Raw genomic sequence first — 72,089 nt, forward strand, 5'->3', positions numbered from 1 at the left:
AATTTGTATGTATGTTTAATATTAGTTGTGACGAAACTAATGTGTGATAGTTATTTATTTTTTAGACGATGTGTGGATATTTGACTTTCATAATTAAGATCCAACAGATTGTGAGACGGACTGAATGAGTGAAAGAAGTTACCGAAAGTAAAATTCTTTTTGTTGTGTTGGCAATATGGGAGTGCGAACTAGATAACCCGTAAGACACACATAATTATTAACACTCTTTCTCAATCAGGTCTGAAACTCACAGTGTTGTTTAACCTTTCCCTTTTGTCTTTACAACTCGATCGGAGGGCTTATGTGGTTAATGTTATTGATACAGATTTTGTTGTATTGCTCGACAGTTGCAACACAAGGTCAGCATCATTAGTTTGATTTTAACAAATTTAACATCTCATTTCTGTAATTTGTATCTCCTGAATATGAGAGTTTTTTGAGTGATCAACATTCCACACCTTACAACAAAGTCGTCTTTTAGTGATCTTTTTATCATACAAGACTCCGAAGGCAAGCCTAGCTCCATTTCATCCACGTTGCGTCAATACGATGTGTGACAATATATATAAATTCAAATATATTAATCTTAATACACATCTTAATATTCAAATTCACTAGTAATTCAATATAGAAATTCCTTAACCATAGTTTGAGCAAACTCATCACTGTGTTCAAGTTTTCTTAGAAATTAGAATCAAAACAATGTTTCATCATTTTGTTTCGCAAAGCTTAACAGGACAACCAAAAAAGACTTTTGAAACTTGTGATAGTAAACATATCATAGTATTTGCGGAGAAATAAAAGCTTTAAGTTAAGAAATTATGTTTTTAAAAAATGTTAATATTATATCTGGATTGAATAATAATAAGAAAATGGTGTGTAATAAAAATGAAAAGTAAAAAGTAATATAAAGTGAGCAGAGTATTATTCTTATGAGAAATTTGGATTAGCTTTCTAATTAAATTAATCTATCTAAACCTAATTATGAATTTGGACTTTGTAGTAGACAATTAAGTGATTCATGCTTTTGCTTTTTAGTAGCACTAACTTATGTTTATAATTTTTTAATACTATACAATTATGCATGATTTCCTGTATTAATTTTTTAATATACTGAGATTCTTTTCTCCACTAACCCCAATCAACAAAAGAGTCTTTTTTAAGCATTAAACCCAATTTGTGTCATTAGTTATACATAGTTTGTGTTTAGTTCCATAATTTTGAGCTTTCATATATGAAACCAATTAGGAGAGGATATTTTTTTTCTCTATCAAGTAAAAAGGTTAGTTAATTCATCTACTCTATCGAAGAATATGACAAAAATATTTGATAGTAAGTTCAATCTAGATCTTAAGTTAGATTTTGTTTATGAGAAAGTAGAAAAATGAAGGTTTTTAGAATCCGTTGAATAAATAATGTGATCTTGTGAAATTCGGATATATATGCTGCCCAATCAGTAAGCTGAAACTTGTTCCTTCCTACTGCTTGATAGATGTAAAAATGAAATTGTAAAGTTAAAAATATTTTAAAAAAACTAAACTGGTATGGGTGGGTGGGTAGAGGGCTGGCAGGGGGTGGGTTGGGGACTGGTAGAATGAGGTGGGTAGGGGGAGGTTAGAAAAGAGTTTTGGAAAATGTTTTCCTTAAGTTTGGAAGGGAAGTTTTTTTCTTTAAGTTTGAGAAAAATGATTTGATTTGGAAAATATTTGACCCAACCAAATATGAGAAAATTGGAAAACATTTTTCGAAAAATGTTTTCCTTCATACTAAACACACACTCATTTTAAAACAAAAAACAATTATGATCTTTTTCTTTTATTTCTGCAAAATTAAATATTTATGTACTTTGCTACTGTTGAATGACTTACTGACAGTAGAGGCGAATTTAGGAATTATAGTCACTGGGTGCCAACCAGAGCCGAATCCACATGATTTGATAGGGGTGCACGTGCATCCGTTAACTTCAAAAAAATTACGTGTATATATGTATATCTATCGTGAGATACTGACATAAAGTAGGATATAATCAATAGTGCACCCATAAGAAGCGTAGGGGTGCCCTTGTTTAGTTGGTTTACAAGCCAGAGGAACCACTCGCGAGAATATAATTCAATCGTATTTCATTATTTTTATTTTAAGTTTAGCTTATAAATCATATTCGAGCCATTAGTAACCAATTAAATACTAATTATTCGTTAATTATAGTAAAAATTTCGTTAACGATCTCAATTAAAATAGTATTGGTGCATCAAAATCTTCAAATTTTAAATTGTCTCTAATGCTCAGTAGACACATCGATAAAATCAATATTAGATTCAAATAGAATTATTCGTCTTGTGGTTGGACGGGAGAGCATGATTGGGTGACGGATGAAAACCTGAAACTTTAATTAACGACAACTTTTTGTTGTTCCAAAGTTAAAAGGAGAATTCAACAGTGAATAGAATTTTCTTATTATATTTAATCATATAAAAGAAAAACCAAAAAGTTAAATTAAATTAGTTAAAAATAATTATTGATTAACAGTTAATAATAAGTTAATAAAAAAAATCAAAATCAAAAGAGAATGTGCCTTGTAGTTTAAAAAAGAAACGTTGCATGTGGTTAAAAAGAAAAATATAAAACAAAAAAACGCTGGAAATGGGGTTGATCCCTTGGACTATGGCTTGTAAACTTGATAGTCTACCACTATACCAAAGAACACTTTTATTCTCTAAGTGGCACTGTTATTATTTATACATATGTTTTGTATAAATATAAATAGAATTTTTGTCGAAGTTCGTGGGTGGCGTGACACCCACACGGGCCTTGATAGACCCGCCGCAACACTGTTTTTCTCAATTTTTTCATTCTATTTTTTCATATCGTGGTATGTTTTTTTTTCTTCATTAATTTATACTTATGATATTAATTATTCTTTTTGAGTACATATTTTAAACTCTGTTATTTATTTTTCTGCAAAATTTTCTCCAGTTATATTGAACATGTACACATATAATACGTATATTCATTGTGAAGAAAATAATTATTATACTCCATTTCAAGAATTCATGTTTTGATATTTTATATTAAATTCTATAATGTGGAAATTGCCAATGTCTACAATGTGTTTGATGAAATGACAACCACTTGTTTTTATCTTCGTCAGTATAAAAATTGAAAGACAAGAGACATTGATTAAAAAAAGACTTATGGGTTTGTAATTTAATATTTCATTCTTCTTCATTACTAAAAGACTTGTATTGTATATTTCAACTACTACACTTGTTTTTTTCTCCAATAGCTTCAGCATTATTTCTCAAACAAAGGGTTCTGTAGCTAAATTTCAGCCTGTGTAAAGGTACCATCTTCTTCTTTGCTAAACTTTATTGGCAGCAGAATAACATGAAAATGATTAAGATCTAGCTTTTTGTTGTTCTCCTTTCAACAAAAACTACTCATTTGTATTTTAGTAATCTTGCACTTTTGGTATTTAAAGGACTTGTGAAGTCAATGAATTGTATTTTAGTAATCTTTGTTTGAATTCTAGATCTAGCTATTTGATTAGTCTCCTTTCAACCAAACTACTTCTTTGATCTCTTACTTCAACCTGTCTAACAAAAATATATTAAAAAGGTATGAACATGCTTAATCAGAGATCTCTATTGATTCTACTTCAGCTACTCTCAAAAAAAAAATATTACTATTATTTTTATCAAAATAAAAGAGTAATCTTTTTTCATTAGCCCAAGTCGAGATAGGAGAAAAATATTACTAGAGAGATTATTAATTTAATGACATTTTACTTAACAGTTGTGGGATTTTATGTTTGTGATTTCATGTCATAAACATTTTGATGTGCGATTAAGATTGACATTTCCAATTGTCATAGTCTAAAATTACTATATGTGAAAATAGTGATATTATTGATTATTCTTATCTTTTCATCTTCTTTCTCCTGTTAAAGTTTTATCTACTTCTTATTCATCAGGTTTTGAGAAAAAGTAGAATCATGGAAAAACGAAAAGATAATGAAGAAGCAAACAACTCATTGGTATGTTATTTTATAGAGTAAACTGTAAAAAGTTGAATTATAGATATGTGGCTTTAAAATGTATTATTTTGGCAGGTGTTATTTTCTGCTCTTAGCAAGGACATTGCCGATGTTCTGGTTTTCCTAGAGAATGAGGAAAATCAAAAAGCTCTTGACAAAGATCAAGTTGAAAAGCTAAAATTGAAAATGGCATTTATTTATACATATGTTCAGCTTTCTTATTCCGATTTTGAGCAGTTTGAAGATATAATGACGAGAAAAAGACAAGAGGTTGAGAATCTGCTTCAACCACTTTTGGATGATGATGTCCTTACTAGCCTCACCAGTAATATGGATGATTGTATCAGCTTGTATAAATCAGATGCCATCATGATGGATGAGCAATTGGACTTCCTCCTCTTGAATCTCTATCATCTATCCAAGCATCGTGCTAAAAAGATGTTTCCTAGATTGACACAATATGAAGTTCTTCAGAATGTATGTGGCAACATAAGAGATTTCCATGGGTTGATAGTGAATGGTTGCATTAAGCATGAGATGGTTGAGAATGTCTTACCTCTGTTTCAACTGATGGCTGAAAGAGTAGGACACTTCCTTTGGGAGGATCAGACTGATGAAGACTCAGATGAGGATCATCAGAATGATAGAGACTCTCGACTCTTCCAGCTAACACATCTACTCTTGAAGATTGTTCCAACTGAACTGGAGGTTATGCACATATGTTATACAAATTTGAAAGCTTCAACTTCAGCAGAAGTTGGACGCTTCATTAAGAAGCTCCTGGAAACCTCACCGGATATTCTCAGAGAATATATCATTCAACTACAAGGGCATATGATAACTGTTATTCACCCTAGCACTTCAGGGGCTCGAAACATTCATGTCATGATGGAATTCCTATTACTTATTCTTTCTGATATGCCCAAGGACTTTATTCATCATGACAAACTTTTTGATCTCTTGGCTCATGTCGGAGTACTTACCAGGGAGGTATCAACTCTTGTACGTGACTTGGAAGAGAAATTAAGGAATAAAGAGGGTAATAACCAAACAAATTGTGCAACCCTAGACTTGCTGGAAAATATTGAACTCCTCAAGAAAGATCTCAAACATGTTTATCTTAAAGCCCTGGATTCATCTCAATGTTGCTTCCCCATGAGTGATGGACCACTCTTCATGCATCTTCTACACATGCACTTAAATGATTTGCTAGATTCTAATGCTTATTCAATTTCTTTGATAAAGGAAGAAATCGAGTTGGTGAGACAAGACCTGGAATTCATAAGATCATTCTTTGTGGATGCTGAGCAAGGATTGTATAAAGATATCTGGGCACGTGTCCTAGATGTGGCTTATGAGGCAAAAGATGTCATAGATTCAATTATTGTTCGAGATGATGGTCTCTTACATCTTATTTTCTCACTTCCCATTACCATAAAGAAGATCAAACTTATCAAAGAAGAGATCTTTGCTTTAGATGAGAACATTCCCAAGGATAGAGGTCTAATCGTTGTGAACTCTCCCAAGAAACCAGTTGAGAGAAAGTCATTGACAACTGATAAAATAATTGTAGGTTTTGAGGAGGAGACAAACTTGATACTTAGAAAGCTGACCAGTGGACCGGCAGATCTAGATGTCATTTCGATCACTGGTATGCCGGGTTCAGGTAAAACTACTTTGGCATACAAAGTATACAATGATAAGTCAGTTTCTAGCCATTTCGACCTTCGTGCATGGTGCACGGTCGATCAAGGATATGACGACAAGAAGTTGTTGGATACAATTTTCAGTCAAGTTAGTGACTCAGATTCAAAATTGAGTGAGAATATTGATGTTGCTGATAAATTATGGAAACAACTGTTTGGAAAGAGGTATCTTATTGTCTTAGATGATGTGTGGGATACTACTACATGGGATGAGTTGACAAGACCTTTTCCTGAAGCTAAGAAAGGAAGTAGGATTATTTTGACAACTCGAGAAAAGGAAGTGGCTTTGCATGGAAAGCTGAACACTGATCCTCTTGACCTTCGATTGCTAAGACCAGATGAAAGTTGGGAACTATTAGAGAAAAGGGCATTTGGGAATGAGATTTGCCCTGATGAACTATTAGATGTCGGTAAAGAAATAGCCGAAAATTGTAAAGGGCTTCCTTTGGTGGCTGATCTGATTGCTGGAGTCATTGCTGGGAGGGAAAAGAAAAGGAGTGTGTGGCTTAAAGTTCAAAGTAGTTTGAGTTCTTTTATTTTGAACAGTGAAGTGGAAGTGATGAAAGTTGTAGAATTAAGTTATGACCATTTACCACATCACCTCAAGCCATGTTTGCTGTATTTTGCAAGTATGCCGAAGGACACTATAATGAGTATCTATGAGTTGAATATTTTTTTGGGTGGTGAAGGATTTGTGGGGAAGACGGAGATGAAGAGTATGGAAGAAGTGGTGAAGATTTATATGGATGATTTGATTTCCAGTAGCTTGGTAATTTGTTTCAATGAGATAGGTGATGCACTGAATTTCAAAATTCATGATCTTGTGCATGACTTTTGTTTGATAAAAGCAAGAAAGGAAAATCTGTTTGATCGGATAAGATCAAGTGCTCCATCAGATTTGTTGCCTCGTCAAATTACCATTGATGATAAGGAGCACTTTGGGCTTAATTTTGTCATGTTCGATTCAAATAAGAAAAGGCATTCTGGTAAACACCTCTATTCTTTGGGGATAAATGGAGACCAACTGGATGACAGTGTTTCTGATGCATTTCACCTAAGACACTTGAGGCTTCTTAGAGTGTTGGACCTGGATAACTCTTTTATCATGGTGAATGATTCTTTGCTGAATGAAATATGCATGTTGAATCATTTGAGGTACTTAAGAATTGGGACAGAAGTTAAATATCTGCCTTTGTCTTTCTCAAACCTCTGGAATCTAGAAATCTTGTCGGTGGAACATAATGAATCAACCTTGATACTATTACCGAGAATTTGGGATCTCGTAAAGCTGCGAGTGCTGTTCGTGGATGATTGTTCTTTCTTTGATATGGATGCAGATGAATCAATATTGATAGCAGAGGACATAAAGTTAGAGAACTTGAGAATATTAGTGAAACTGTTGATTTTCTATTCGAAAGATACAAAGAATATTTTCAAAAGGTTTCCCAATCTTCAGATGCTTCAGTTTGTACTCGAGGAGTCGTGGGATTATTCAACAGAGCAATATTGGTTCCCGAAATTGGATTGCCTAACTGAACTAGAAACACTCTCTGTAAGTTTTAAAAGTTCAAACACAAACCACAGTGGGTCCTCTGTAGCGACAAATCGGCCGTGGGATTTTCACTTCCCTTCAAATTTGAAACAACTGTTGTTGTCTGACTTTCCTCTGACATCCGATTCACTATCAACAATAGCTAGACTGCCCAACCTTGAAGAGTTGTCCCTTTATGATGCAATCATCCAGGGAGAAGAATGGAACATGGGGGAGGAAGACACCTTTGAGAATCTCAAATTTTTGAACTTGCGTCTACCGACTCTTTCCAACTGGGAGGTTGGAGAGGAATCCTTCCCCAATCTTGAGAAATTAAAACTGCGGGGATGTGGTGAGCTTGAGGAGATTCCACCTAGTTTTGGAGATATTTATTCATTGAAAATTATCAAAATTGTAAATAGTCCTCAACTTGAAGATTCTGCTCTCAAGATTAAGGAATACGCTGAAGAGATGAGAGGAGGGGGCGAGCTTCAGATCCTTGGCCAGAAGAATATCCCCTTATTTAAGTAGCATTATGGTTGAAAAGTTGATTGTACTTTGCAGGGTACATTGTATATGATTAAGAAAACTTTGTTGCAGTTATGAAATATTTTTGTGGATTTCTCAAAGTTTCTTCAACAAAAATTATAATTTTTATAAATGCACGTATCATTTGTTGATTTGTCTATTTCTTTTATCGCAAGCACACATGTGAGTATAGATTTGGCATAATACATAAACATGACCTTTTAACTTTGGATTTACACGAGTAGGTATTAAATTGAGAAAATGAACAGTCATCATACCTATGTAAGTGTTTGTTTATCAGGTTGACTCGTACTAGAACAATAAAATACCTTCTTCTAAACGTTCAACAAATTAAATGGGATTTCAGCACTCAAATGAATGAAAGGTTCCCATTTATCTTCAAGGAGAATTACAACAATACAGGACCACAAGTACATTGACAGCATCATTTCAACAGAAAAAACAATAAGAGTTGAAAATACAATAGTTATCCTTAGTGATATAGCACAACAACAAGAGTTTAAACTCATTATTTGTAATTAATTGCTGCAAAGTCACTCAACAAAAGGTCAAATCAATGGCACATGCGCTTCACTGCCACCATAACCAGCACTGCAACTACACAAGGCTCAAGCAAGTAAATGCAGGTGAAAGATCAGCATAGAACTAATACCTGAAGTCTTCCTAAGAAGAAGCCAAAGAGAAATCCCATTGCTATATGGAGTCGATGTTGCATCTTCATCAATAATCCAAACAAAACCAGGAGTGTCGAACCTCCTTCCTGACACTGTCCTCTATATATAAAGTTTCTCAACAGGGCAACTTTCTGATCTCGTATCCGGATGACCCCTCTCGTCTATAACATCAACATTAAGCCATGGCAACTTCTAGGCTAGCAGCATACATGCTTAACTTACTGAACAATTAGACATCCAAAGGGATCGCATTGTCTCCAGCTTTGCAGCAATAGCCAACAGAGCCTCATCGCCAAAAGGGCAGTCTCTAGTCTCCAACTTACGGAGGCTCTCACAACCAGAGAGAACATAGAGGAGGCCTAGATCACTATCTCCCGCAAAAGCTAAGGAAAGCATCTCTAACTTCTTAGCATGGACCCCGATGTACTCAAACACACGATCTGTAAGGAGGCCAGAAAAAGAAAGTCGCTGCACTTCCTTGCACTGTTGCACAATGGCCCCAAAACCAGTATCAAGTGGTTCAAGGATTAAGTAGTCAGGAGTTTGAGGCTCGATATTACACAAACAATATCGGATCATGTTAGGACGGTTCCTTGCAATACTAACTAAGGCGTCATTTGTCATTTGGCGGCAGAAGTATAAAACTGACTGAAGCTTAGGGCAGCCCATTGAGACAGCTACAAGGCCTTGCTCTGTCAAGGATACATTAGGTCCTGGAGCAAATAGATCAAAAGGAAACACCCTAAGCTCTTGAAGTTCCTTACAAGTGTTGGCAATCTCCTCAAGACCGCTATCTTCAATGTAATCTAGCACCTGCAATCACATCCATTCCAAGTGCCTTAAAGCGTAAGCTGGATAACTAATTATGCAGCAGATCCACTGGACAAGAAAAGCCTAAAAACTAATGGAAGCGTCTAACCCGGAAAAATAAACATGAATTGTCAAAGTATAGGATTCGTGCAACACTAAGATTCAACATTAACTTATTCTTTGTATCGCAGACCAGCAAATTATTCAAAGAGTTCACTCGACATTAATTGTTTAGCTATGTTATCTCAGTAAACACTGAAGTTCATTACGTTGTTTATTTATCCCTGGCATTATCAAAATTAGCAAGACAATTAATAAGTTAGGATAATTGTTCTTCTCTTGGAAACTTGTGTGTTTACAACCAACAATCAATTTATCTATTTTATCACAAACACAGTTAATGTAGTGAGCCATGACTATTGAAATGACGCAATAAGTATACAAAAGTAAAACACAAGCTAGAACCTACCTCAACCGCTGCAAATTGAAACAATTGCCAATGAGCTTGCTAAGATCAGGTATTTGAATGGTAGCATAGCTTAAATTCAAAGAGGTGAGTTTGGAGTGGACTGGATAAATAGTTGGAAAGTAGGCTGGCACATCATCCCAAAACCCACTCAAGCCTTTGAGTTGATTACAGCCTGAAAACGCTTGAGATACATTTATGAAAACTTCAGAAACATCAGCCTGCATGTCAGCAGAGTAGGATCTTCTACCAAAATCAACCAACTTCGAAGCATGACGAAGTAGCTTTGGAAGTTTCTCAATGGGAACAGCACGATTGAGCCGAAGAGTCCTCAAATAAGGAGAGCGAGCAACTAGTCGCTCCAAAGCTGAGAAGCTGACCACAGAAGCCAAACAAGCAATGTTAAGTGAAACAAGCGATGTACAACTATCAGGAAAATGACTAAGCCAATGGCCACTCAGGTCTTTTGCTTCACTTTCTCCCAGGTCCAGTTCTCTCAAGTTCCTGCAGCAAATAACCAGTTACATTGCTTCTATAGTTTTTATTCCCAGCCCTAAACAAGAATAGCAGCAAAAGATGGTCCAAATGTAAGAGGAGTTGTCATAAATCAAATGGAAAGAGAAAAAAATGCAACATTAATTTGATAACCATGTTACAAGATGTTCAACCCTTTCAATAATTGAACTACTTATAATACTGATCCAGTAGGTCACACTTTCTGTGCATCATTGCTAGTAAAGTGCAGATATCAAAACAAAAGTTCAATTAGATTCAGTTTCTGCTTAGTTTTTAAAGGTGGACGAAATCGTGCCCTCTTACATCCCTTTCGTTTGTTGTAGCCAAGTCATACAACTATATGCTCTTGCTTCTTTACCCAGTAAGCGAATCAAAGTGCTAAGGCATTTCTTCGCTACGGCGTTCTTGCTACTCTTTCCACCAACTACTATGAAATACCATCAATCAAGCAAAACAGAGGAATGAACTGAAAGACTTAACACTAAGTGTTTGTTTACGAAAAGTTCGAAGTTGTAAATCAAATTTGGAAAACAACTTATAACTCGCTTTCGAATGTTGAATTATATTTTATTTTCAAATGTACCCTGATTTTTTGGTTATAACAACCCCAACTTTAATATCAGCGACCAACCAGAGATAAAGATTAACAGTGTTGCTTCAGCTGATGGGGAAACGCATGCTCGATGAGAAGAGATTGTTCACACAATGTGGGAGGGCTAAAGTACTCAGACGAGAATGCTTCACAGAACCTACTACTTCCTCAAACCCTCAATTACTAACAAGAAACATTCAAACCCCAGATGCAAAGATTAGAACTTTTCTCACCAGAAAGACTAAAGTACTCACACAATAATGCTCCACAAAACCCACTGCTTCAATTACAAGCAAGAAAAGTTCCTCAGATGCATAGATTAAAACTCATCCCAACCAGTAAGGGCTGAAGTACTCAGACACCAATGTTCCACAAAACCTTCTGTTCTATCAAATCAGTTTAATGAAGTCACCGGCAACGGCTAAAGTACTTAGACAACAGTGCAAAGATTTGAACTCTTTTTCACCAGTAAATACTAAAGAACTCAAGCAATAATGCTCTACAAAACCTACCATTTCCTCAATTACAAGCAAATACAGGTATTAAACCCCAGATGAAAAGATTAAAACTTTCTTATGAATGGCTCTTTTTTTTTTCAACCAACTATTAAATACGATATTACTTATGTAAAATTTGATACTTATATTACTCACTTTCAAATCAGTTACGAAACGATTTTTTATATGAAAAAGAAAGAGGTGGAAATGTGTTGGGTTAACATGAGTCAAGTGTTTGGGTTACTTTTTTATGTCATTGTACATGAATGGACACGTGTCCGATGAACATAACGAGACGAAAAGTAATACATTTTGGCCGTAGAAATTTAAGGAATTTAATGATTTAAAAAGTAATCAATTACAAATTATAATTTGAAATGATTTAAGATAGACATAATTAAAATAATAATTTGTATAATTATTGTTATTATTATTACTATTAGAGGGTTAATTCAATCAATTTTATTTTTAAAAAAATTAAATTATACAAAAATAATGTAAATTGTGAATCTTTCATACAATAATGACAATACTATTTAAAATTCACACATTTTTTAATTTCGTCATATAACATATTAACATACGTTAATACTATTAAATTGTGAAGAAAATTATTCGTATATTACGGCTAAAAGCTAGTTAGATAATTGATTACGATATACAATCTTAAAAGTTTTCAATAATTCTAGTAAGTTTTAATATATATATATATAGAATAATTTTTCATAACTTAATTTTGTAAAATGATTTTAAATTCATCTATGACTATAACTAAAAATACAAAAATCTTATTGTATTAATTAACCTGATTGAGATTTTATATTCCTTTTTTAACGAGACGTTTTGGAATATAGTAAAAAGTAGTTGGAAATTTGTTTAAATGTTAAAAAAATAATTTTCTGAATACTTTTCAACAAATTGGTGTTGTTTTCAAACCAAATCATTTGATTTAAAAATTATTCTTGTAAAGAAAAAAAAAACTAAAAAAGTGAAGTTGAAAGCAATAGTTCAAATCAATTCACACATTGTGGGGTTGTAGCATTAGTGAATGGTCGTTTTCTATTTATTTTATTTATTTTTCTGTTTGCCAAATGTATTTAAAGTGTAATTATTGTATGTGATGAAAATGGTGTAAGGAGAATCTCATGATTCCTAAGTAATGCTCCTGTACTTTTCTTTTTTGTTTTTTATTCGTCCCTCGATATTCGATAAATATATTAACATTCAATTAATTTTTTTATTTGAGATTTTATGATTTGAAGTAAGTCTATTTTAATAAAGATGATTTAATATAGAAATAATTGTATATAATAGCAAATTAATAACCTAAAATAAATAGAGTAGCTACGATTTGATTCAATTGTGCTCCATAGCAAACGTTAGCCAAAGTTTGTCAGTCGCCTCTCTCCCAAAAATCTCGCTCGCACTCTCCCATTCTCGTTCATCACTCTCCCTCTGCTCGCCTCTCTCGCTTTATACACAGAAGTGTATAAATTGTTTTTCTGTTTTGTATAAAGCGAGAGAAAATTGTATCTACACATGCAAAAATATATATCTTCATGCTATACACTTTATTATGCAATTTACAAACATTTTACGTTAATTCAATTGTAGACAAATGTAAATTTTATACAAATATTACAACGAAAAAGGCCAACGAATTATACAATTGCATTGAAATACAATTTTCTCTCTCTTTGTACAATAGAAGTGTATAAATTGTGTTTTTATAAAGCGAGAGAAAAACATATATCTTCTTCCTTTACACTTATAATTATACAATATATATACATTTTACTTCAATTCAATTGTATGCAAAGTAAATATTATACAAATATTGCAGCGAAATAGGCAGCGAATTATACAATTGCGCATTATACAATTGCAGTGAAATAGGATAACGAATTATACAATTACAGCGAAATAGGCCAGCGAATCATACAATTTAAGCCAGCGAATCATACAAGTTATTCTTCATATGGCAGACCAGTAAATTATTCAAATAGTTCACTCGACATGAATTGTTTAGCTATGTTATCTCAGTAAACACTGAAGTTCATTACGCTGTTTATTTATCCCTGGCATTTATCAGAATCAGCACAATTAATAAGTTAGGATTATTGTTCTTTCTCTTGGAAACTTCTGCTTTTACAACTAACAATCAATTTATCTATTTTATCACAAACACAGTTCATGTATCCCTTCTCAGAAGAAAAAAAAACATATAATGTATCGAGCCATGACTATTGAAAACACGCACCAGCAACCGGTATCGGATAACTCCCCTGAAATTTGAACCTGAGTTCTCTCAATCACTTCATTGACTTCAAACTGAGACTATTGAAAGTTTGATCAACTTTCTTATCTCTTTCCTTTGTGGCAGATAAGCATACTTGTGCACCGACAAAGTTAAAGGTCACAATTATCCACTGAAGTCAAGTTAAATGTCATTTTTCTAGTAAGATTTTAATCAAGCACATTATCTACTAAATATATAGCGAGTTAGTATCATTATACTTTGTCTACAAATTAAATTTCGACTACTCTGGGTAAACAAGCCATATAGTATGCTATTAATTTATTTAATTGAGAATGAATGCTTGTACAGTCCCAATGTCAGTTGACTGACTGACTTGTTCAAACGTTATTTATATCATTAAAGTGACTGGACTATGTGTTAATTTTTTTTTATATTTCATTATAACAATTAGAATTCTACGTGTACATGCATTTAATGAATAACAAAATTTAACAATTACAAATAAAATTATAAAATTGTGACAAAAACATCAGATGAGGAATCTTATTTTAATGTATAAAATTGATCAACAAATTGTAAATTTAGAATTTTAGATAGTAACAAAAGATTAACTTTAGCCTAAATAAAAATACAATTAAAACAATCAAAAATTTATGGAAAATCAAATTAAAAAAGTTTAATCACAATAACATCAAACGAAGATTCTTATTTTAATGTATAAAATTTATCAACAACTGTAAATTTAGAACTTTAGATAGTAATTAGCCAATTTGCATTATATATAGTCACAAAAGATTAACTTTAGCCTAAATAAAAATACAATTAAAACAATCAGAAATTTATGGAAAATCAAATTAAAGAAGTTTATAGAGAGAAAACACATACAAAATAAACAAAGAAAAAAACATGCGACAACATACACATTCTTTTGAAAACTTTAATCATATAACAATATGTATATGGGAAAAAAAGAAATACAAAATCACTATATACTTTTTCGAGTTTTTGGCGACAAAACTCCCATAAACAATTATAATTCAAGAGACTTCTTCATTTAGTTAAAGTATGAATCAAATAAAACAATAATGATATAAGTGGCACTATTTAAACTATAGAATGAAAAAAATAACTTTAGTTAGAATACTCGTGAAAGAAATAAAGATGTATATGGATAAAAATAGAGTATTTAGATGGTGTAGGTTATGAAGATGAATATGTTATTCCTTATTACAATGAAAAGAAAGAATACAATAACTGCAATTATTATTCAAAATAATAGTAGCAATTAAAGTTGCACCAAGTAATTTGTCTAAAGTATTATTGTGAAAAAATGCAAATCTTTAGTGGGCAACTGGGCATTGATTATGGTCTTCATATATTGATTTAACTCAATGATCTCGTAATAACTAAAATTTTTAATATTTAGTGTGGCATGTAGAATGATTATTATTTATAAATAAATATTTTATAATATTTTAATTTAACACAGGATAAAATGATAATCTAATTTTATACTTTATTATTTAAATATTTTTTTACCCTTCAACCAAAAACAACCTCCATAGGGAAAAAAAATAGACAAATACAATGAAAACTTATCAAACAGTGTAATATAACACCAAAAGATTGAAGAGAAGACACCATATCAGAAAGAAAATTCATGCATTAGGATTGTATCATATATAGCCAAAAAGAACATATACAATGAAATTAATTTTTATACAATGACTATTAATCAAAGAAATATAATTTTTTTAATGAACAACATATCTCAAAATTGTAGTCCACCTTACTTTTTCTTCTATTAATATATCGACATATTATCTGAATATAACAAAAAATCATTTAATATAGAAGGAAGAATCATAATTAACAAAACTAAAACGGGAAGAACAAGAAAAAAAATTGTAATCTAAATCGTGACTTACTCTTTCAATAGATTTATTGTACGTTCATCTAAATGTTAACATAGCATTTTCAAATGTATTAGAACCATACTGTGCCATCATATAGTTTTATGCAATAAAGAAGACCAAGAAATTTTTTGAAAAAAGGGTTAGAATATGAATTCTTGTGCTTTTGAGTGTTCTTGATTTGTGTTGTTATTTTCTTTCTCTATGTCTTAAATATCTATATATTTCAATAATACGTGGAAGATGAAAATAATTCAAGTTAATTAAAAAGAGTGAAGTAACATATGAAAGTTCAAAAGAGTGATCTTTTCATTTACAACATTCATTGTAATTAATGTAAATTAAGTAGTGCCTTCAAAATTTAAAACTGAAAAAACCTTTCAACTTCAGTAATTAAGTGATGCATGAATAAATAGGAGTAATAGAAAGACTTTAGGAATCTTATCATTGTTTTCTAATTGAAAGTCATTGACTGAATAAATTAAAATTTTCTCCCTAACTTTAAATACTTACGAAAATTAAATAGATATATATATATATATATATATATATATATATATATATATCATTGTGTAATTAAAATATTTATAATTAATTAAATAATAAATTAAATCTTAATTTAGTAAAAGGGCAAAATAGTAATTCAACTTTTCACTATAGAGCTTTCCACTTATAATAATATATGATTATTTTAATTATTCTATCACATATGCATCTTCTTTTTAACCTTAGAGAAATATTGTACATATGATTTATGAAGAGAAAATAATAGTACTCTCTTTTTCATAAAATTTCTCTTTGAATAATCAATATAAATGGAGCAACACAAACTTTTCAAAATGACTTATTCTAGATATATGATCAATTTGAAGAATGAATGTTTTCACAAATAAATAATAAACTAATAAGATCAATAGATTATACAATATAAACGAAAAGTCAAATAAAAATACATTTAAAAAATTACATGTGATTTTTCTCATTTAGTTATTCCTCTCACTACTAATAAATAATAATCTCGAAAATATATTAAACCTAAAGTAAAACACTCTATCGATAGTCGCAAATAAAATTAACTGATTAATCTTTCATTATGAATTTCATCAATGATTAAGAAATATAGGAGAACATGAATTGTATATCACTAATTTTCATATAGGACACAAGATATTCCACTAGAAAAGAAAATCATAAGAAAGTATATCCATCAAAATATTAAAAAAGAATGTACAAAATATTTAAGCTTGACAAGAATGAGCGGATAAAAATAAAAGGAAATTATTGCAATACAATATAATGAGCAAGATTAATTATTTTGCTTGATAATCTCTCATCCTCCTCTTATCACTTACATAAAGACCATGCTAGGTATTTTATAGCAGTAGGTAAGATGACTTTTGAGTAGATAAAATTAATTTGCTTTAAATTAGTTCGATGATTTTAGTCCATATCAAATTTATGTAAAGGAAAAACTCTCCAAATACTCTTGATTTTTACAACAAAAGAGAAATTAATTATTAATGTGAATTTGATTCATCCACTGATTTAAATGAGTCATGATTAAATATTTAATTATATTTTATATCATTTATTTTAATTATTTTAATATAAAGGTAAAATGGTAATCCAACTTTGCGCTTTGAATCTTCCCACTTATAATAATATATGATATATGATGTTCATTTAGAAATCACCTTAGTACTTAACACTCAATCAATAGAATATAAAAATTCGGTGTGTCATCCCAATTAGGGAGGATAAATTGGCAAAGACAATATGTTGATTATTCACGTTTTAAAATTAATGATGTGGTCGAAAAATAATTGATCAGGTCTAAAAAATAATTTTTTCTAATTGGAAAGTTCATAAATATATCATTTAACTTAGTCTCATTTTATATTTATGTTCTCCAATTTTGAGTGTGCACAAATAGACAGTTAAATTAGTATAAAGTTGAACAAATAGACACACGAGTCCTACTTGTCATAATACATGTAAGACACCACATAGGACACATATTTTCATGTAAGATGTCAGTAGGACGTTTGTGTCTATTTGTCCAATTTTATACAAGTTTAAGTGTCTACTTGTGCACATTCAAAGTTGGAGGGCATAAATGTGAAAGGAGATCAAGTTAAAGGGCATATTCATGTAATATGCCTAAAAAATAATAGCATGAATATGTCTTTTCTCAAACGACAATGACATAAATGAGTCAAGCTACATAAATAAACTTTTCTCAAAATTAAATAACATATTTTTTAAGAATTCATCACCAACTTAATTATCTACTCAAGACAAGTCAAGAAAAATCTAAAATATTCCGGAGTTATGGAGAATTGAAGGAAGATCTCTAAATGTGTATTCTAGAGAGACTAGTCTTCTAGATAGGGTAATTCTAGAATTAAGTAATTAAAGGAATATTCTAGGATATAGTAGAAAAATATGTTTAGCTAGATTGTTCTATCACCTCCTATGAATAGAGGTGGTCCATTTGAGTTGTAGGCAAGCTAGCAAGAAACGAAGTAATAAAAGTAAGAGAGCAACCAAGAGTGAGTGCTCAAGTAAAGAGTGTTGCTGAAGCAAACAACAAGTGTGGTAAAGTTGTAAGATAGAATCGAAATCTTAATTTGATATAATAAAATTCAAGTTATGAGGAATCGATATTACCATGTCGTCTCCACACCCAAAAATATTCAACATTTTTCCCTTTTATTTTATCAAAATAGTCCAAATTTGATCATACATAGCATGAAAAATAAGAAATTAATACTCTTTCATGAGCAGCGATCTCTCCAGTTCAGCAAGAAAAGGGTGATTTTTTTTGCATAAAATATAAATGTACCCTTTAACTTGACCTCATTTTACGTTTATGTCCTCCAACTTTAATTTGGATATGCACAAGTATACACTTCAACTTATATAAAATAGAACAAGTAAACACACGAGTCCTACATGACACAATACATGTAGGACACCACGTAAGATAAAAAATGACATGTAGGATATCATGTAGGACATGTGTGTTTATTTGTTAAACTTTATACAAGTTTAAGTGTGTATTTGTGCACGCCCAAAGCTGAAGGTGATAAATGTTATTTGAAGCCAAGTTAAAAAGACATATTTATGTATTTTGTCTTTTTTGTAATATCTATCCATATCTTTGACGGATAGAGTTATGCATGGAATTAATCGAAGTGCGTGCAAATCGAAAGTGGACGGTATCATGTGAAATTGATTGAAATGTGTGCAAGTTAATACGGTCAGCATGATTAAAAAAATCAAAAAGAAAAATTGTCACGACCCAAATCGAGCCGCGAGTGGCACCCACACTTATCCTACTATGTGAGCGAACCAACCAATCTAAACCCCAACATTTCAACCATAATAAACAGAAAATAATGCGGAAGACTTAAAACTCATTAACGAAATCAATTAATAACTTCTAAACTCAAAACTTATCATTCCCCAAAATCTGGAAGTCATCATCACAAGAACATTTATCCTCAAATTACTAAATCTAAGAATGTCTAGGAAACTAAAACAAATACAAGAGATAGTCCATGTCCGAACTTCAAGGACATCAAGACATGAATAAGAGAGAATCCAGTCCGAGCTAGGAACAATAGCTCACCCTGAAATCTGACGTGGTGAAGACTGGCTAGAGTTGCTATTGAGTTGAAGACGACGGCACGTTTGCTGCACTCCACAAATAACAAGAGAAAAACATACAAGTAGGGGTCAGTACAAAACACGAGTACTGAGTAGATATCATCGGCCAACTCAAAATAGAAAACAGTATATATCAGATAATATCATAAATCAACTACAATACTCAACAGGTAGCAACAACAAGTACTATAATCATTGATAAATAACGCCAAGTACACCCATGAGGACTCAAGCCTCCATACCATACTCATTTGGGAAATAGGTTCATTAAATTGAGTACATTAACATATTTCAAGATTCATTCTCTTTACTATCCTAGTGTCGGAACGTGACACTCCGGTCCCCTCAATATTCATTCATCTTACTATCCTAGTGTCGGAACGTGACACTCCGATCCATATATTATCCTGGTGTCGGAACGTGACACTCCGATTCATATACTATCCTGGTGTCGGAACGTGTCACCCGATTCATATACTATCCCTATTTCATTTTTAGTCTGTTTAAAAAAGAATTATCCTTTACTTTTTTGACAATATTTTAATTTTAACTTTTCATGTAACATGTTTAAGACCATAAGATTAAATGACATTTTGATACATATGACATAATTTTAGTTTAGAACTACAAGACTAAAAAATCTTCTTTCTTTTCCTAAACTCCGTTCCAAGTCAAACTAGATTATTCTTTCCGAAATGGAGAATGATCTATTTTTTTTAAAATAAAAATTGGAAATGGAACTTATTTATTTTTTTAAAAAAAATTAACTTTTGGAGTTTTCCACTTCAGTAATATAGAAAAGTAACATATGATAATGTCGTTGTCACTCAAAATTAGAAGCACCAAAAAGATGATAGATGTATAATTCAAAAGTCAATGAATTGTATTTTAGTATTATGAATGAACAAACTGTCAAGATGTATATATATATATATTTTATTCTTGTTAAGTTGGCCTTTCAAGTAATTAATTCATTGTTAGCCAGTTGAATTAATAATCTCATTTAGGAATCTTCCTATGTGAATAACAAGACTTATAATAATAATAATAATAATAAAGTCCAGATCTTGTTTCAACTACATTAATTGGATCATTTGGCAAACAATTACTCTGTTTCTGAAACAAGGAGCAGGGCTTCTAATATTGCAGAGGTAATTAGTTCATGCTTCAAAACTCTCTTCTTCTTTTCTTATTTTCATTATTGTTCTTCCTTATTCTTTAATTTCACGTTTCCGCTAACAAGAACGCAGCCTACACCCAACATTAGTATAGAAACATTAGTGGCTCAAATCCATGATCTACACACACATCATCTTCATTCACAAGCTAATTAACAATCTCCACAAGTCTATCAACTTGTAATATGAATATACATATTTACAAAATTGATGAAAAAGACTTGAAAAGTCAATGAATTTTATTTTAGTCTCTATTATTATTTTGATTCTTAATTATGAACCTATCAAAGCGAAATACTGAATTTGGGTGCTTAAATATCAAGATTGATTAGACACTTCATATTGTGCTAAAATTTTGCATTTCTTCCTGTATATTTATACTCGTACATAATACACAAGAAAATTCTTCCAAAAAAAAGAAGATAAACTATTTGTACATGTAGATCTAGATCTATATATCCCGTGAAATTAATCGAAGATCAAGATAGTTTACAAAACTGAAACTTGTTCAAACTTGTTCATTCCTATCAAATTTGTATATATGTGTATATATATATTTCCATGTTTTTATAGACTTGCTAAACCTTTAGCTTCAGATCCTTTGATAATTCTAAGCCTTTCGCAAGAATTGGTAAACCTCACCCCAACCAAAAAAATCAAAACTTCAAATTATTTTTTTTAAAGAAAATAGTTTAAATTTTAATTTCAGTTTGAGAAAAAATGTCTTGCTGGGCCAACAAGATAGTGCTATGTAGGTCAAAAATGGGTAGAAAATTATTTATAAAATAAGTTTAGCGGGTAATAGGATCTTAGTATTGTATAAATAGGTCTCTGCGATTTTGATCATAGTTTGAGAAGGTACTTGTGCATTATCCCTATTAAGTATTTACTTTTGAGAACATATCAAGTGTATGCCATGAATTCAAATCTGTTGGAATTTTTTGATATAAACAGGCAGAGTATAAGTGGGCGTTTGAACATTAAAAATGTGAAATTAGAATAAACTAATAATAAATACAAGATTGAATAATGGTATATGGAAATTGGCCAAGTGATGTTTGGACATGAATATAACTGGGCACCTAACAGTGTGACCCATGAAGTGACTGAGAAATGATAACCATTTGGTTTTAGGTTCAAATCTCAGTAGATTAAAGTGTGAAAGTTGGTCCGAACACTACAGTAATAAAAAAATCATATATTTATATACAAGAGAATCCTAAGACCACCTATATGGCGCCACCACAAGCAATATTTTTTTTTTAAATTTATTTATTTCTAAAACTAGCCTTCCTCTTTGATGAAAAGATTTGTATTTTATGAAAAGTTGTGACTTTTATCAAAAGTTGTAACTTTTATGAAAAGTTTTGACTTTTATAAAAAATTGCGACTTTATGAAAAGTTGCGACTTTAATGTAGAGTTGCGACTTTTATGAAACGTTGTAAACTTTACGAAGGGTTGCAATTTTTTTAAATAGTTGTATCCTTTCTAATAAGGCACAATAAATATTTGTTCACACTATCCTTTGTTGTATATAAATAGAGGAATATACTCTTTGGTGTGTTTGGTATGATGGAAATTCCTTGAAAAATGTTTTCCCCGAAAACAAGTAGATATTTTACTTATTATCTTATGTTTGGTTGGTGAATAGATAATATTTTCTGAAAAAATATTTTGGTGTTTGTTTTTTGAATGAAAAATACTTTTGAGAAATGTCTTTTAATTTTTACTAGAGTTGAAAATAATTTTTGAAGTTGAATTTATTTTTTAAAAAAATAAACTTAAAATTTTTTCGTGGTAGGGGTGGAGATGGGCTGGTAGGGGGCTAGTGGAGTAGGGTAGGGGTTCTCTAGCTAAACTTTAGCCTGTGTGAAGGTACCATCTTGCCTTCTTTATTCACGGCATAATAACAATGAATTTGGTCGATGAATTGTATTATATTAATCTTGCAATTCTAAATATCGCTATTTGTTGTTCTCCTTTCGACCAAACTACTTCTTCAATCTCTTACTTCAACCTGTCTAGCAAAAATATGTCAAAAAGGTATGAGCATGCTTAATCAGAGCTCTCTATTGATTCTACTTCACCTACTCTTAAAAAAAAATTTACTATTATTTTTATCAAAATAAAAGAGTAATCTTTTTCCATTAGCCCAAGTCGAGATAGGAGAAAAATATTATTAGAGAGATTATTAATTTAATGACATTTTACTACCTAAAGTTGATATTTTAAACATTAATCTTGTACTCCAAAACACTATTTCTATCACTGTTTTCTTTACTTTTACTTTATAGACTTTTTTGTCAGAAAAAAGTTAGACGGATACATTTGATGTTGTTTTCCATTCTCATTCTCTCTTTATTCTTTTTTCTTTACATTCACACGCACAATAATTTTCTTGTAGGCTCCTTATAAGCCATATGCACATAGACGAATCTAGGATCTGATGTTTACAAGTTTCTATGTCGACGTCATATTAATATCGATAATAATTAGATTGACAATCACATATTTATAATTATTAAGTCGATAACGTTCTTCTTTGTATAGGTTGGAAAAGTAATGGTAAACGAGCAGGACTCCTTTTTCTTTTCTTTTTTTTTATAATAATTAACAGTTGTGAGATTTTATGTTTGTGATTCATGTCATAAATATTTTGATGTGTGATTAAGATTGACATTTCCAATTGTGTGAGTCTAAAATTACTATATGTGAAAATAGTGATATTATTGATTATTGTATCTTTTCATCTTCTTTCTCCTGTTACTTTTATTTACTTTTTATTCATCAGGTCTTGAGAAAAAGTAGAATCATGGAAAAACGAAAAGATAATGAAGAAACAAACAACTCATTGGTATGTTATTTTATAGAGTAAATTGTAAAGTATTGAATTATAGATATGTGGCTTTAAAATGTATTATTTTGGCAGGTGTTATTTTCTGCTCTTAGCAAGGACATTGCCGATGTTCTGGTTTACCTAGAGAATGAGGAAAATCAAAAAGCTCTTGACAAAGATCAAGTTGAAAAGCTAAAATTGAAAATGGCATTTATTTGTACATATGTTCAGCTTTCTTATTCCGATTTTGAGCAGTTTGAAGATATAATGACTAGAAAAAGACAAGAGGTTGAGAAACTGCTTCAACCACTTTTGGATGATGATGTCTTTACTAGCCTCACCAGTAATATGGATGATTGTATCAGCTTGTATAAATCAGATGCCATCATGATGGATGAGCAATTGGACTTCCTCCTTTTGAATCTGTATCATCTATCCAAGCATCACGCTGAAAAGATATTTCCTGGAGTGACTCAATATGAAGTTCTTCAGAATGTATGTGGCAACCTAAGAGATTTCCATGGGTTGATAGTGAATGGTTGCATTAAGCATGAGACGGTTGAGAATGTCTTACCTCTGTTTCAACTGATGGCTGAAAGAGTAGGACACTTCCTTTGGGAGGATCAGACTGATGAAGACTCTCGACTCTCCGAGCTAGATGCGGATGAACCAAATGATAGAGTCTCTCGACTTTTCAAGCTAGCACATCTACTCTTGAAGATTGTCCCGGTTGAACTGGAGGTTATGCACATATGTTATACAAACTTGAAAGCTTCAACTTCAGCTGAAGTTGGACTCTTCATTAAGCAGCTTCTAGAAACCTCTCCAGATATTCTGAGAGAATATCTAATTCATCTGCAAGAGCACATGGTAAGTGTTATTACCCCTAGCACTTCAGGGGCTCGAAACATTCATGTCATGCTGGAATTCCTGTTGATTATCCTTTCTGATATGCCCAAGGGCTTTATTCATCATGACAAACTTTTTGATCTCTTGGATCGTGTTGGAACACTTACCAGGGATGTATCAACTCTTGTACACGATTTGGAAGAGAAATTAAGGAATAAACAGGGTAACGACCAAACAAATCGTGCAACACTAGACTTGCTAAAAGATATTGAACTCCTCAAGGAAGACCTCAAACATGTTTATCTGAAGTCACCGGATTCATATCAATGTTTCTTCCCCATGAGTGATGGACCGCTCTTCATGCATATGTTGCACCTACACGTAAATGATTTGTTAGATTCAAATGCTTATTCAGTTTCTTTGATTAAGGAAGAAATTGAGCTGGTGAAGCAAGACCTGGAATTCATAAGATCATTCTTTGTGGATGCTGAGCAAGGATTGTATAAAGATATTTGGGCACGTATTCTAGATGTGGCTTATGAGGCAAAAGATGTCATTGATTCAATTATTGTTAGAGATAATGGTCTCTTACATCTTCTTTTCTCACTTCCCATTACCATAAAGAAGATGAAGCTTATCAAAGAAGAGGTTTCTGATTTACATGAGAAGATTCTGAAGAACAGAGGTCTCATTGTTGTGAACTCTCCCAAGAAACCAGTTGAGAGCAAGTCATTGACAACTGATAAAATAGTTGTAGGTTTTGAGGAGGAGACAAAATGGATACTTAGAAAGCTCACTAGTGGACCTACAGATCTAGATGTCATTTCGATCACTGGTATGCCGGGTTCAGGTAAAACTACTTTGGCATACAAAGTATACAATGATAAATCAGTTTCTAGCCATTTCGACCTTCATGCATGGTGCACGGTCGACCAAGGATGTGATGAGAAGAAGTTGTTGAATAAAATTTTCAAACAAGTTAGTGACTCAGATTCAAAATTGAGTGAGGATATTGATGTTGCTGATAAGCTACGGAAACAACTGTATGGAAAGAGGTATCTTATTGTCTTAGATGACGTGTGGGATACAACTACATGGGATGAGTTGACAAGACCTTTTCCTGAAGCTAAGAAAGGAAGTAGGATTATTTTGACAACTCGAGAAAAGGAAGTGGCTTTGCATGGAAAGCTGAACACTGATCCTCTTGACCTTCGATTGCTAAGATCAGAAGAAAGTTGGGAATTATTACAGAAAAGGGCATTTGGAAACGAGAGTTGCCCTAATGAACTATTAGATGTCGGTAAAGAAATCGCCGAAAATTGTAAAGGTCTTCCTTTGGTGGCTGATCTAATTGCTGGAGTCATTGCTGGGAGGGAAAAGAAAAGGAGTGTGTGGCTTGAAGTTTTAAATAATTCGCATTCCTTTATTTTGAAGAATGAAGTGGAAGTGATGAAAGTTATTGAAATAAGTTATGACCACTTATCTGATCATCTGAAGCCATGCTTGCTGTATTTTGCAAGTTGGCCGAAGGACACTATAATGACAATCTATGAGTTGAATGGTTTTTTGGGTGGTGAAGGATTTGTGGGGAAGACAGAGATGAAGAGTATGGAAGAAGTGGTGAAGATTTATATGGATGATTTAATTTCGAGTAGCTTGGTAATTTGTTTCAATGAGATAGGTGAGTACCCGACTTACCAACTTCATGATCTTGTGCATGATTATTGTTTGATAAAAGCAAGAAAGGAAAATCTGTTTGATCGGATAAGATCAAGTGCTCCATCAGATTTGTTGCCTCGTCAAATTACCATTGATGATAAGGAGCACTTTGGGCTTAATTTTGTCATGTTCGATTCAAATAAGAAAAGGCATTCTGGTAAACACCTCTATTCTTTGGGGATAAATGGAGACCAACTGGATGACAGTGTTTCTGATGCATTTCACCTAAGACACTTGAGGCTTCTTAGAGTGTTGGACCTGGATAACTCTTTTATCATGGTGAATGATTCTTTGCTGAATGAAATATGCATGTTGAATCATTTGAGGTACTTAAGAATTGGGACAGAAGTTAAATATCTGCCTTTGTCTTTCTCAAACCTCTGGAATCTAGAAATCTTGTCGGTGAATAACAAAGAATCAACCTTGATACTATTACCAAGAATTTGGGATCTTGTAAAGCTGCGAGCGCTGTTCGTGAGTGCTTGTTCTTTCTTTGATATGGATGCAGATGAATCAATATTGATTGCAGAGGACACAAAGTTAGAGAACTTGAGAATATTAGGGGAACTGGTGATTTCCTATTTGAAAGATACAAAGAATATTTTCAAAAGGTTTCCCAATCTTCAGGTGCTTCAGTTTGAACTCAAGGAGTCATGGGATTATTCAACAGAGCAATATTGGTTCCCGAAATTGGATTGCCTAACTGAACTAGAACAACTCAGTGTAAGTTTTGAAAGTTCAAACACAAACCACATTGGGTCCTCTGTAGCGACAAATCGGCCGTGGGATTTTCACTTCCCTTCAAATTTGAAACAACTGTTGTTGTCTGACTTTCCTCTGACATCCGATTCGCTATCAACAATAGCGAGACTGCACAACCTAGAAGAGTTGTCCCTTTATGATGCAATCATCCAGGGAGAAGAATGGAACATGGGGGAGGAAGACACCTTTATGAATCTCAAATTTTTGAACTTGCGTCTACCGACTCTTTCCAAGTGGGAGGTTGGAGAGGAATCCTTCCCCAATCTTGAGAAATTAAAACTGCAGGGATGTGGTAAGCTTGAGGAGATTCCACCTAGTTTTGGAGATATTTATTCATTGAAATTTATCAAAATTGTAAAGAGTCCTCAACTTGAATATTCTGCTCTCAAGATTAAGGAATATGCTGAAGAGATGAGAGGAGGGAGCGAGCTTCAGATCCTTGGCCAAAAGAATATCCCCTTATTTAAGTAGCATTATGGTTGAACTTTGCTGGGTGACATTGTATATGACAAATATCATTTGTTAATTTGTCCATTTGAAGTGACTATCTGAAGTTCATATTTTTAAACATTAATCTTGTATACCAAACTACTATTCCTATGCCATGTTGTTTGCCATTGTCGTTCTCTCTTTGTTGTTTTTCTTTCCATTCATACACACATTAATTTTCTAGTAGACCGCATATTACTACATCTGTATTATCCGTATGCAAGAGGAATCTAGGATTTGATGCTTACAACTATTTGTGGCGACCTCATGTTAATATCAATAACAATTAGATTCACATATGTATAGGATTTTGACAGAAATTGAGGGATTCACATGAATTCATAGATTACTCTGTTGATTTGACTTTGGCTGTCCAAACCTCCTTTGTGTCTAACTTCGTCTGAAGTCCCATTTATATGCTCAAAGCTCAGTCAAGGTACTGATTCAATTTCGATTTATAGACAAAGATACTAGTAGAAATGACGTCTTTCCTTTCTATGTTAACATTTGGATAGAGAATTTGCATGTTAAAGACTTACAACAACAGAAAAAGAGTTAAAATCATTTAATTGAGCAAGAATTTCAAATCATTTCAAAACGACAGCACAATATACTCGATCTTTCAACGGAAACAACTGGTTGGACAACAATGCTATTTGTAACTCCAATGAACAACACTGCAACGTACATGTATCTCATTGCACTAAATAAATCCCGTTTAGAGTAACATATCAATAGTTACGAACAATATGATCACGACAAAGGATTGTAAGTACCACAGGACAAGTCATGCTTGCATGAAAAACAGATATGTAAAGAATCAAAATCCTGCTACTGAAATAAGCAGTTATGATTATCCAAAAATCATGAATACACATGCACTTGAGTTTGTTCCAAGAAAAAACAACCAACTACTGTCGCAAGTGAAGATTCAAAAGTGACTATTGATGTTAATTCTTCCACAAGGTTGAATAATTTTGTCACAATAGGATTTAAGACGAAGAAGAAACAGGCGACAATTTTGTAAGCATAGACCTTCTTATGCAACTATGAGCTGGTATGCTATTCATTTTCTTTACTCGTAAAAATCGTTGATACTAAAGAATGCCAATCCAAGTCCTGCTGAATAGGCGCCAGGTGACTGGTTGCTGTTAATAATTTTGGGAAACTTACAAGGTCGTAGAAATAAAGTGCACCCACAAATAAACAAGCATATGAAACATACTACACTGCACCCACAAATAAACAAGCCGAACAAATTTGAGGAGCAGTAGGGGCACACCTTCAACTAGAAAATAATAAGCTTCTTCCGATATTGCTCACAAAGATTGTACAAATCTTTGGGAATCAAATACGTATATGAAGCACGGAGTAGAAGGTAAAAGGTACGCAATATCTAAACTTCTAAACATTCCCTCTAGCCTCTGAAGACTACATTATCTTTACTAGCTTAAAGAAGGCTTTATCAAGGGGGGAAAACAATCTTTTGCCGCCCGACGAGGGACAAAGAAATCAACACGAGTGACTAAAGCAGTGAGTCTGGCAGAACATGTTAATCCTATCAAATATCAATGCTAAAAAAGAGTAAAATTACCTTGACAATACTTGTATTAGTCAAATTTTACCTAAACAAACAAAGTTTAAGCAGCTAGCCGCACATCTGCCTATAGAACACATACGAAAATCAACTGGCGACTACACAAAAAAGAAATATTATACACAAAGTAAAGAAAACTACACGAGCAAAAATTTTAACATACATGTACCAAATTTTCTATAAACTGACCTTGAGTTAGTACATAATATCATTTTAATTCTGTTATTTTCTTACAATAGCCTGTATTTATAAGGTTAATAAACAGAAACAGAAATAAGATGAAGCAGAAAAAATATAAAATACAAGAATTAATCCGAGTCCACAGAAACTACTGTGTGTCCTTAAGAAATTTAATCCCCTCACTGTACCCAAGGTTATGGATTAATTTCTCCCAAGATAAAACAGATCAAACTTGTTAAAGAAATAGCGGTACCTCAAACTTCTTTAACTTCAACGAACTTAAGAACAACAACAAGTCACACAGACTCAGTCGATCGACACTTTGATTTTATTTGAGAGAAAAAAAATGCAGAGAAAGAAAAATTTTCAGTGTTTGAAAAATCAAAAATTGACTTCCTTTTATAGCCATTTTCAGCAAGGAACATGTCTGTTCAGTGAAATCTGTTCAGACCCATTTTATCCAGAAAGTTGTGTCTTTTGGAAAAAATAACAACTTTTCGAAAAAATGTGTCTGTTAGGAAAATAACTACTTTTTGAAAAGTAACGACTTTTCGGAAAAGTAACAACTTTTCGAAATGTTACCGTTACCCGCAAATTTATAAGAGATAATATTAACAGGATTTATTTGATTTAACAAAAATTGATTAAATAAATTTTGTCCAAAAAATTTATCAATCAATCACATCATTTGCCAAATCCAAATCCAAAGCCAAAGCCAAAGTAGTTCCCTTACTTTTCATATTCTCTCTTTTCTTTTTCCATTCACACTTGCTAAAACCCAACAATCCCCCACAAGAATGTGGAAGGCTATTGTTAAAACATATGCATGAAAAAACTTGTGTGTCTTGTAGGTAAAGGTTAATCGCATCTGGATAAGTAGGTTTCCCTTTAAACTTTCCGTAGTGAACATATATCGGATATACTCGGTCAATCGGTAGATTTGATATCTTTGAACCGTCGAGCTTTGGTGTATACCTAGACAACATATGTCACACAATCAACCCTTGAACTGTTCTTAGTTCTCATTGTTTTGTTCGTTTCAGCCATGAACACATCTTGGATAGTAAGTGCTTAAAGAACTGGTCTTACCGGATTCTCCTTGAAGCGGCTTACACTTCACACTTACATAGGTGATTTCTAAATGTGTTATCCCATAGATACACCATTTGATATTCCCTGTATCAAACTTAGAAATCATTAAAAAGTCCTTATGTCTTTATCCTGATTACTAAACATTGTCTCATCATGAGAATGGACCATAATAATATTTTTTTCCTTTGACAATGTTGAACCGTCATTAATGACTTTGTTTTATCTCCTTGAACCTAGATCTTGGGATCTCCAGCCTTCTAGGTAGAGTTACCGCCACGATGACTTGTTCTCGGCCATAGTCCCATTCTCGTCGATGATTTCTCAACTCCCTCTCTAGTTAGGCCTTTTGTAAGTGGATCCGACACATTATCTTTTGACTTCACATAGTCAATTGTGATAATTCCACTAGAGAGTAGTTGTCTCACAGAGTTATGTCTTCGTCTTATGTGACGAGACTTGCCGTTATACATAATGCTTCCAGCCCTTCCTATTGCAGCTTGACTATCACAATGTATGCATATAGGGGCCATTGGTTTGGGCCAAAATGGAATATCTTCTAAGAAATTCTGGAGCCATTCAGCTTCTTCACCTGCCTTGTCTAAAGCAATGAATTCAGACTCCATTGTAAAGCGAGCTATACATGTTTGTTTGGATGAATTCCAAGATATTGCTTCTCCACCAATAGTAAAAACGTATCCACTTGTGGATTTTGTTTCAGTTGACCCAGTAATCCAATTTGCATCACTATATCCTTCAAGAACGGCTGGATATCTGTTGTAATGTAAAGCATAGTTTTGAGTGTCATCTAAGTATCCCAAAACTCTCTTCATTGCCAACCAAATGATTATGATTAGGATAACTTGTGTATCGACTCAGTTTACTGATAGCGCAAGCTATGTCTGGTCGTGTACAATTCATGACATACATTAAGCTTCCCAATACGCTAGCATAGTCCAATTGAGACTGACTTTCGCCTTTATTCTTTGCAAGATGAAGATTTACATCAATTGGAGTCTTTGTCCTTTTAAAATTAAAAAATTTGATTTTTTCAAGTATCTTTTGAATATAATGAGTTTGAGACAATGCTAGACCGTTAGGAGTTTTAAGAATTTTAATTCCTAATATCACATCAGCAACTCCTAAATCTTTCATATCAAACTTACTAGCAAGCATACGCTTTGTAGCTTTTATATTAGCAATGTCTTTGCTCATTATAAGCATATCATCTACATATAGGCATAAAATAACTTCCTGATTTGGAGTATCTTTAATGTAAACACATTTATCACATTCATTGATCTTAAATCCATTTGACAACATGGTTTGATCAAACTTTGCATGCCATTGTTTTGGTGCTTGTTTTAGTCCATAAAGTGACTTAATGAGTTTGCACACTTTCTTTTCTTTACCGGGAACTACAAAGCCCTCAGGTTGTTCTATGTAAATTTCTTCTTCAAGCTCTCCATTTAAGAAGGCTGTTTTCACATCCATTTGATGAATTTCAAGACCGTATACTGCAGCTAGTGCAATTAACATCCGAATTGATGTAATCCTAGTCACTGACGAGTATGTGTCAAAATAATCAAGACCTTCTTTTTGTCTAAAACCTTTGACAACAAGTCTTGCTTTATATTTGTCAATAGTTTCATCGTCTTTCATCTTCCTTTTAAAGATCCATTTTGAACCCAAGGGTTTGTTCCCTGGAGGAAGATCAACCAACTCCCAAGTATGATTGCTTAAGATTGATTCAATTTCACTATTAACAGCCTCCTTCAAAAGGTTGAGTCGCTAGACAACATTGCTTCCTTGAATGTTTGAGGCTCACTTTCAAGAAGAAATGTTACAAAATCTGATCCAAATGAAGTAGATGTCTTTTGACGTTTACTGCGTCTTGGACTTTCTTCATTTTGTTCATTCTCTTTTGGTTCTTCTATGGGTTGTTTAGATCCCCCACTAGATGACTCAAGTCTAGTTTTATACGGATAGATATGTTCAAAAAATTCAGCACTATCTGATTCCATTACCGTATTATCATGAATATCCGGATGTTCGGACTTATGAATCGAAAATCGACATGCCTTACTGTTTGTGGCATATCCAATGAATACACAATCCACAGTCTTAGGTCCTATTTTTACTCTCTTAGGTATAGGAACTTGGACTTTGGCTAGACACCCCCACACTTTGAGATATTTCAAATTGGGTTTTCTACCTTTCCATTTCTCATATGGAATTACATTTGTCTTTGAGTGAGGCACTCTGTTAAGTATCTAATTTGCTGTAAGGATAGCTTTCCCCCACAAGTTCTGTGGTAAACCTGAACTTATAAGTAATGCATTCTTCATTTCTTTTAAAGTTCGATTTTTTCTTTCTGCAATTCCATTAGACTGAGGAGTGTAGGGAACAATAGTTTGATGGATTATTCCATTTTCTAAACATATTTCTGCAAATGGAGATTCATATTCTCCACCTCTATCACTTCTGATCATTTTGATTTTTTTATCTAACTGATTTTCAACTTCAGTTTTATATTGCCTAAATGCATCTACCGCTTCATCCTTACTATTTAACAAATAGACATAACAATATCTAGTGCAATCGTCAATAAAAGTTATGAAATACTTTTTTCCACCACGTGATGGTGTTGACTTCATGTCACAAATATCAGTGTGAATCAATTCTAAAGGATTTGAATTTCTTTCAACAGATTTATAAGAATGCTTAGCATACTTAGATTCAACACAAATTTGACATTTTGATTTATTGCACTCAAATTTTGGCAAAATATTTAAGTTAATCGGTTTTCGCAAGGTTTTGTTATTAACGTGTCCCAAACGTCATGCCATAAACATTTAGACTCAAGCAAGTATGAAGAAGCAAAATCTTTATTCATATCAACTACAATTACATTGAGTTTGAAAAGGCCACCACTAAGGTAGCCTTTTCCTACATACATATCATTTTTGCTTACTACTACTTTATTAGAAACAAATACACATTTAAATCCATTCTTGGTCAGAACTGGAATTGAAACTAAATTTTTTCTCAATTCTGGAACATATGAGACCCTATTCAAAGTCACCACCTTGCCTGATGTCATCTTTAATAGGACTTTGCCAGTTCCTTCCACCTTTGCAACATCGGAATTTGCCATAAACAATTTTTCATCTGTAAGTGTTGGAGTATATGATGAAAATAATTCTTTGTAGGCACAAACATGGCATGAGGCACCAGAATCTATCCACCATTCTCTTGAATTTCCAATAAAGTTACATTCTGAAAGCATTGCACAGAGATCGTCCATTTCTCCTTTAAATTCAGCAAAGTTTGCTTGATCTTTCTTTTTCTTGTCCTTCTTAGAACCCTGACATTTATTAGACCTATGACCATGTTTACCACAATTAAAACAGTTTCCATTGAATTTCTTCTTAGGAGGATTGCTTTTTGGACCAAATGCTTTCTTTCTTTTCTTTAATTTTGTGGAATCTTCTTCAACAAAATTTACTCCAGATATTGCTGAATTACCACGTGACCTCTTTTCTGCAGCCTTATTATCCTCTTTGATTCTCAACCTTACTATGAGATCTTCAACAGTCATCTCCTTGCGTTTGTGTTTCAAGTAGTTTTTAAAGTCTTTCCACAATGGAGGTAACTTTTCAATAATTGCAGCCACTTGAAAAGCATCATTCACAATCAATCCTACATTAAAGGTTATGTGAGTATTAAGGGAAAACTTAATATTTCTAACATAGGCATTAAATAAATTTATACCTTCAGCAAGGAGATCGTGGATTATGACCTGCAATTCTTGAACTTGGGTGACGACAGTCTTACTGTCTATCATCTTATAGTTCAGAAATTTTGCCACAATGAATTTCTTCATTCCGACATCTTCTGTTTTGTACTTCTTTTCTAAAGCATCCCAGAGTTCTTTTGAGGTTTTGGCATTGCTGTACACATTGTACAGATCATCTTGCAGACCACTCAAAATATAATTTTTACATAAAAAATCTGAGTGTGTCCATGCTTCTGTTACCAAGAATCGTTCATCAGCCGGAGTTTCATCTGACATAACAGGAACATTCTCATTGATGAACTTCTGCATACTCAACGTAGTGAGATAGAAGAACATCTTTTTCTGCCATCTCTTAAATTCGACTCCAGAAAACTTTGCAGGTTTCTCAGCCGGTGCTAAGGCAGCATTTGAACGATTATGTGCAACCGTTGTTGTTGCAGCACTTACTGTTCCAGCATTTGTTTGACTTGAATTAGTCATTTTTTCTGTCACAAATGGCAGATAAATTAAGTATTTAAAATACTAACAGTAAAGAACAAATCTTTACACAAACTGTTTCTGATTTAACGATAAAGTTTTTATGTTCTTTTAATCGTTAATCGAATGAATTTTTAAAAATTCAAGCAGAGTAGAAAACCATAAAAGTTTTAATCTCCAAAATCCTCAAATACAGAAACTGTTAAATTTCTTAAGATTGTTATTTTCTTACAATAGCCTGTATTTATAAGGTTAATAAACAGAAACAGAAATAAGATGAAGCAGAAAAAATATAAAATACAAGAATTAATCCGAGTCCACAGAAACTACTGTGTGTCCTTAAGAAATTTAATCCCCTCACTGTACCCAAGGTTATGGATTAATTTCTCCCAAGATAAAACGGATCAAACCTGTTAAAGAAATAGTGGTACCTCAAACTTCTTTAACTTCAACGAACTTAAGAACAACAACAAGTCACATAGACTTAGTCGATCGACACTTTGATTTTATTTGAGAGAAAAAAAATGCAGAGAAAGAAAAATTTTCAGTGTTTGAAAAATCAAAAATTGACTTCCTTTTATAGCCATTTTCAGCAAGGAACATGTCTGTTCAGTGAAATCTGTTCAGACCCATTTTATCCAGAAAGTTGTGTCTTTTGGAAAAAATAACAACTTTTCGAAAAAATGTGTCTATTAGGAAAATAACTACTTTTTGGAAAGTAATGACTTTTCAGAAAAGTAACAACTTCTCGAAATGTTACCGTTACCCGCAAATTTATAAGAGATAATATTAACAGGATTTATTTGATTTAACAAAAATTGATTAAATAAATTTTGTCCAAAAAATTTATCAATCAATCACATCATTTGCCAAATCCAAATCCAAATCCAAAGTCAAAGTAGTTCCCTTACTTTTCATATTCTCTCTTTTCTTTTTCCATTCACACTTTCTAAAACCCAACAAATTCTTTAACAGTGAAATCAACTGTCAATATACCGATGTCAACGCAGATCGGGCAGTTGATGATGTCAAATGATTGATTTCTTGATGAAGAATGTGCCAAACCTTGTGAAATAGATAATGAGTAAATGAGTTGCGTAAGTTGTCGTAATGCTTCAGCTTCGACATATCTGCTAACAATAAAAGTAGATGAAACTATGATCTTTGGTCAAGAGAATTTGTATCAAGATATGAAATGAGTCATATTTCTATTTGTCTACTGATTGCAGGTGAATTTATTCACCATTAACAAGGTATTACCTCTTTGAGTATCAATGTACTAAGTTAGTAGCTTCACAGGTAGTCCAACTAGTAAGAAAAAATAAAAAATCTCCCAGTAGTAAAAACAACATTCCTTGTATAAATTAATGTTGACTATTACTCCATTGATTGTTGTAAATATACATACATTTTACATGTTGCAGAAAATTGCTACATTACTGATATTGTAAAAGATACAAATATAATAGCACACCGTGTACTTGACTCGACATGCCCATCTAGACTGGAAAGTTTAATAAGTTTGCTGAACATAGCGAGATTGAGATAGATATGAATCTTTGTTCCTATCGGACAACTACTCACACACCTTACACACATTTGTATTGCTTTTGCATTATGATTGGTCATGATATTACGGTATAAGAGAGTTAGTTATGTTGCTCCAACATGGATGAACATATGTGTGGCCTGGGAAGAGTACACCGGACTTACCAAAGCTCGACAAAATATCCTCACAACGATTTTGCTACTCATCACGTAGGTTACCTGTTCGAGATTGGTGCTTCACTCTGCCGCAGACTCATATTATTTCTGTTTAAATCGAATTTTCATCTTATCAATGCAACCAATCACTTAATTGATTATTCCTAAATAACCACGGGTACCATTGTAATTCTTCACCATCAAGGTAGAGCGACACCACATTAAACTTTTGATCTTCCTCAAATATTATAAAAATCAAAATAATGTATAGCTTGAACTATCCAAGCCTCCTGATTCTCTCCTCGGAACTGTCATAGTTTGGCAACCATAATTGTGTTTCTAGGTTCAAAAGATGTCCGAGCCTTTTCCCCCCGGATCGAACTCATCAACGAAATTTTCAGTTAAGAATTGATTTTATTCATCAATTTGATTTTTTATAAAAGCATAAATTCAATTAAAATTAGAAGTTCATTCTAGCACTTGCCAAACATTCTCTATTTGAAATGTATGCAACTATGCTTGTGCAATCCTAGTATTATTCTGAAGAAAATATCATCACCAACACTAAGAACATCCACTGAGAGTAAATGTCTATTTATCTCTATTTAGTACTATTATAGTTGATTTTAAGCATAATCCTCAGATGAACTTGAGGCCTCAACTATTTCCTTAGGGGCCTAACCACTGAGAAATTATAGTGATCTAAGCAAATGAAAGAGTACCTCAACTTTTTTTATCCCTGAATATCTAGAAGCTCTCCTGTTAATTTCAGTTCCAAATAAGAATATAATGTATTAATATAAGTATACAGAGATAAGGAACATTGAGGGCACATTTAACCGCTAAAAAATAATTAATTAACAAACAAAGGGGAAACTATATAGACCTTACTCCAACATAAACAAAAGGATATATGGAGACGATAACTCCAAATTTTAAGAAGAAACAAGGCACTTGTTAGCGACACCATTTCAGACAAAGTGGCCCCAAAAGATCTGTAGACACAGAATGTCTCGAAGAATCACCAAAATTATAACAAAATAAACCTAATTCTACAACAAAATATATGACCAAATTTGATATTTTGAATTTTCATCTATGAAGAATAACAAAGTTAACCTAATTCTACCTCCATGCATCAATACAAACAGCCAAAAAGTAAACTTACCTAGTAAGTACACATATCATTTGTTAATTTGTCCGTTTGTGATTGCAAGTCACACATGAGGTATGTTCGTATTATGGGTGACCACGAGATAAAAAAGAAAAGAAATATATTGTACGTAATACTTTCTTATAGATGATATTTTTAATGGTATATGTTCTAGTTCGATCAAAATTTTTATTGTAGATATGAATATGCTTCTGTTGCTCATAGGTGGTTTGACCATTGGGTGAAATTGCGGCTTGTGACTCCTTGATTTTTCTAGAACCTTGAAGAATTGGAGCTCTGGATCAGAATTGATCATTAAGGCATCAAAGGCGTTAGAGCACACAATTTATTGTTTGCTCCTTGCGTGGTTGGTTAGTGCAATCTAATTCTCTTCACACTGTTGCACCTTATCAGCTCGGCCATAATCTTCAATCGTGGCCAAATTAATCACAAAGATCACTAGTAACATTATCCTTTGCAACCCAAAGTCTGCGAGACCGTAGCTTATCAATTTTGTTTAAAAGTAGTATTCAAAAGGCTTCTTAATCTTCAAGTGCTTGGATTTGATCTCAAGGAATCATGGGATTATTCAACAGAGCAACATTGGTTCCCGAAATTGGATTGCCTAACTGAACTAGAACACCTCAGTGTAAGTTTTGAAAGTTCAAACACAAATGACAGTGGGCCCATAAATCGGCCATGGGATTTTCACTTCCCTTCGAGTTTGAAACAACTGTGGTTGTATGACTTTCCTCTGACATCCGATTCACTATCAACAATAGCGATACTGACCAACCTTGAAGAGTTGACCCTTTCTGATACAATCATTCAAGGGGGAGAATGGAACATGGGAGAGGAAGACACCTTTGAGAATCTCAAATTATTGAATTTGTATCAAGTGGGTGGTTCAAATTTGTCATTTCATAAATATTCTACAATGTTTGTTTTTAAAAAAGTGGTAATATATTTATAATTAACAATACAATCAAATATCTTTTCTTAAATGTCATGTGTATCCTAATAATGTGACATTTAACTTAGACACAAATTTTCTATAGATCTTTTTTTTTTGAAGTGTGATATTTTCATTAAACCAAAAATATTTATTAAACATTTAGTAATTTTAATATTATTTAGGGGCGAAATAATAATTGTATAATTAATAATGAAAATTTAGAAGAATTCATACATGTCTCTACTTTTAAATTTGACATATAAAGATGTTTTTATAATTATTTTAAAATGAAGAGTTTCTATTAATTAGCTTTTTACAAACAATAACAAGTGCTAAGCTTGTCTTGACATGTTTTTGAAGAGAAAAATTTGAACTTATTTAAAATAAAATGTGTTTGAATAGTTAATATTTTATCCTAAAAATACTTTGAAAAATTATTGCGTAAACATATTTTAAATATTGACCCTTCAAATATAATATTTAGTCCCTTAAGTTTGGTAGTATGGTCATTTTTGGTCTAAATAATAATATGAGTACAAAAATATGCTCAATTCCATTTTTGTTTAGAAATTAGATAAATATGCCTCTTTATAGCTAATTAATTGATTTCATTGTTAAGTGGTAATAGAAATTGAAAGCAAATAACCTCAAGGTAATTACACGAAAAATCTATCGTCATTGGGTTCGGGTGGATATGATATATGTTCAAGTGTAGGTGTGACCATTTCATCCAAAAGCGTAATCATATCTCCAAAATATACATTGACATTGACGTTGGTAACTCAAAAAGATGATAGATAGATAGATAGATACAATTTAAAAGTCAATGAATTGTAGTATTATCAATGAACAAACTGTCAATATATAGATTTGATTCTTCCTAATTAGGCCTTTCAAATAATCAATTCCTTGTTAGCTAATTACAACAAGTTGAATAAACAATGATGTGAAGACGTAATACCAACTTATCAGGAAGCATATATTCACATAATTAACAAACAATTGAATACTCCCTCCGTTTAAAAAAGAATGATCATATTTCCTTTTTAGTCTGTTTAAAAAAGAATAACCTCTTTCCACATTGCATGTTTAAGACCATAAGATCTAAAGGCATTTTGATAAATTTGACATAACTTTAATTTATAACTACATGATTAAAAAGTCTTCTTTCTTTTCTTAAACTCTGTTCCAAGTCAAATTAGGTCAATTTTTTTGAAACAGAGGGAGTAAATAATACTAAAGTCAATGAGTTGTAATTATTGTAAATCCAGATCATTCATTTGACAAACAATTACTCTGTTTCTGAAACAAGGAACATGGCTTCTAATATTGCAGAGGTAATTAATTAGGTTCATGCTTCAAAACTCGCTTCTTCTTTTCTTCTACCATGGATTTCATTACGACATATTTCTTTTGAAACTCAGGAAGGTTTTAAAAAGCACCTAAGACGTCCGCTTACTTGCAGTTATCCAACAACTAACTAGTTTGGCTAAGAATGTTCTAACTTGTAAAATAACTTAGAGCTCGTTTGAAAAAGAAGTATTCAATTTTACTACCTAGGTAAGAGTTGATTTGCAAATTTATTCATTCTTTTAGAAATCGTTTGAAATTAATTTTAAGTCGATAAAATATTTACGGCGTTTGCGGGGATTTGGAGTTTTTCTAACTTTAAGACTAACGACAATCAAACAACAAATAATTAAGAGCATGTAAAGAGAGCGGGAGAGAGATTTGAGTTCAAATCCATTTCTTTCTGCATCTGTCCTAAAACTAACAAAATAACAATAGAAATGACAAGGACTTATGCCCAAACATAACAAAATACAACTAAAAAAAACAAAGAGGCATATCGCCCAATTTCTTCAACTCCTCCACTCGCTTCAAATTTTGACCCCAAGGTCTGTTCATCGGCTTATATGGGTTGACTCGATGAAGGAAATTTGAGCCTTCATGGCTCTCCGAGATGCAAAGGGAAGGTCAGAGTTCATAGGAAGGGAAGTATAGGTATAAAGAGTTCTACTAAACTCCATTGAATCCTGGCAAAACAAATACATTTCAACCAATATAGCTTTTACCTCTAACAAACAAATAGAGAGGACTAAAAATTTCCTTTTCATATGATACAGAAATACAAAATGCTAGCAAATGAGTGTGGTAAATGATAACAATCGGAATACATTGATTAAAGAGCTAGACATATTTGAAACCAAGTCACTCCTCGAGATAACAGGACGAAGCGGAAGTAGTATGTTCATCAAGGTGAAAACCAAATCTTAAACTCATCTTAATAAGAACAAGAACCGAGCGTGCTTTCCTAATCAAGAAATACAGCAAAAACAACTAAAAGGAATGCCGGGAAATAGTGAACATTAATCATCGAAAGGACATGAGAAACAAAAAAGATGCTTGGAAGCCATAAGTGTTTCTAAAAAAACCACTTGGAGGAGTGTAGCTAAAAAAATAAGATAGATATAAGATTTAAATTTCTATCTTTGTTTAGAGAGGTGCTACTGTTGATATAGATGTCACTTCTATATTTAAATACTATTTGGAAAATATAAATACAACGTATAATACGCACAACAAAGTCACAAACTAATTACATATAGATTAACCTAGAAGAAGGGAATGAGATACTAGAACAGAGAAAGGAGATGAGAAGTAACTGAAAGCCAAAACTTTGACATAATTTTCATAACCGTTCTTCTAACTCCTAATCTTATGTAACAAATAGTTATTGAGCCTAGATCTCAAATAAAAGTCTCTAATAGCCCACAGGCCCTTAGAGAGTCAACTTGATTCACAACATACAACTCTTTTATGTTATGCAATATATAAAAGTAACGTCTACTCAGAAGAGCATTATGAAATCTTTTTAGCACACAAGACTCCGAAGGCAAGACTAGCTCCATTTCATCCACGTTGCGTCTATACAATGTGTGACAAATATATATAAATTCAAAAATGTTAATCTTAATACACATCTTAATATTCAAATTCACTAGTTATTTAATATAGAAATCCCTTAACCATAGTTTGAGCAAACCCATCATTGTGTTCGAGTTCTCTTAGAAATTAGAATCAAAACAATGTTTCATCATTTTGTTTCACAAAGCTTAACACAAGAAGCAAAAAAGACTTTTGAAACTTGTGATGGTAAACATATATAATAGTATTTGCGGAGAAATAAAAGCTTTAAGTTAAGAAACTATATTTTAAAAACATGTTAATATTATATCTGGATTGAATAATAATAAGAAAATGGTGTGTAATAAAAATGAAAAGCAAAAAGTAATATAAATTGAGGAGAGTATTATTCTTATGAGAAATTTGGATTAGCTTTCTAATTAAATTAATCTATCTAAACCTAATTATGAATTTGGACTTTGTAGTAGACAATTAAGTGATTCATGCTTTTGCTTTTTAGTAGCACTAACTTATCTTTATAATTTTTTTAATACTATACAATTATGCATGATTTCCTGTATTAATTTTTTAATATACTGAGATTCTTTTCTCCACTAACCCCAATCACAAAAAAAGTCTTTTTTTAAGCATTAAACCCAATTTGTGTCATTAGTTATACATAGTTTGTGTTTAGTTCCATAATTTTGAGCTTTCATATAAGAAACCAATTAGGAGAGAGAATTTTTTTTTCTCCATCAAGTAAAAAGGTTAGTTAACTCATCTACTCTATTGAAGAATATGACAAAAATATTTGGTAGTAAGTTACATCTAGATCTTAAGTTGGATTTTGTTTATGAGAAAGTAGAAAAATGAAGATTTTTAGAATCCGTTGAATAAATAATGTGACCTTGTGAAATTCGAATACATATGCTGCTCAATCAGTAAGCTGAAACTTGTTCCTTACTACTGCTTGATAGATGAAAAAATGAAATTGTGAAGTTAAAAATATTTTTAAAAAACTAAACTTAAACTTTTTAGGGGTATGGGTGGGTGGGTAGAGGGCTGGGTTGGGGACTGGTAGAATGGGGTGGGTAGGGGGAGGTTAGAAAAGAGTTTTGGAAAATGTTTTCCTTAAGTTTGGAAGGGAAGTCAATTTCCTTAAATTCGAGGAAAATGATTTGATTTGGAAAATATTTGACCCAACCAAATATGAGAAAATTGAAAAATATTTTCCGAAAAATGTTTTCCTTCATACTAAACACACCCTCATTTTAAAACAAAAAACAATTATGATCTTTTTCTTTTATTTATGCAAAATAAAATATTTAAGTACTTTGCTACTGTTGAATGACTTACTGACAGCAGAGGCGAATTTAGGAATTATAGTCACTGGGTGCCAACCAGAGCCTAACCCACATGATTTGATAGAGGTGCACGTGCATCCGTTAACTTCAAAAAATTACGTGTATATATGTATATCTATCGTGAGATACTGGCATAAAGTAGAATATAATCAACAGTGCACCCATAAGAAGCGTAGGAGGCCATTGTTTAATTGATTTACAAGCCAGAGAAACCACTCGCGAGAATACAGTTCAATCGTATTTCATTATTTTTATTTTAAGTTTAGCTTATAAATCATATTCGAGCCATTAGTAACTAATCAAATACTAAATTATTCGTTAGTTGTAGTAAAATTTCGTTAACTATCTCAATTAAAATAGTATTGGTGCATCAAAATCTTCAAATTTTAAATTGTCTTTACTGCTCAGTAGACTCACCGATAAAATCAATATTAGATTTAGATAGAATTATTCGTCTTGTGGCTGGACGGGGAGAGCAGGATTGGGCGACGGATGAAAGCCTGAAGCTTTAATTAACGACAACTTTTTGTTGTTCCAAAGTTAGAAGGAGAATTCAACGGTGAATAGAATTTTCTTATTATATTTAATCATATAAAAGAAAAATCAAAAAATTAAATTAAATTAGTTAAAAATAATTATTAATTAATACTTAATAATAAGTTAATAAAAAAAATCAAAATCAAAAGAGAATGTGCCTTGTAGTTTAAAAAAGAAACGCTGGATGTGGTTAAAAAGAAAAATATAAAACAAAAAAGCGCTGGCAATGGGGTTGATCCCTTGGACTATGGCTTGTAAACTTGATAGTGACACTATACCAAAGAATACTTTTGTTCTCTAAGTGACACTGTTTATATATAAATATAACGGAAAAGGACCTAAAATACCCTCGAAGTATTGAAAATGGTACACAGTTACCCTCCATCCACCTATTGGCCCCCAAATACCCTTCACATCCACCTTTGGGTCCAAATTTACCCCTTCATTAACAGACCAAAATTAAAAATAATTAAATAATATTTTTTAATGACGTGACACTCAACCATTGGTTGTAATTTAATTATTTAAAATAATTTTAAACCCACCCATTACCCACCCATTTTAACTAAACCCACCTATTACTTTTAAGTCAACATACTACTGTTTATACTGAATCTGGTGGCTTGTTATTACTTCAAGGGTATTTTAGGCCCTTTTCCGTAAATATAAATAGAGTTTCTGTTGAAGTTCGTGGGTGGCGTGGCATTCTCACGGGCCTTGATAGATCCGCCGCTGACTGACAACACTATTTTTCTCAATTTTTTTCATTCAATTTTTTCATATCGTAGTATGTTTTTTTCTTCATTAATTTATACTTTGATATTAATTATTATATTTGAGTACATATTTTAAACTCTGTTGTTTATTTTTCTGTAAAATTTTCTCCAGTTATATTAAATATGTACACATATAATACATATATTCATTATGCAAAAAATAATTATTATACTCCATTTTAAAAATTCATGTTTTGATATTCTATATTAAATTCAATAATGTGGAACTTGCCGATGTCTACAATGTGTTTGATGAAATGACAACCACTTGTTTTTATCTGCAACAGTATAAAAATTGGCTTTGCTTCATTTAGATTAATATAATATTTTATTTATATTGTGAAAGACAAGAGACATTGATTAAAAAAAGACTTATGGGTTTGTATTTTAATATTTCATTACTAAAAGACTTGTATTGTATATTTCAACCACTACACTTGTTTTTTTCTCCAATAGGTTCAGCATTATTTCTCAAACAAAGGGTTCTGTAGCTAAACTTCAGCCTGTGTAAAGGTACCATCTTCTTCTTTGCTAAACTTAATGATTAAGTGAGCACTTTTGGTATTTAAAGGCCTTGTGAAGTCGATGAATCGTATTTTATTAATCTTTGTTTGAATTCTAGATCTAGCTATTTTGATTAGTCTTTTTGTTGTTTGCCTTTCAACCTAACTACTTCTTCGATCTCTTACTTCAACAAAAATATGTCAAAAAGGTATGAACATGCTTAATCTATTGATTCTACTTCAGCTACTCTCAAAAAAATCTTTTTCCATTAGCCCAAGTCGAGATAGGAGAAAATTATTAGAGAGATTATTAATCTAATGACATTTTACTTAGATTTTAATCAAAATAAGGGAATAATATCCTGTTATTTAACTAGCTTTTAAGAATTATGGGTGGAAAGTAGAAAGAAGAAACATAACAGAATAGACAGTAAGTTATGCTTTAATGAGTAGATTTGTATATGATTACATATTTTGTTTGACTTTTCGGTGTTTCGATTAGACTTACAAGTTTTTAATACATGTATCATTTGTTGATTTGTCCGTTTGGCCCGTCATCACATATGAAGTATGTCCATGAGACACACCGATGTCAAGTATAGATTTCTACTTGATCATACACAACTTTATCTGAGGTTGATGCCAAATTTACCTAAACTTGATATTTTACATTCACACGCACAATAATTTTCTTGTAGGCTCCTTATATGCCCACATAGACGAATCTAGGATTTGATATTTACAAGTTTCTATGTCGACGTCATATTAATATCAATAATAATTAGATTCACAATCACATATTTATAATTATTAAGTCGATAACTTTCTTCTTTGTATAGGTTGAAAAAGTAATGGTAAACGAGCAGGACTCCTTTTTCTTTTTTTTTGTAAATAATTAACAGTTGTGAGATTTTATGTTTGTGATTTCATGTCATAAACATTTTGATGTGTGATTAAGATTGACATTTCCAATTGTGCGAGTCTAAAATTACTATATGTGAAAATAGTGATATTATTGATTATTCTTATCTTTTCATCTTCTTTCTCCTGTTAAAGTTTTATCTACTTCTTATTCATCAGGTCTTGAGAAAAAGTAGAATCATGGAAAAACGAAAAGATAATGAAGAAACAAACAACTCATTGGTATGTTATTTTATAGAGTAAATTGTAAAGTATTGAATTATAGATATGTGGCTTTAAAATGTATTATTTTGGCAGGTGTTATTTTCTGCTCTTAGCAAGGACATTGCCGATGTTCTGGTTTACCTAGAGAATGAGGAAAATCAAAAAGCTCTTGACAAAGATCAAGTTGAAAAGCTAAAATTGAAAATGGCATTTATTTGTACATATGTTCAGCTTTCTTATTCCGATTTTGAGCAGTTTGAAGATATAATGACAAGAAAAAGACAAGAAGTTGAGAATCTGCTTCAACCTCTTTTTGATGATGATGTCCTTACTAGCCTCACCAGTAATATGGATGACTGTATCAGCTTGTATCATCGTTCTAATAAATCAGATGCCACCATGATGGATGAGCAATTGGACTTCCTCCTCTTGAATCTCTATCATTTATCCAAGCATCACGCTGAAAAGATATTTCCTGGAGTGACTCAATATGAATTTCTTCAGAATGTATGTGGCAACATAAGAGATTTTCATGGGTTGATAGTGAATGGTTGCATTAAGCATGAGATGGTTGAGAATGTCTTACCTCTGTTTCAACTGATGGCTGAAAGAGTAGGACACTTCCTTTGGGAGGATCAGACTGATGAAGACTCAGATGGGGATGACCAGAATGATAGAGACGCTCGACTCTTCCAGCTAACACATCTACTCTTGAAGATTGTTCCAACTGAACTGGAGGTTATGCACATATGTTATACAAATTTGAAAGCTTCAACTTCAGCAGAAGTTGGACGCTTCAATAAGAAGCTCCTGGAAACCTCACCGGATATTCTCAGAGAATCTATCATTCAACTTCAAGAGCATATGATAGCTGTTATTCCCCCTAGCACTTCAGGGGCTCGAAACATTCATGTCATGATGGAATTCTTATTACTTATTCTTTCTGATATGCCCAAGGACTTTATTCATCATGACAAACTTTTTGATCTCTTGGCTCATGTTGGAGTACTTACCAGGGAGGTATCAACTCTTGTACGTGACTTGGAAGAGAAATTAAGGAATAAAGAGGGTAATAACCAAACAAATTGTGCAACCCTAGACTTGCTGGAAAATATTGAACTCCTCAAGAAAGATCTCAAACATGTTTATCTGAAATCCCCAGATTCATCTCGATGTTGCTTCCCCATGAGTGATGGACCACTCTTCATGCATCTTCTACACATGCACTTAAATGATTTGCTAGATTCTAATGATTATTCAATTGCTTTGATAAAGGAAGAAATCAAGCTGGTGAAGCAAGACCTGGAATTCATAAGATCATTCTTTGTGGATGCTGCTGAGCAAGGATTGTATAAAGATATCTGGGCACGTGTTCTAGATGTGGCTTATGAGGCAAAAGATGTCATAGATTCAATTATTGTTCGAGATAATGGTCTCTTACATCTTATTTTCTCACTTCCCATTACCATAAAGAAGATCAAACTTATCAAAGAAGAGATCTCTGCTTTAGATGAGAACATTCCCAAGGACAGAGGTCTAATCGTTGTGAACTCTCCCAAGAAACCAGTTGAGAGAAAGTCATTGACAACTGATAAAATAATTGTAGGTTTTGAGGAGGAGACAAACTTGATACTGAGAAAGCTCACCAGTGGACCGGCAGATCTAGATGTCATTTCGATCACTGGTATGCCGGGTTCAGGTAAAACTACTTTGGCATACAAAGTATACAATGATAAGTCAGTTTCTAGCCATTTCGACCTTCGTGCATGGTGCACAGTCGATCAAGGATATGACGACAAGAAGTTATTGGATACAATTTTCAGTCAAGTTAGTGACTCAGATTCAAAATTGAGTGAGAATATTGATGTTGCTGATAAATTACGGAAACAACTGTTTGGAAAGAGGTATTTTATTGTCTTAGATGACGTGTGGGATACTACTACATGGGATGAGTTAACAAGACCTTTTCCTGAAGCTAAGAAAGGAAGTAGGATTATTTTGACAACTCGAGAAAAGGAAGTGGCTTTGCATGGAAAGCTGAACACTGATCCTCTTGACCTTCGATTGCTAAGACCAGATGAAAGTTGGGAACTATTAGAGAAAAGGGCATTTGGGAACGAGAGTTGCCCTGATGAACTATTAGATGTCGGTAAAGAAATAGCCAAAAATTGTAAAGGGCTTCCTTTGGTGGCTGATCTGATTGCTGGAGTCATTGCTGGGAGGGAAAAGAAAAGGAGTGTGTGGCTTGAAGTTCAAAGTAGTTTGAGTTCTTTTATTTTGAACAGTGAAGTGGAAGTGATGAAAGTTATAGAATTAAGTTATGACCATTTACCACATCACCTCAAGCCATGCTTGCTGTATTTTGCAAGTTGGCCGAAGGACACTACAACGACAATCTATGAGTTGAATATTTTTTTGGGTGCTGAAGGATTTGTGGGAAAGGAGGAGATGAAGAGTATGGAAGAAGTGGTGAAAATTTATATGGATGATTTAATTTCCAGTAGCTTGGTAATTTGTTTCAATGAGATAGGTGATTCATTGAATTTCCAAATTCATGATCTTGTGCATGACTTTTGTGTGATAAAAGCAAGAAAGGAAAATTTGTTAGATCAGATAAGATCAAGTGCTCCATCAGATTTGTTGCCTCGTCAAATTACCTTTGATTATGATGATGATGAGGAGCACTTTGGGCTTAATTTTGTCATGTTCGATTCAAATAAGAAAAGGCATTCTGGTAAACACCTCTATTCTTTGAAAATAGATGGAGACGAGCTGGATGACAGTGTTTCTGATACATTTCACCTAAGACACTTGAGGCTTCTTAGAGTGTTGCACCTGGAACCCTCTTTTATCATGGTGAATGATTCTTTGCTGAATGAAATATGCATGTTGAATCATTTGAGGTACTTAAGAATTGGGACACAAGTTAAATATCTGCCTTTGTCTTTCTCAAACCTCTGGAATCTAGAAATCTTGTCGGTGAATAACAAAAAATCAACCTTGATACTATTACCGAGAATTTGGGATCTTGTAAAGTTGCGAGTGCTGTTCGTGGATGCTTGTTCTTTCTTTGATATGGATGCAGATGAATCAATATTGATAGCAGAGGACACAAAGTTAGAGAACTTGAGAATATTAGGGGAACTGGTGATTTCCTATTCGAAAGATACAAAGAATATTTTCAAAAGGTTTCCCAATCTTCAGGTGCTTCAGTTTGAACTCAAGGAGTCATGGGATTATTCAACAGAGCAATATTGGTTCCCGAAATTGGATTGCCTAACTGAACTAGAAACACTCTCTGTAAGTTTTAAAAGTTCAAACACAAACCACAGTGGGTCCTCTGTAGCGACAAATCGGCCGTGGGATTTTCACTTCCCTTCAAATTTGAAACAACTGTGGTTGTATGACTTTCCTCTGACATCCGATTCACTATCAACAATAGCTAGACTTCCCAACCTTGAAGAGTTGTTACTTTACGATACAATCATCCAGGGAGAAGAATGGAACATGGGGGAGGAAGACACCTTTGAGAATCTCAAATTTTTGAACTTGCGTCTACCGACTCTTTCCAAGTGGGAGGTTGGAGAGGAATCCTTCCCCAATCTTGAGAAACTAAAACTGCAGGAATGTGGTAAGCTTGAGGAGATTCCACCTAGTTTTGGAGATATTTATTCATTGAAATTTATCGAAATTGTAAATAGTCCTCAACTTGAAGATTCTGCTCTCAAGATTAAGGAATACGCTGAAGAGATGAGAGGAGGGAGCGAGCTTCAGATCCTTGGCCAGAAGAATATCCCCTTATTTAAGTAGCATTATGGTTGAAAAGTAGATTGTACTTTGCAGGGTACATTGTATATGATTAAGAAAACTTTGTTGCAGTTATGAAATATTTTTGTGGATTTCTCAAAGTTTCTTCAACAAAAATTATAATTTTTATAAATGCACGTATCATTTGTTGATTTGTCTATTTCTTTTATCGCAAGCACACATGTGAGTATAGATTTGGCATAATACATAAACATGACCTTTTAACTTTGGATTTGCACGAGTAGGTATAAAATTGAGAAAATGAACAGTCATCATACCTATGTAAGTGTTTGTTTATCAGGCTGACTCGTACTAGAACAATAAAATACCTTCTTCTAAACGTTCAACAAATTAAATCGGATTTCAGCACTCAAATGAATGAAAGGTTCCCATTTATCTTCAAGGAGAATTACAACAATACAGGACAACAAGTACATTGACAGCATCATTTCAACAGAAAAAACAATAAGAGTTGAAAATACAATAGTTATCCTTAGTGATATAGCACAACAACAAGAGTTTAAACTCATTATTTGTAATTAATTGTTGCAAAGTCACTCAACAAAGGGTCAAATCAATGGCACATGCGCTTCACTGCCACCATAACCAGCACTGCAACTACACAAGGCTCAAGCAAGTAAATGCAGGTGAAAGATCAGCATAGAACTAATACCTGAAGTCTTCCTAAGAAGAAGCCAAAGAGCAATCCCCATTGCTATATGGAGTCGATGTTGCATCTTCATCAATAATCCAAACAAAACCAGGAGTGTCGAACCTCCTTCCTGACACTGTCCTGTATATATAAAGTTTCTCAACAGAGCAACTTTCTGGTCTCGTATCCGGATGACCCCTCTCGTCTATAACTTCAACATTAAGCCCTGGCAACTTCTGGGCTAGCAGCTAACATGCTTCAAAACTTACTGAACAATTAGACATCCAAAGGGATCGCATTGTCTCCACTCTCCAGCTTTGCAGCATTAGCCAACAGAGCCTCATCGCCAAAAGGGCAGTCTCTAATCTCCAACTTACGGAGGTTCTCACAACCAGAGAGAACATATAGGAGGCCTAGATCACTATCTCCTGCAAAAGCTAAGGAAAGCATCTCTAACTTCATAGCATGGACCTCGATATACTCAAACACACGATCAGTAAAAAGGCCAGAAAGAGAAAGTCGCTGCACTTCCTTGCAGTGTTGCACAATGGCCCCAAAACCAGTATCAAGTGGTTCAAGGATTAAGTAGTCAGGAGTTTGAGGCTCGATAATACACAAATGAAATCGGATCATGTTAGGACGGTTCCTTGCAATACTAACTAAGGCGTCATTTGTCATTTGGCGGCAGAAGTATAAAACTGACTGAAGCTTAGGGCAGCCCATTGAGACAGCTACAAGGCCTTGCTCTGTCAAGGATACATTAGGTCGTGGAGCAAATAGATCAAAAGGAAACACCCTAAGCTCTTGAAGTTCCTTACAAGTGTTGGCAATCTCCTCAAGACCGCTATCTTCAATGTAATCGAGCACCTGCAATCACATCCATTCCAAGTGCCTTAAAGCGTAAGCTGGATAACTAATTATGCAGCAGATCCACTGGACAAGAAAAGCCTAAAAACTAATGGAAGCGTCTAACCCGGAAAGATAAACATGAATTGTCAAAGTGTAGGATTCGTGTAACACTAAGATTCAACATTAACTTATTCTTTGTATCGCAGACCAGCAAATTATTCAAAGAGTTCACTCGACATTAATTGTTTAGCTATGTTATCTCAGTAAACACTGAAGTTCATTACGTTGTTTATTTATCCCTGGCATTATCAAAATTAGCAAGACAATAAGTTAGGATAATTGTTCTTCTCTTGGAAACTTGTGTGTTTACAACCAACAATCAATTTATCTATTTTATTGCAAACACAGTTAATGTATTGAGCCATGACTATTGAAAACACGCAATAAGTATACAAAAGTAAAACACAAGCTAGAACCTACCTCAACCGCTGCAAATTGAAACAATTGCCAATGAGCTTGCTAAGATCAGGTATTTGAATGGTAGCATAGCTTAAATTCAAAGAGGTGAGTTTGGAGTGGACTGGATAAATAGTTGGAAAGTAGGCTGGCACAACATCCCAAAACCCACTCAAGCCTTTGAGTTGATTACAGCCTGAAAACGCTTGAGATACATTTATGAAAACTTCAGAAACATCATCCTGCATGTCAGCAGAGTAGGATCCTGTACCAAATTCAACCAACTTCGAAGCATGACGAAGTATCTTTGGAAATTTCTCAATGGGAACAGCACGATTGAGCCGACGAGTCCTCAAATGAGGAGAGCGAGCAACGAGACGCTCCAAAGCTGAGAAGCTGACCTCAGAAGCCAAACAAGCAATGTTAAATGACACAAGCGATGTATAACTATCAGGAAAGTGACCAAGCCAATGGCCACTCGGGTCTTCTGCTTCACTTTCTCCCAGGTCCAGTTCTCTCAGGTTCCTGCAGCAAATAACGAGTTACATTGCTTGTATAGTTTTTATTCCCAGCCCTAAACAAGAATAGCAGCAAAAGAAGGTCCAAATATAAGAGGAGTTGTCATAAATCAAATGGAAAGAGATAAAAATGCAACATTAATTTGATAACCCATGTTACAAGATGTTCAACCCTTTCAATAATTCAAATTCATTGTACTACTTATAATACTGAACCAATAGGTCACACTTTCTGTGCACCATTGCTAGTAAAGTGCAGATATCAAAACAAAAGTTTAATTAGATTCAGTTTCTGCTTAGTTTCTGAAGGTGGACAAAATCGTGCCCTCTTACATCCCTTTCGTTTGTTGTAGCCAAGTCATACAACTATATGCTCTTGCTTCTTTACCCAGTAAGCGAATCAAAGTGCTAAGGCATTTCTTCGCTACGGCGTTCTTGCTACTCTTTCCACCAACTACTATGAAATACCATCAATCAAGCAAAACAGAGGAATGAACTGAAAGACTTAACTAAGGACCCTTTTGGCCATAAATATTATTTACTTTTTTTCTGGAATAATGTCCACTTTATTCGAAAACCAGTGTTTGTATACGAAAAGTTCGAAGCCAACTTGAAGTTGTAAATCAAATTTGGAAAACAACTTACCAGAATATCAGCGACCAACTTTAATATCAGCGACCAACCAGAGATAGAGATTAACAATGTTGCTTCAGCTTCTAAGTCAGATGATGGGGAAATGCATGCTCGACGAGAAGAGATTGTTTACACAATGTGGGAGGGATATCTCAAGGGCTAAAGTACTCAGACGAGAATGCTAAACAGAACCTACTACTTCCTTAAACCCTCAATTACTAACAAGAAACATTTCAAACCCCAGATGCAAAGATTAGAACTTTTCTCACCAGAAAGACTAAAGTACTCAGACAATAAAGCTCCACAAAACCCACTGCTTCCCCATGCTTCAATTACAAGCAAGAAAAGTTTCTCAGATGCATAAATTAAAACTTATCCTAACCAATAAGGGCTGAAGTACTCAGACACCATTTTTCCACAAAACCTTCTGTTCTATCAAATCAGTTTAATGAAGTCACCGGCAAGGGCTAAAGTACTTAGACAACAGTGCTCAACAAAACCTTCTAGTATTTTCTCAAAACAGTTACCCCACAGATGCAAAGATTTGAACTCTTTTTCACCAGTAAATACTAAAGAACTCCAGCAATAATGCTCTACAAAACCTACCACTTCCTCAACCCCACAATTACAAGCAAATACAGGCATTAACCCCAGATGCAAAGATTAAAACTTTCCTCAACCCCTCAGTTACAAACAAGTACAGTTAACCCCAGATGCAAATATTAAAACTTCTTTTCACCATTAACAACTGAAGTACTCAGACAACAACGTTCACTACCAAACAAATACAGTCAACCCCAAATGCAAAGAATAAAACTTTACTCCCCCACAGTTTCAAACAAGTATAGCTAACCCCAAATGCAAAGATTAAAGATTTTTTCACCATTACCAGAAAAGGGTAATCTACAAAGAAAAACACAGCTAATAAGTGCTATGAACCCGCAGTTAGCAGCAACAGGAGCAAGTCCAGTAGTAAGTCCTTCAAAAGACTGTAAAACCAAGACTTCGAATAAATGACTTTGAGATCAGCTCCAATGACTCATGACAAAAAAAAACCATTCTCTTGAGACCAAATTCATCAACCCCTCAATTACAAACAAATACTTAACCCCAGATGCAAAGATTAAAACTTTCATCAACCCCTCAATTGCAAACAAGTACAGTAAACCCCAGATGCAAAGATTAAGAATTTTTCCACCAATAAGGACAAAATACTCAGACAATAATGTACTACAAAACATACCATTTCCTCAACCCCGCAATTACAAACAAGTACAGCAAACCCCAGATGCAAAGATTAAGACTTTTTCCACCAATAAGGACAAAATACTCGGACAATAATGTACTACAAAACATAACATTTCCTCAACCCCTCAATTACAAACAAGTACAGTTAACCCCAAATGCAAAGATTAAGACTTCATTTCACCATTAACAACTAAAGTACTCAGACAACAATGCTCTAAAAAAACAAACCATTTCCTCGACCACCCTTAATTACAAACAAATACAGTCAACTCCATATGTAAAGATTAAAACTTTCCTCAACCCCTCAGTTACAAACAAGAACAGCTAATCCAAGATGCAAACAGTAAAGACTTCTTTTCACCATTAATAAATAAAGTACTCAGACAACAATACTCTACAAAACACACCATTTCTTCAACCCCTCAATACCAAACAAATACAGTTAAACCTCAACTACAAAGATCAAAACTTTCCTCGACCCCTCAGTAACAAACAAGTATAGTTAACCCCAGATGCAAAGGTTAAGACTTATTTTCACCGTTAACGACTAGAGTACTCAGACAACAATGCTCTAAAAAACATACCATTTCCTCAACCACACTCAATTACAAACAAATACAGTCAACCCCAGATGCAAAGATTAAAACGTTCCTCAACCCCTCAGCAACAAACAAGCACAGTTAACCCAGATGCAAAGATTAAGACTTCTCTTTCACCATTACTCAGACAAGGGTCATCTACAAAAAAAAAACGGCTAAAAAATGCTAGATAAACCTGCAGTTAGCAGCAACGGCAGCAGTCCATCAGTAGCAAATCCTTCACAAGACTGTAAAACCAAGACTCTGAAGAAATAAGCTCCAATGACTCATCACAAACAACCATTCTCTTAAGCCAAATTTCCTCAAGAAATGGATAAGTTTTCGCCATTGAAACAGCCCATGGATAAAAATATGCACCCTAACCTTCAAGTACAAGATCGAAGTCAGCAAAATGTGGCTTCCCTTTAATCGTTACAAATCTGAGATCTGGAAAACGTCTAATCAAGATTGAAGGGCTAACAGCATAACAGTTCCCAACGAACACACTTTTCCTACAACACCTCTCAGCTTCATACCAAGATTTACAAACCAAGGATATTGAGTTCCTGTCCTTATCTGAAGTGTTTTATACAAGTAGAATACTAATTTTATGTAGAAGTTTTTTAACATAAAACAACATATATTCCTCTTAGAAAAGTGAAGAAAATTATTGGAAGATTACGGATAAAAGCTAGTTAGATGATTGATTACGATATACCGTATTAAAAGTTTTCAATAATTCTAGTAAGAACTTTTTTTATATATATAGAGTAATTTCTCATAACTTAATTTTTTAAAACGATTTTCAATTCATCTATGACTATAACTAAAAATACAAAAATCTTATTGTATTAATTAACCTGATTGAGATTTTATATTCCTTTTTTAATGAGACGTTTTGGAATATAATAGAAAGTAGTTGGAAATTTGTTTAAATGTTGAAAAAATAATTTTCTGAACACTTTTCAAAAAATTGGTGTTGTTTTCAAACCAAATCATTTGATTTAATTATTATTCTTGTAAAGAAAAAAAAAACTAAAAAAGTGAAGGTTTTCTATTTATTTTATTTATTTTTCTGTTTGCCAAATGTATTAAAGTGTAATTATTGTATGTGATGAAAATGGTGTAAGGCGAATCTCATGATTCCTAAGTAATGCACCGATACTTTTCTCTTCTTTTTTTTTTCATCTCTCGCTCAATGTTCGATAAATATATTAACATTCAATTAATTTCTTTTTGTGTTTGAGATTTTATAATTGGAAGTACGTCTATTTTAATAAAGATGATTTAATATAAAAATAATTGTATATAATAGCAAATTAATAATCTAAAATAAATAAAGTAATTACGGTTTGATTTAATTGTGCTCCATAGCAAACGTTAGCCAAAGTTTGTCAGTCGCCTCTCTCCCAAAAATCTCATTGGCCACTCTCTCATTCTCGTTCGTCACTCTCCCTCTACTCGTCTCTCTCGCTTTATACACAGAAGTGTATAAATTGTGTTTCTGTTTTGCATGAAGTGAGAGAAAATTGTATCTACACATGCAAAAATATATATTTTCCTGCTATACATTTAATTATACAATTTACAAATATTTTACGTTAATTCAATTGTAGAGAAATGCAAATTTTATACAAATATTGCAACGAAAAAGGCTAACGAATCATACAATTGCGAATTATACAATTGCAGTGAAATACAATTTTCTCTCGCTTTATACAATAGAAGTGTATAAATTGTGTTTCTGTTTTTGTATAAAGCGAGAGAAAAACATATATCTTCTTCGTATATACTTATAATTATACAATATACATACATTTTATTTCGATTCAATTGTATGCAAAGCAAATTTTATACAAATATTGCAGCGAAATAGGCAGCGGATTATACAATTGCGCATTATACAATTGCAGTGAAATAGGATAACGAATTATACAACTGCAGCGAAATAGGCCAGCGAATTATACAATTTAGGCCAGTGAATCATACAATTATATATGTATAGCGAGACCAGCGAATCATACAATTTAGGCCAGCGAATTATACAATTTAGGTCAGCGAATCATACAATTGTATATGTATAGCGAGACCAGTGAATTATACAATTTAGGCCAGCGTATTATACAATTGTATATATATAACGAATTATACAGTTATATGGTTGCTATGGAGCGCAATTATGCAAACTTTAACATACAAATATGAATTTTTTGTTTGTTTACATGTGAAAGTTGTCCTTTAATATATTAAGGTTCAAACTTAAAAATCTCTATTAAGAATGAAAAAATATTTAGCATTTTACGTTTTCAATAGAGGGAGAGAAATTTATATAATAATATAAAGTTGAATTTGAAATTGTTGATGTGGCACCCTCCAATGACCAACATTTGCAATTATATATTTTTTCTTTTTTAAAAAAAAAATGACTTTTTCTCCCTAAAAAATGTATAGATGTCTAAATGAGTTAAAACATCAAAGTAAATAAGAGTAATTAATTTTGCAGCTCAACAGTTACTTAAAAACTAGGCTTAAGTCATACACAGATACTTAAAGTTGTCCGCATATTTCACTTAGACACCTCAAGAAAGGTTTGTACCTATTAAACAATTATATTGTTCAAAATAAATATCTATTAAACACTTTTGTTGACATGGCAAAGAAAGTGCACCACACATTTATTGAGCGCGTGAGAGGGATATTTTTAACGAGTTTTTTTTTTATCTCTCTTCTTCTTCTTTCTTCTTAAGGAGTAACTTTTCCAACCCTACCACCATTTTTAACATTTTAGAAGAACAGAATCATGATCAACCAAAATAACTTAATGAGGAAAGAGAACAAGAAAACTGCAAAGAAGTGCAAAAGAGAAATAAAACATACAAAAGAATCATGAAGTTAGCAAGTGAGATCAGTTGTTTTATCAATTAGATCTGTCATTTTTAATCGATCACCTCATCGGAACAATCCCATCTAAATTGCAATAAGTAATTTTTTACCAGCAATTACACAAGACCCACAAAAGGAAACAACTAAAAAGATCCAAAACAAGTTAAATCACACTTGATTTTAGGATTCAATGGGCATTACAGAAAATTGAATCTTGGTTAATAAATTCCATTAACTTCATTTTTCCGGCCATGGTGGGTAAGAATTCATAAATTTTCGACAAAACCCTAATTATCTTCCTTGTACCAAAATTAAACGGAGAAGAATGTTACCGTTGAAAATAGATTGAGGGTTGTTAAAGTTGGAATGACGGTGGAGGAAAAGAAGGAATTGCCATGGGTGGATGGGTTATTTTTTCTTTAGAATTCTTTTTAATTTTTTTTAATTAGTTAAATAGATCAAAATAGTTGTCTTTTAAAGTTTCATTTTCTAAATAATTTTTTGGACTTAAATACCACGTGTCATCATTCAATTTGTCATTCTGTCATGTCATCGTCATGTCATAGCGAGTGTATTACACACATTTTCGTTTTTTTGCTGATTAACAAAAAAATGTTCAATAGGTAATAATTTTAAGGGGCATAGGTGTTCAATAGGTACAAACTTTAGTTGAGCTGTTTAAATGAAATATGCGGACAACTTTAAGAGGTCGACGATGACTTAAGCCTAAAAACTAAGTCCACTACCATTACCATTTAGCACCTTTTCCTAAACCTTTCTCTATTCCTTCTTTAAAATATTATTATATTACAATTAAAACAATTAATATCAATGTAAGTTACAATTTTAGTTATTACTATATTATTTTTTTAATTCATATTATTTAATTAAGTTACAAGTTTATTGATTACTATAAATACTAAAGTATATCATTCTTTTCAATGGTAAGAATTTCTTTTTTTCTTGATTATATTTACACTTGTGTACGTCACTTTGTTATGCCTAATTTTATAACGTTATATTATTTGTGATTAGCTTTTTTTTATTTACTGTAGGAAAGATAGGATGAGCCTATACCTATGTTGTTTGTGAGAATTTAAATTCAAAATTTAAACAAAATAGATAAGATTATTTGTTTTATTTTAGTTTAGTTGATGTCTCTTTTTTATAGTGTTTTTCCTTCAATTTTTTTTGTCTGTGTTATTTTCTTCATTATTGTTGGTGATTTTTTCATTCTTTTTATTCTTCATTTTTTATGTGAATCACTTTTATTGTTTACGGTAAAAAATAAGATGAACAAATGACAATATTTGAGATTTAAGTTCAAGTTTGATGAACACATTATCATTATTAACATATGCAAATTTTGTTACTATTCTCTACTCTTTCAAGATGTTATAAAATTTATGATTATAATGTTAATTCAAAAATAGTAATCTCACATTTTGTTTGTCAGGACAATATTCTAATTTTGATAGAAATAATCATGACATACTAAATTCATATTTAATTTACAAAATTGAAAAAATAAAAGGAAATTGATAAAGTATGATTAGCTTCATGCTTTGAATGCACATGACAAGTCAATAAAATTTGATATCTTCTTTATCTCAAAATAAATAATATAATTTGTATGCATATGCTAATAATAAGCTTTTTCAAAAGAAAAAAAAAGGTATAAAAAAAGACTCAACTTTCATGCTATGGGATTTTGATAAAGTTCGTTTAAAAAGAAATTTTCATTATATGTATTTAAGAGATTGTTTCAAATAATTAATTTCTTCAAATACTTTACATTTTTTGTGTAATTGAGGTTCTATATCTCTCTATTTGTTCTTTTTATATAAATTTATAAGTATATTACATTGTAGTAAAAATTAGTCTAAAACTTGTGAAAGATGAAAAGAGAGTTGATTTATCATTATCGAAGAAAGGATAACAACTTTTAAAGAATATGAACATTAAAAAGAAAATAGCAAGAGACTATAATAGGAAAAAGAGTAATTTTATAAAACTATAATTGATCTTCTTGAATAACAATAAATATTTATACATTATTTTGATTTGATTAACAAGGAGGATAATGACATTTTTATGTTCTGAGCTTTCAAAATTTACAAGTTTATTTGGATTTAAATTCTTTAATTTTGCGAGAAAGATACAACAAAACAAAAAACATACGAAGAATAAAAGATTTTAGATTAAAAAAAATTATATAAAATTATAAAAGCATGGACTACACATATCTAATAAATTATTATAGGCTGAGATCATTGAATGTGAACTTTTAGCTTAAGTGATTTAAAACTACAATCGATAAAAAAATTTAAGTAGTATTTTAAACTTGATTAAGACTTCAAATATGATATATTTAAATTAAACACAACAAATAACTTTCACAAAACTTTTATCAATACTATTTTAATTCTTTTTTTGACAAATTAAGCGAGTTATTTATGATCGCGCGAAGCACAGCTAAATTCACTAGTTAAGTTATACTACCAAAAAAATATTAGATCTTCTCATTATATTTTTTTCATGAAATGTTTAGTAGTTATTTTCATCACTATTTTCAATGAGATAATAGAAAAAATAATAATGTTTTCATATGAAAAAATTAAAAATTAAGAAGTTTCTAATTAATTCAGTGAAAATGTATTTTTGATCATGTATCTTCTCAGTGAGCTGGTTCAGTTAATAATTATGTTTTACACCTAATTTTTCATTGCTTTGTAGTGGAATTTTTTTTTTTTTGTTTCTAGCAGTATTAATTTGGATATGTGAAGAGAAAATATATACATATCTCGATAAGGATGTGTAATAGGTCGACCATGGTGAATCTGAGAAGAGGTTAAAGTAGATTTAAGAAGTATTGGGAAGAGGTTAGACAAACAATACACCTACAACTGATGAAGAATATGACGAAGGATGGAATTATAATAGAATATTAATAAGTAGTCAATTTGTCTAATTTCTTATCAATGTTGTTGTTGCTACTTTCCACTAACCGAAAACTCATTTATGTTTTGAGCAAGATAAAATATTAAAATTTTATTAGAGAAAGTAAAGATAATGATATTAGATTTTATTGAATCTTTCATTGAAGTTAACAAAGAAGACAATAATTGTGTGAATTTTGTTAGTCAGATAGGGTTCATAGTTAAATTTAAAGACTCATTTATATTCAATGAATTAGATATTCGTTAATCAAAAATATCTATTAAAATAATAATTTCATCAAATAGAAAAGTAAAAAAAAAACATGATACACCGCAAAAGATGATGAATATTATGAATTTGTCACACTTTTACTGAACTATTGTAATAAAAAAAACACTCAAATCAATTGTTAATCAATTATAAATAAAATCTAGCAAAATATAAAGGAAAAATTACTTAATAAAGCAAATTTATATTATTTAATTACTCATTATATTTGTTATAATTTTTGTCCACAATTAATATTATATATTAATTACGTGGGCTGATTTCAAATTTGTATAATTAGTCATTTTTGTATGTGTATAATTCGCCAGATTATACAAATACATATGTATAATATACAATTATTTAACCTACATGCATATACAATTCACCTCTGTTGCTTGTCTCTCTCCTCCCTCTCTTGCCCTATGCCCTATATACAAATGTATATGTATAATATACAATTATATACATATATAATTTACCTCTCTCCCACTCTCCTCCCTCTCTCGCTCGCCTCTCTCCTCCCTCTTCCAATCTCGCTCACCTCTCTCCTCCTTCTCCCAGTCTCGCTCGCTTCTCGCCTCCCTCTCCCACTCTCGCTTGCCATAAATACAAATGCATATGTATAATATACAATTATCATAGCGATATACTTATACAATTCACCTTTCTCCCACTTTTTTCCCCTCTCTCTCGCCTCTCTCCTTTCTTTCCCTGTCCACTTTCCTCTCTTCTTGATATAACATGTAGCTATGAATTGTAATTATCAAACTATAGCTATGGAGAGTAATTAGGTTATTTTTAAGTAGCTATATGTGAAAGTGTCCCATATATAAAACGTATTGTTATTTGGAAAAATTAATGAATCAGTATATTTTAATAAATAATTATTGATTTTAGCGATACTTTTTATTTAATATCATTTATAGCAATACTATGTTAAATTTGTAATATTATTTAAAAGTAAATTATGTATGCAATATATATGATTATAATTTCTTTTTGAAATATATTACGTTTGTTTGATAAGAATTTGACACATTGTATTATAAGTTTATTAAAATATAAGATAAATGTGTTATCTATCATTAAAACTTGTATTATATGTGAATAATAAATTATTCTTTATAATATGTATTGAACTTGTATTATAAAATGAATAAAAAGTGATCAAGTAAAAAATAAATATTATTACTATAAATGATAAATATATTTTTATCATAGTATATTTATGTAAGTTTTCCTTGTTTAACTATTAGTCAATTTTAAATCCTATTTCTTGACTTTTTTATGTTGATTTCTCAGTATATATAGAATCAATTTAAGAATCCAAATCCTCTGTTTAAGGAAGCAAATAATAAATTTGGAGTATCACAAGTGTAACAAAGTTAGACACATATTTTTGTTAACTTATAAAAAAGTATATAAAACATCCTTTTCCAACTTAGCTTATAATTCTATTTTTTTCATTCGTATCTTACTCCTTAAGCAAAAAAACAATAAAATCAGTCTTTGTTCTTAATTGTCTTCATACAATTTAATTTTTTTTTGCCTAAATTGCAGATTTTCAGCAAATTAATAGGAAAAAGTTTTGTTACTTCACTTTTTTTTTCATTCATTTAGGTGTGATTTTGCCTCTGCATTTGCTAAATTGCAGATTTTCAGCAAATTAAAAGGTAAAGTTTTTATTGCTTCACTTTTTTTCATTCATTTAGTTGTGATTTTGCCTCTGCATTTGCTCTGCAAATTGAAGGTAATTTTATGAGTATCTCTGTTATGTTATGAAAGGGTTATTTATTTTTAGTCCGTTTAGAAAAAAAATATTTTTTTGGGGGGGCGGGGTGGGCAATTATTTTATTTCATCTTTTGTATAGTATTTTAAGATTACAAAATTTACAAATATTTCGGTGAATTATAAGTATCTTTAGTTTAAGAATATACAAATATCGTTAAATTGAAAAAAAAGGGAGTATTTTAAAAGTATTCGTATATAATCTAAACAAGGTGAGAGTGACGGTGGTGGAAATGGGCGAAGATTATGTGTGTTGGAGGGTGGGGAGGATATATAATATATTCAATGTGTAATGTCATTTGTAGAAGTTGTTTTTTTGCATCCATGGGTTAAAAAAAGAGAATTTTTTTAAGTGTTAATTGTCATTTGTTGTTTCATATTATTAGAGACCGAGTCAGGATTTGAAGGATATGGATTTTGAAGTCGTGATTTGAAGTGTATGGGTTTTGAACTTGGAACCGAACTCATAGCTTGTATTAGTTACTGGAACATTGATACATAGTTGTGACAGTGTCAGGAATGTATACTTGTTTGTATCTATTGAGTGTTTAGTTCACTTAGATGAACAATTGTAGTTGAATGAAATAGTAGGTGGAGTATCCGCTAGCGCCCTTCCCAGGCACTTAGTGAACCTGCTGACACTTGTGTTTCTAGACCAGTTGTGGCTAGTTGCAATCATGGGGTTGGATGCTGTGGCGAGATTGGGGGTGAGTATATTGTCGGATGGTGATCAGGTTTCTGTGGATTCCATAACTCTGTTTGTGGCTCTTCTTTGTGGATGCATTGTGATTGGTCATCTCCTTGAAGAGAGTCGTTGGATTAACGATTCCATCACCGCTCTTGTAATTGTGAGTCCTCTTTCCTTTATTGAATCAATGTTGTTTGTATGCACATATATAAAGGACATCGCTTGTACGAGCTAGAAGAGGGATTAGTAAGATTTGAGTTTTGTACCTATGTGGTGTAGAGTAAAGTTATAGCAACAAGACTGCAATTTTAGCCCGAGCACACACACATAAAGTATAATGTTACCTCATCTACGAGCTAGAAAAGGGACTGCCCTTAGTAAGATTTGAATTCTGCACCTAAGTCGTGTAGAGTGAAGTTGTAGCCACAAGACTGCAATTTTAGCCCGAGCACACACACATAAAGCATAATGTTACCTCACCTACGAGCTAGAAGAGGGAATGTCCTTAGTAAGATTTGAATTCTGCACCTAAGTGGCGTAGAGTAAAGTTGTAACCACAAGACTGCAATTTTAGCTCGAGCACATACATACATGCATAATGTAACCTACAAACTATAAGAAGGAGTGCCCTTAGTAAGATTTAAATTTTGCACTTAAGTGGCGCCAAGTAGAGTTCTAATCACAATACTGCAATTTAGCCTGAGAAAACACATATACATGCATAATGTTACCATATATACGAGTTAGAAGAAGGAAAGCCCTTAGTAAGATTTGAACTTTGCATCCATGTGGCGTGAAGTTGTAACCAGTAGGCTGCAATTTTAGTCCATGCATGCATTGCATAACATTACCTCTTGTATGAGCTTGAAGAGGGTATGCCCTTAGTAAGATTTGGACTCTACACCTAATTGGTGCCGAATAAAGTTGTAAACGCTAGACCACAACTTTAGTCTGTGTAGACGCATATACATGTATGAATGCTGATATTTATTGGGAAAATTTTCTTCAACACATTTTTTTACTGGACTATGCTTTTGGATTTTTTCTGCAATGGGCGATCTTTTTTGTTCTCGTGGCAGGGCTTAAGTACAGGAGGCATCATTTTGTTAACTACTAAAGGAAAGAGCTCTCATCTCTTAGAATTTGACGAACAACTCTTCTTCATTTATGTTCTGCCACCCATCATATTTAATGCCGGGTAAGTTGTTTTTCTTCTTGCCTATAGTGACATGTCAATTTTAATGGGGTTGCCATAGTTATTTGAGTTCGTTTATTGCGTTGTTGCATATTACAAGTTTTGTTCTCTCTAATCTGAATATGGAAGAGAAAGAACATTTAGACTAAGGTGTTTAGCCCAAAAAAGGTACAGTTGAATACTTGAATTTATATGCAAGGTTTAAGGACACATGGATTGAGTTAACGAAAGTATGAAACTAGAATGATATAACCTGTTGAATCAGTATGAACAAGACAAAGAAAATAACAAAATGAAGAATTTCAGTTAAGAAAATGCGAAGAGCCTGAATTTCAGATCTTGTAGCTATCACCAGATATCTTGACTTTATTGGTAATTCCTTATAACAACGGAGCTTAGTATCTTGACAAAATAGAAGTAACATGATACTATATGACTTGTGTCATAATCAGAATCTCATCATTACTAACAGAAGATACATGCAGTATTTATAGCTGAATGTCCAAGGACAAGACTTACGAAATACGCCTTCTAATAAAACCTATTAATTTTTTTTATCAATTATCTTAAAGCAACGGTTAGTGATTCCATAACGGCTATATTCTTGATCCTATTCTAACCTGTTGCGGAGTAAAATTCAATCTCATGTTTTTGGAGCTAGATGGGCCTTACGGATGTGGTACTGATCACTTGTGCAGATCTTGTATAAAGAAGACTGCTTCCACCAAACACACTTAGAAAAGATGCCATCCATATCATCTACTGATCACATCCTACGTGTTCCTTTTGCCACGTTTTGCTTCCTGATTGGCCCGAGTCTTGAGCCTGATTTTTACCATATACTGTATACATAAGGATTGTCCACATTAATGCCTGCTGTTGTTATTGATAACTGACAATTAGACAGAAAACAAAAAAAGAACGAGCTGCAAGTTTTTTAGATGTTAAATTTTATGAGACTGACTTCAACATTTGCACCTTATCAGTTTTCAGGTGAAAAAGAAGCAGTTCTTCAGGAATTTTGTGACCATTATGTTGTTTGGTGCCGTCGGCACATTGATATCTTTCAGCATCATATCATTTGGTAGGCCCTACTTTCTTAGTCCTCTTCAGTCAACTTAAGAAAGTGAATACCTTGCGCAAAGGGAGCTGAAGCGAGGTTCTTTTTTTATTGTTCCGATGTTAAATGAGCTGAAGTTGCACTCTAATTTTAACATTTTTACTTTATTAATGAATATAGTGATCTTGGAGGGGGAAGTTGGTCATAGGCTAGAGTTAGTTGAAATCTGAATCGATTAGGGAAAGTGTGAATTAGCATTTGAATGACATGTCCGTAACTCTATATGAATTAGCATTTGTCATTCTCAAAAGAACAAAAAAGAAAGAAGAAGATCAAGGTTACTGTATTTGTATATATTAAGTGTATTGTCCTTTCTTCTACTGCATAAAGCAAAATGGTTTCTTAATAGTTAAATTCTTTACTGTGTAGAAGCCAAAAACAATTTACTCGTTATCAGGTTTTACCAATGGTTCATTTTAGTCCTCCTCCTTGAGAATTTCACTAGTTGTTGCTTTTGTTTTTAGTTTTTACATGGGATATCTCTCTTGTTCGCCCTAACTTGAAAATTTTGTTTTAGGCGCAAAGGAGTTACTGGGAAAGCTTGATATTGGCTTTCTGGAGCTACGAGATTATCTCGGTACCAGTCTTTCTTTTTCTTTCGATTGCAGTTGATGTTTCAGGTTATCAATTGTGGATGTTATACTTTTGATTGTTACAATGAGGCCTCATTTGCTTAAGAGTAAGTAAGAGGAGAAAAATGACTAATATGAGGGTTAGGCACAAAATATTGTGTTTTATCATTTATGAATATATATTGGTTGTAGTATCTCATTAGCACAAGGAAAGCTTCTATGCAGTAGTAAAAAAACTTTCAAAAGATATTTTAAGTTATAAATTTAATTTCCACCTGTAATTTCTTAGTATTTTCTTCGATCCCTTATCTCTCGTCCTTTCTCCACCTCTGCCACTTTGGTACCATGACCCTTTGGGAGTATTTTCTTAGACTGGATTTGAGTACGTAAGAACTATGTTGCTCGAACTCTTCAGAAATGTCAACAGGTGCATGTTGGATCCACCAAAAGTATTGCCTTTTTGGAGGATTCAACATGGGTGTGACCACTTTTGAAGAGTCGGAGCAATATAACCTGAGAAGTAATCGTCATATAATAATTTGGTTCAATGATATAGATAAGTTTTAAGTTCATTCTTTCCGTGGTTGGCATTCTCCTGTAAATTGATTTTGACCTCTTATCTTCTGATATTTTCAAATACTTTTTTCGTAGCGATTGGAGCAATTTTTTCAGCAACAGACTCTGTTTGCACCTTGCAGGTATGGGTTTCCTCTAAACACTGCGGCTGTGCTGTGGTAAAATGGATAATTATTGATATAGCAACTGGTGTAAACTGAACGTTATGAGTTTAATTCTCAGGTTCTTAATCAGGACGAGACGCCTCGACTCTATAGTCTAGTCTTTGGGGAAGGGGTGGTAAATGATGCAACATCTGTGGTGCTCTTTAATGCGATCCAGAAGTTGGACCTCTCCCACATCAACTCAAGGGCTGCCTTAGTGTTCACTGGAAATTTTCTCTACCTATTTCTTGCGAGCACTTTCCTGGGAGTTTTGGTAAGTAGCACACTTTCTTGCTTTATGTTTTACGTGCATTGGCAATCCTTTCTACGTTTGTCCTCTAGAAGTTTGGGCCATGTCTCAGTCCCAGTCTGGCTGATCATCCTTAGTATATATTTTCTCACCGACGAGCTAATTAGACATGAGTCCCTCTTCGGCAGACTTCTCCTTTTTTTCATCAGGCCACGGGGTACTAACAGCCGTTTCACGCTGTTGTTGTTTACCATCCATGAGAACAGAGTTTACTATCCGATTTGCATGTGTTAAGCATGCTGCAATTGTTCATCATGTGCCAAGATCAAATTCTCCATAAGATTTATAGTTGCATCACCTATAGCTTTCTTATTCGCTCGGCTCCACTATTTTTTTTCTACCCCCTCGTTTGATCAGATTATGCTAACCATCTATCATTATTACGACATCTTGCTTTTGAATGCAGATTGGATTGCTAAGTGCATACCTAATAAAAAAGATATATCTTGGCAGGTATTCTTCTCTTTATCCATTTTTCTTTTCTTATAGTTTAATTAATTAATTAGTTTATAACTATTTGCCATTCATTTCGCGTCCAATTATTAATTTATCTGATTTTCTTCTGCACATCACCATTCAAGTCTTTGGCTCACCTGTCTACACAAGAAAAAGTGATTATAAATCTAGGAAAATTCTTACTTATTGAATGCTATAAGCTACTATAGGAGTTTTTTTCTCTCCATATTATAAATCCACGTGTATATACCTAAATTTATTCGGCATTTGTAACTCTTAAAGCCGTCTATTCCACTTGTAGGCACTCAACTGATCGTGAAGTTGCTCTCATGATTCTCATGGCTTACCTGTCATATGTGATGGCAGAAGTAAGTTTCTGTACAATGTGAACACTTGTATGGATATAGTTTATGTAATTATTGATCATGATAATTGTCCCTGCCTTTCAGTTGTTTGACTTAAGCGGAATTCTTACAGTATTTATCTGTGGTATTGTCATGTCACACTATACCTGGCATAATGTGACATTTAATTCTAAAGTGACAACAAGGTATGTTTACACTCAGAAATCACTTTTTCTGAACGTCTTTATCCTTCTTTAGGAACTTCTCAAAGAAGTTACATAGGTGTTTAATTTCCTAGTTTAACTAATTTTATTTTTTCACAGACATGCTTTTGCAACACTCTCATTTATTGCGGAGATTTTCATTTTCCTTTATGTTGGTATGGATGCCTTAGATATTGAAAAATGGAGATTCGTTAAAGACAGGCAAGACGTCATATCCATTATATAAAGTGTGTCTCCGAGTTCCAATTATTGGCCTTTTTAACCTAATTCAATTCTCATTTTGTGGATTTTCCGTTTCATAGTCCTGGAAAATCTGTTGGGGTAAGCGCTGCACTGCTTGGTCTGGTTCTGGTTGGAAGGGCATGTTTTGTGTTCCCGTTGTCTCTTTTTTCCAATTGCTTGAAGCGATCTGAGCATGACAAGTTTGGTCTTAAACAACAGGTTATATCTCATTTTTTGTCCTAAAGCAGCCTGTGTTGCTAAATCTTATCGGAATAATAATAATTCATCAACTTCACAGGTTACGATATGGTGGGCTGGTTTAATGCGGGGATCTGTTTCCATGGCATTGGCTTATAACCAGGTCGATTTTTGAACTTATCAGCTCTTCTTCTAAAATGTGTATGGCACATGTGTATGGCTTTTTCAGAAAGAAAGTATTTTTATTTTAAAAGTGACATCGCGTTTATTGAAGCGTGATTTCTGGTGTGCAGTTTACGAGATTTGGCCACACCCAACAGCCAGGAAATGCAGTTATGATCACCAGCACAATTACAATAGTCCTCTTCAGTACAGTGGTAACTTCGTCGTCTTTCCTTCCTCCAGTTCTTTTTTTTATGTATATATACTATATGTTGAATTCCCTTGATTTTTAGCGTGTTTACCTTTTGACGTTCGTTTGTGAAAATCCTGGATCCGTCATTGCTAGCCCTTACCCCAAAATGTGATGAAAAAGTAGTCCTCACATATTTAAAAATTTGTATGCATTCATTGGAAGATAAGAAAGTTCTCATGGAGTCAACATTCTTCATTTACAACAACAACAACACTTCAGTCTTAAACAAGTTGGTGTCGTCTATATGAATCATCACTGACCATATTACTTAAGGACGTAGAAGTTATAGTGACTTAATTTCGATTGCTTTGACCCCTTTTAGGTGTTTGGGCTGATAACCAAGCCTCTTGTAAGGTTCTTGTTGCCTTCATCACAAGGTTTCAACAACCTGATCTCTTCTGAACAATCGTTTGCACGCCCACTTCTCACTAACGAGCAAGAACTCGAACTTGAGATGGGAAATGTTGATCCTGTACGACCATCTGGTTTGAGTATTCTACTGAAGGAACCTTCTTACACTATACATAACCATTGGAGAAGGTTTGATGATGCTTTTATGCGACCCCTGTTCGGAGGCAGGGGATTCGTGCCCGATGCACCTGAGTTGTCAAAGGGAGGATGTGATCAATATTGACAGTGTAAACGCAGCAGAGTTTCTTGAATTTGCTGTTAGACTTCAGTGTAAAGTTCTTTAACTATGATAAAGGCGGAGCTAAAGGGGATTCATGTAAATCCTCTTGATTAGAAATTTACATTGTATATATACAACGTTGAAATTAGTTTATATATAAATCTTTTTACCACTTTATATTTTGATCTCTCTTTTGTGAAAACTCTGCCTCCATCACCAAGTTCATATTTCTTACTTACATGTATCATTGACAAACAGAATTTTTACTTTCTTTGGCAATTTTTTCTTTTTTGCTATTAGTCAAACTAAACACTGAATATATTGTATTTAATATTTTGTAAAATGAGAATCATTGTGGGCGTTTGGTCTAGTGGTATGATTCTCGCTTTGGGTGCGAGAGGTCCCGAGTTCGATTCTCGGAACGCCCCTGGTTTTTTAATTGTCATTTTTGGTGCTTCAAATTTACTCGTCGCGACGAAATTCATTTTACTTGTTTTTTACGATAGTAAATTTGAATTTAACAAGTTAAACCAATGGTCGTATTTCTCAATCTTCCGTTCACCTAGGGGTGAAAAATGGCTGGATGAATTTGAATGGATTGAATATGTATTGAGCAAAAATGGTTGGAATTACAACCAATCCAAACAGAATATGCGCAAATATGGTTTGGATAAAATGAATTCAACCCATTTTAAAAAAATCTGTTTTTCAAAAAAGAAATTACCCCCTCCCGGGCACCCCCACCCCCTGCCCCTAATTTTTTTTTTGTTTTTCAAAAACAAAAACAAAATTACTTTTGCAAAAAAAAAAAAAAATTACACCATACCTCCCCCCCCCCCCCACATTCCACTAATCTATCCCTAAATATTTTTTTCAAAAAAAAAAACTGTTTTTACAAAAAAAAATAAAAAATTACCCCCTACCTCTGGCTCACCCCACCCCTCTGGACCCCCCCTCCCCCACCTTCCACCAACCTATTCCTAATTTTTTTTTGTTTTTTAAAAACAAAAAATAACTATTTTTGCAAAAAAATAAAAATAAAAATTTACCCCCTACCTCTGCCCCCTCTCCCACCCCACCCCACCCCACCTTCCACCAACATGTCCTTAAATTATCTTTTGTTTTACGAAAACAAAAAAAGTTATTAAAATTTTGAGTGAAAGTGAAAATAAGTGATTTATTATGGGTCAAATATGGATATCCATATTTAACCCATTTGACCATATTTATAGAGACTCTTAAAATAGTTTGAAGCTCATATTTGATCAATTAAAATATAAATGATCCAAGCCATAAATATAGTCAAAATGGATTCATTTTATTAATATGGACTGAAATTATCATCCTACTTTCACCCTTATTGTTTGAGTATAAGTTACTTCCAGATACTATAAGGTCATTATACTTATTATAAACCTTTTAACGTAAATCAAAGAGGAAATGACACAAAATACAACAAGAGGTTTTAACTAAACATTTTGGTAGTCTTTTATAAACTATAAGGAGTTGTTTGGTAACTTATTTAAAGGTGAGTTATATATGTATTAAATTATGTATAAGTAATATCATGTTTGATAGTTGATTAGAAGGTAAATTATTCTTGTATAAATTAATATAGCGTTTGTAATTGAAAATTTGTATAATTAATACATATATAAATTATGATGAAATTTATGTATTATTTTATACGTGATAAGAGTATAGAGTAACTAATATATAATAAATCCTTTGGAGTGGCCTGATGGTTTAGGCTTGAACCTTCCATTTTTAGAGGTCTTAAGTTCGAAACTCTTTATCGCGAAAGCTAAGTGTTTGCCTTTTTAGTTGAGTTAGCAAGGAATAACTTATTTCCAACCTATCTACCATTCGTCTACCAAATATGCAAAACTAATTCATACGTAGATTTCCTTGTAATTATGGGAAAATTGTATATAATAGCAAACTAATAACCTAAATTAAATGGAATAGCTAGGGTTTGATTTAATTGTGCTCTATAGCAAACATTAGCTAAAATTTGCCAGTGTCTCTCTCCCAAAAATCTCGCTCGCCACTCTCCATTCTCGCTCGCCTCTCTCGCTTTATACACAGAAGTGTATAATTCTGTTTTTGTTTTGTATAAAGTGAGAGAAAATTGTATATACACATGCAAAAATGTATATCTTCGTGTTATACACTTAATTATACAATTTACAAACATTTTACTTCAAATATTGCAGAGAAAAAGGCCAACGAATTATACAATTGCGAATAATACAATTGCAGTGAAATACAATTTTCTCTAGCTTTATACAACATAAGTGTATATATTGTGTTTCTGTTTTTGTATAAAGCGAGAAAAACATATATCTTCTTGCTATACACTTATAATTATGCAATATACAAACATTTTAATTCGATTCAACTGTATGCAAAACAAATTATACAATTGCAGTGAAATAGGCCAGCGAATTATACAATTTAGGCCAGCGAATTATACAATTGTATATGTATAGCAAATTATACAGTTTTATATTTGCTATGAATCAAATTATGTAAAGTTTGTTATAGCATACATATATAAATTTTTTGCTTGCTATATGTGAAAGTTGCCCTATAATTATTCCATGCATTATTATAACTATGGCTTCAATTCTTTTGTTTTTTTTTTCCTTTTCTTTTTTTCTTTTTTCTTTTGTAGTTTTTCAACAGCATTGTTATAACAATATGTTTAATGTAGTTCAAAATGAGGTCCGAAAAAATGTACACATATTTTTTATCTTTATTTCATAAGTGGAGAGGTTGTTTAACTTCACCTCTAATCCAGGGTAAAGAGGTCAGCTAGAAGGAATTGCGATCACATTATCTTTAAAATGCAAATCTTATAACTTTATCCTATTAGAGTTTTTTTTGTGAAATTATTTGTCAGATATTTAATCATGTTTTATTGTGATTTTTTTAGAAAATTTTTTATTTTTAAAGTAAAAATGATAAGCCTTTGAAATTGGGGAAAAAATGATTTTTTTAAAATGAAAATGCTTCCTTGATACCTAACAAAATCACGAGATTTTATTTCAATTTCCACATTACCGTTTAATATATGCAACAAAGTAAAGTTTTTGTTTTTATTTTTTAAAAATAACGGTAGATAATATATGCTACTTCTTAGCTATATCA

General features: G+C 32.6%; 4 protein-coding genes, 1 non-coding gene and 3 pseudogenes across 13 annotated transcripts; 5 read left to right on the forward strand and 3 right to left on the reverse strand.

Annotated features, from left to right (window-relative positions):
- The first annotated feature begins 3,202 nt into the window (after window positions 1-3,202).
- Window positions 3,203-7,899, forward strand: Mi-1E (NBS-LRR resistance protein-like protein). Of its 2 annotated transcripts, XM_069298675.1 has the most exons (3): window positions 3,203-3,340; window positions 3,971-4,033; window positions 4,109-7,899. In XM_069298675.1, exons 2-3 carry the CDS (start codon window positions 3,992-3,994, stop codon window positions 7,799-7,801), a joined length of 3,735 nt encoding a protein of 1,244 aa, XP_069154776.1. In that variant the 5' UTR covers window positions 3,203-3,340; window positions 3,971-3,991; the 3' UTR covers window positions 7,802-7,899.
- Mi-1F (NBS-LRR resistance protein-like protein) lies at window positions 3,211-27,190 on the forward strand. Of its 3 annotated transcripts, none has more exons than XM_019214133.3 (3): window positions 3,211-3,340; window positions 23,190-23,252; window positions 23,328-27,190. In XM_019214133.3, exons 2-3 carry the CDS (start codon window positions 23,211-23,213, stop codon window positions 27,033-27,035), a joined length of 3,750 nt encoding a protein of 1,249 aa, XP_019069678.2. In that variant the 5' UTR covers window positions 3,211-3,340; window positions 23,190-23,210; the 3' UTR covers window positions 27,036-27,190.
- Window positions 8,169-10,498, reverse strand: LOC101267122 (protein TRANSPORT INHIBITOR RESPONSE 1-like; annotated as a pseudogene).
- A 12,131-nt stretch (window positions 27,191-39,321) lies between the features above and the next one.
- On the forward strand, window positions 39,322-49,127 carry Mi-1G (NBS-LRR resistance protein-like protein). Of its 3 annotated transcripts, none has more exons than XM_069298677.1 (3): window positions 39,322-39,344; window positions 45,175-45,237; window positions 45,313-49,127. In XM_069298677.1, exons 1-3 carry the CDS (start codon window positions 39,324-39,326, stop codon window positions 49,027-49,029), a joined length of 3,801 nt encoding a protein of 1,266 aa, XP_069154778.1. In that variant the 5' UTR covers window positions 39,322-39,323; the 3' UTR covers window positions 49,030-49,127.
- Window positions 49,128-49,396: 269 nt separating this feature from the next.
- On the reverse strand, window positions 49,397-54,546 carry LOC101267412 (protein TRANSPORT INHIBITOR RESPONSE 1-like; annotated as a pseudogene).
- LOC112940029 (protein TRANSPORT INHIBITOR RESPONSE 1-like) lies at window positions 49,459-50,401 on the reverse strand (annotated as a pseudogene).
- A 6,840-nt stretch (window positions 54,547-61,386) lies between the features above and the next one.
- Window positions 61,387-69,113, forward strand: NHX1 (Na+/H+ antiporter). 4 transcript variants are annotated; one of them, XM_010323391.4, is made up of 15 exons: window positions 61,387-61,726; window positions 62,497-62,690; window positions 63,610-63,728; window positions 64,712-64,809; window positions 65,363-65,422; window positions 66,069-66,115; window positions 66,216-66,410; window positions 66,853-66,899; window positions 67,204-67,270; window positions 67,352-67,452; window positions 67,570-67,671; window positions 67,773-67,911; window positions 67,991-68,053; window positions 68,184-68,267; window positions 68,628-69,113. In XM_010323391.4, the coding sequence occupies exons 2-15, from the start codon at window positions 62,520-62,522 to the stop codon at window positions 68,937-68,939; spliced, it is 1,605 nt and encodes a 534-aa protein (XP_010321693.1). In that variant the 5' UTR covers window positions 61,387-61,726; window positions 62,497-62,519; the 3' UTR covers window positions 68,940-69,113.
- A 179-nt stretch (window positions 69,114-69,292) lies between these two features.
- TRNAP-UGG (transfer RNA proline (anticodon UGG)) lies at window positions 69,293-69,364 on the forward strand. The gene has a single exon. It is a non-coding gene; the product is annotated as a tRNA-Pro (tRNA).
- Window positions 69,365-72,089: the final 2,725 nt, after the last annotated feature.

Source organism: Solanum lycopersicum, chromosome 6, assembly GCF_036512215.1.
Source record: "Solanum lycopersicum chromosome 6, SLM_r2.1".
Lineage (NCBI taxonomy): Eukaryota > Viridiplantae > Streptophyta > Magnoliopsida > Solanales > Solanaceae > Solanum > Solanum lycopersicum.

Excerpts from the sequence above, each read along its gene's own strand:
- Mi-1E (XM_069298675.1), top strand. The coding sequence starts at position 3,992 with ATGGAAAAACGAAAAGATAATGAAGAAGCAAACAACTCATTG. Across the intron at positions 4,034-4,108 it reads AAGAAGCAAACAACTCATTG|GTGTTATTTTCTGCTCTTAG; the intron begins GTATGTTATTTT and ends TTATTTTGGCAG.
- Mi-1G (XM_069298677.1), top strand. The coding sequence starts at position 39,324 with ATGGCTTCTAATATTGCAGAG. Across the intron at positions 39,345-45,174 it reads TGGCTTCTAATATTGCAGAG|GTCTTGAGAAAAAGTAGAAT; the intron begins GTAATTAATTAG and ends CTTATTCATCAG. Across the intron at positions 45,238-45,312 it reads AAGAAACAAACAACTCATTG|GTGTTATTTTCTGCTCTTAG; the intron begins GTATGTTATTTT and ends TTATTTTGGCAG.
- Mi-1F (XM_019214133.3), top strand. The coding sequence starts at position 23,211 with ATGGAAAAACGAAAAGATAATGAAGAAACAAACAACTCATTG. Across the intron at positions 23,253-23,327 it reads AAGAAACAAACAACTCATTG|GTGTTATTTTCTGCTCTTAG; the intron begins GTATGTTATTTT and ends TTATTTTGGCAG.
- NHX1 (XM_010323391.4), top strand. The coding sequence starts at position 62,520 with ATGGGGTTGGATGCTGTGGCGAGATTGGGGGTGAGTATATTGTCGGAT. Across the intron at positions 64,810-65,362 it reads TTTCAGCATCATATCATTTG|GCGCAAAGGAGTTACTGGGA; the intron begins GTAGGCCCTACT and ends ATTTTGTTTTAG. Across the intron at positions 68,268-68,627 it reads TAGTCCTCTTCAGTACAGTG|GTGTTTGGGCTGATAACCAA; the intron begins GTAACTTCGTCG and ends GACCCCTTTTAG.